Source organism: Mustela putorius, unplaced genomic scaffold (genome assembly GCF_011764305.1).
Source record: "Mustela putorius furo isolate JIRA1106 unplaced genomic scaffold, ASM1176430v1.1 tig00003896_pilon_pilon_pilon, whole genome shotgun sequence".
Lineage (NCBI taxonomy): Eukaryota > Metazoa > Chordata > Mammalia > Carnivora > Mustelidae > Mustela > Mustela putorius.
The window spans coordinates 7,058,932-7,130,383 of NW_025422045.1; the positions used below are offsets into that span (position 1 = coordinate 7,058,932).

The 71,452-nt window shown below is 41.8% G+C and overlaps 2 protein-coding genes across 11 annotated transcripts in view; one reads left to right on the forward strand and one right to left on the reverse strand.

The window, feature by feature from the left end:
• Positions 1–912: 912 nt before the first annotated feature.
• Positions 913–35,180, forward strand: APH1B (aph-1 homolog B, gamma-secretase subunit). Of its 3 annotated transcripts, XM_004758752.3 has the most exons (7): positions 913–1,153; positions 2,795–2,965; positions 9,778–9,848; positions 11,105–11,227; positions 23,888–24,015; positions 31,445–31,639; positions 33,615–35,180. In XM_004758752.3, exons 1-6 carry the CDS (start codon positions 1,041–1,043, stop codon positions 31,610–31,612), a joined length of 774 nt encoding a protein of 257 aa, XP_004758809.1. In that variant the 5' UTR covers positions 913–1,040; the 3' UTR covers positions 31,613–31,639; positions 33,615–35,180. The 3 variants fall into 3 exon arrangements, with proteins under 3 accessions (XP_004758809.1, XP_044923338.1, XP_012915014.1); XM_045067403.1 differs by having other exon boundaries at positions 31,445–35,180; XM_013059560.2 differs by lacking the exon at positions 2,795–2,965 and having other exon boundaries at positions 31,445–35,180.
• A 15,867-nt stretch (positions 35,181–51,047) lies between these two features.
• CA12 (carbonic anhydrase 12) overlaps positions 51,048–71,452 on the reverse strand; it is a 56,513-nt gene continuing 36,108 nt past the window's right edge. Inside the window, exons 5-12 of one of the 8 annotated variants that reach the window (XM_004758746.3) lie at positions 68,349–68,444; positions 67,415–67,478; positions 67,078–67,235; positions 65,645–65,771; positions 63,728–63,797; positions 55,362–55,394; positions 54,405–54,492; positions 53,467–53,642 (exon numbers count right to left, since the gene is read on the reverse strand). In XM_004758746.3, the coding sequence (XP_004758803.1) occupies positions 53,631–53,642; positions 54,405–54,492; positions 55,362–55,394; positions 63,728–63,797; positions 65,645–65,771; positions 67,078–67,235; positions 67,415–67,478; positions 68,349–68,444 (648 nt within the window). In that variant the 3' untranslated portion in view covers positions 53,467–53,630. Of the gene's footprint in view, positions 53,646–54,404; positions 54,493–55,361; positions 55,395–63,727; positions 63,798–65,644; positions 65,772–67,077; positions 67,236–67,414; positions 67,479–68,348; positions 68,445–71,452 lie in introns of all 8 variants that reach the window. The other 7 variants (XM_004758748.3, XM_004758749.3, XM_004758747.3 and 4 more) reach the window with 7 other exon arrangements.

Here is a 71,452-nt window from a genome sequence, read left to right on the forward strand (position 1 = left end):
ATACTATTATGAGTTATCGCCTGGGTTACCGCTATATGGGTATTATATATAACAGAGCAGGAAGTCCCCCTAACTGTGCCAGTAGCAAAATGTGCCTTAAAAAGGACAAGTTTATTTAGAAAAAAACTTAAAAAGTAGAAAAGACAACTCTATTTAGAACAGGAATCCCGCTTCTGTCTGCAGCTGCTTTTCTTCATTGGATCTGGAATCTTCCCGTTCTGGCTCCAAAGCGGGCTGAGGAATCTCCTCTCTTCCTAGTGACCTCCCAGCCGGCACCGATGGCCTGATCAATGTGCACCAGCCAGTAGTGCTGGTAATGGCGGGGATCGTGGCCCTCAGCTAAAGTCGCCAGTGAACAGAGCCTCTGCATCAGGGCGGCCATAGATGCCAAGTGGAGCGGAAAGCTTGGCGCTGAGGCCGCCCCCGCCCCCGCCTTCCAGCCTCAGTCGTTACACCCCCTCTCCGCCCGGCCCCAGCCCCCGGCGCCCTCCGCCCCGCTCCGCCCAGCTTCCAACCCCTTCCGCTGCGTCCCAACCCCTACCTCCGCTCCGCCCTAACCCGCCCCGCGGCTCCCGCCCCCACTCCTACCTCCTCCACCGCGCCCCGCCCCTCCCACAGTTCCCTCCTTTCTCCACTTCCCTCCGCTCCTCCTCCCACTCCCTCTCAGGCTCTGAGCTCCGCTCCGCCCCACGGCTTCCAGCTCTTCACACCCGGCTTCCAACCTCCTTTGCCTTGCACCCTTCGCCCCGCCTCCAACCCCCTCTGCCCCGCCCCAACCCCCCTCTGCGGAGCTGTGCTCCGCCCCGCCCGCTCCAGCCTCCTCTGCCCCGCCTCCAAACTCCTCCGCCTTGTCCTGCCTCCTCCGCCTTGTCCCGCCTCCTCCGCCTTGCTCCGCCCCCTCCGCCTTGCCCCGCCTCCTCCGCGTCTCCTCCGGCCCCTCCGCTGCTCCCTGCTCGCACCCCCGCGCCGCGCTCAGCTCTGTCAGCGCCCGGCGCACCTTGCGTCCCTGTTAGGCCTCCCGGCCGGCTTCCGCGGTCGCCATGACGGCGGCCGTGTTCTTTGGCTGCGCCTTCATTGCCTTCGGGCCTGCGCTGGCCCTCTACATCTTCACCATCGCCACCGAGCCGTTGCGCGTCATCTTCCTCATCATCGGGTGAGGCGGTTGCTCCGGGAAACCCGGACTTGGGGCTCTCCTCCCCTGCCGGAGGTAGCGGCGACCCCGGGCGTCCCCGTCAAGGGGCTCGACCTTGTGGGCTTTGGAGGGGAGAAGGGTTGGGACCGGGAGAGCCGAGATCCCGCTCCTCTGGTACTCTTCGTCCTCCGAGGGTCGGCGGGAAAAGAAAAAGAGCCCCAGGACCCCACAGGCCGGGCTTTGGGGAAGGAGCTCAGAAAACCCTGATGTATGGCTCCGGAGTTTTTGCCGAGTAGGTCTGTGGGTGGGTTCTGGTGAGTTGTGCAGCCATTAAAATTGTATGAAAAAATTGTGGGTAAGTTCAAATTTTTCATCTTTTATTTTACTGGAGGGGGTCCCTAGTTGCCCTCAGATTCTCACAGTCATCTGTAATCAATCCCAAATGGGTTAAGAGCACATTAGCCCCCGGAGCTTAGGTGCTTTAAAGCATACCCGTGCCGGACCCCTACCCCAGATCAGCCAAATCGTGATGTCTAGGGGGTGGGATTCGGGCTACGGATTTTTTTTTTTTTTTAAGCTCCCCAGGTGATTCAGGTGTAGAGCCAAAGGGTGGCAACCCGTGGCAACCCGTGAAAACACCGAAGCACCTGTCAGTGCATCTCTTTGCAGGAGCTTGGTAAATACTGAACTCTTGCGGCGAATGTGGTCATAATCCCGGTTTTCACCTGTCTGGCCGCTCTTCCGGGGCCCCTCCTCCTCCCCCTCCCCCTTTGAGATTCACTTAGTACTTGGAGAAACAACCGTGGTAGGCCAGTGATAACCACCTTTTCTGAGCTGCTTCACCTCTCACAACAGTATTGAAAGTGCCGCATCAGATAGGTCATTTTAAAAAACAATGGAGATTTGAGCAAAAAATTTGTAAAGCTTGTTATAATCATTAAAATCCTCTGGTGTGTCGTTGAAGCCAAGCCTGGAAAGCTGACTTAGATTTCAACAGGTTTTCAACCTCTGAATTTTATACCAATCACTCCGTTAATAGAGATGTAGACTTTGGGGGGGGGGCAGGGTGGTGGGGGAGAGAAAGATACGTATTTGCATATGAATGGGCAAAGCACTAATTAGGAAGAGTAGCAAATAACCAGGTTTTTAGCTAGATAGTCCTTGACAGATAGTTTGCAGATGTACTTTAGAAGGAGCAGAGCCACTGGAAAAAAATGATTGCTAGGAAAAATATCTCACATTCCTCTTGGACTGGATGTTTATCTCACCAGGGAAAATGAACCATTGATTAAGAAAAAGGGATCTAGGGGGCGCCTGGGTGGCTCAGTGGGTTAAAGCCTCTGCCCTTGGCTCAGGTCATGATCTCAGGGTCCTGGGATCAAGCCCCACATCGGGCTTTCTGCTCAGCAGGGAGCCTGCTTCCTCCTCTCTCTGCCTGCCTCTCTGCCTACTTGTGATCTGTCAAAAAAAACAAAAAAAACAACCAAAAAAACCCTAAATAAATAAATGTTTTTAAAAAAAAATGATCCAGGGCATCAACTTATAAAGACCTTTTTCCCCCTCTTATAAAAGAGTCAGGAAATCTGTTCCTTCTTAAGTAGGGTTTTCTCACTTTTAAATCATTATGAATCTTATTCACTTACACCTTTCTCTATTTTTCAGAGCTTTTTTCTGGTTGGTGTCTCTGCTGTTTTCCTCCCTTTTTTGGTTCATGGCAAGAACCATCACTGACAACAAAGATGGACCAATACAGAAATATCTGCTGATCTTGGGAGTGTTGGTCTCAGTCCTTATCCAAGAAATGTTTCGGTTTGTGTATTATAAACTCTTAAAGTAAGTTAAATATTTGCTTTACTTTTTTGCCTATTTATACTTGAATTATGATTTAATAGTTTGAAACCTTAATATAGTGTGGTATTGAGGGTCTGTGCCTTCCTATAGAGTTGTAAGTCAAGGATTTGTACATTTCCAGTCTGAAAATATGGAGTATTTTTTTTAAAGATTTATTTATTTTAAAGAGTGCATTTGTGTGGTGGGGAGGGGCAGAAGGAGTGGGGGAGAGAGGGAGAATCTCAAGCAGACTCCCAAGATAAGTGGAGCCCACTCATCTTGGGGCTTGTTCCCACAACTGTGACTAGAGCTGAAATCAAGGGTTGGATGCCCAACCGACTGAACCACCCAGGTGCCCTGCAAATACTGAGTATTTTAACCTGTGGACATTTCTTCCTTCACTCATTCAAAAAAACATTTCTTGAGAATTTACTCAGTGCCAGGCACTGTCCTAGGCACTGGGGATACAGGATGATTAAAAGACCATCCTCTGTCTTCATGGAGGTTATGGTGGAAAGAGCCAATACTGAATGAACAAGAAAATACACTGTATGCTAGAAGATAATAAGTGCCCTGCAGGAAAATAAGCTAGAGAAATAGTCACTGAAATAAGAAAAACTGTTCCAGCTTAAAATTAATGTGTGCTTCTCTTTGCCACCACTGAAAATAAATAATTCTTATGGAGATTATGCCTACTATTATTTTGGCTGTATTAGGGGAGGACAGGGGTTTATTTTGTGATGTTTCATGTGATTTCATGTCTATAATAGAAAAATATATTTTAAAAACCATGGTTATGAGTTCTTTTTTTAAGGCCAGGAAGTAGGTCATCTGTAGGATCCATGAGGACCTCACATGAAACCGTGGATTTGAAAACAGCTTGAACTTAGAACCATATTTTCTTTCAGGCAGTCATGAGGTTGGCTTTGATTACATAGTAAGCCTTAATAAAGTGATGAGTGTGCTCTTTTTATTTCTGCAAATGAGATAATTAAGGCATTCCACAAATTTCATGTATGCAATCAAGACAGAGTCTCAAAAACATCTCTTGTAATAGGCTTCTGATAATTTGTTCTTGCCAACATGCCAGACCTTCTGTATTTTTTTACTTGTTGCTTTGAAATATTTTATTTATTCATTTATTTATTTATTTATTTATTTAAAGTATGGGGGTGGGGAGGGGCAGAGGGAGAGAGAGAATCTTAAGCAGGCTCCATGCTCAATGTGGAGCTTCGTGTGGGGCTCCATCTCATAGCCCTGAGCTCATGACCTGAGCTGAAATCAAGAGTCAGAGGCTTAAACAACTGAGCTACCAGCTGCCCCTACTTGTTGCCTTTTTCTTTTTTTAAAGATTCATTTCTTTATTTTAGAGAAGAGGGTGGTGGAGGGAGAGGGGGAATCTCAAAAGGAATCCACACTGAGCAGAGATCTCATGAGATTCGATCTCATGACTGTGAGATCATGACCTGAGCTAAAATCAAGAGTTGGATTCTCAACCAGTTGACCCACTCAGGCGCCCCCTGACTGGTTGCTTTTAATAATAGTGAAATTTAATAATGAAGCACTTTTAATTACAAATAGCAAGCCAGGAAGACATTGCTTAGAAGTAAAAATCTTAGAAAAGGTTTAAAAATGAAATTTCCATTAGTTTCTGAAACTATCAAAGAGCAACAACCAAGTAGGAACAATTTAAGCTTCCACAAGAATATAATCCTTAATAGATGGAACATCTATTCAGCTGTGGTTGAATGTTTTGTGATATACAGCAATTACTTTAGTTCCAAAATTATTTTTAACTGTACAATATATTCAGGTAATCAAAATCTCCCTCTTTCTGATCTCTGCCCCACAGAGCCAAATGAAATCTCTGTTCCATGGTTGTCATCTTGTCTCTTTCAAGGCTACACATACCTCATTCCTTTACCTGGCCCTCAGAAAACGTAGATATGGCTTCTAAACCTTTCCATCTCTTTTTTGTCAATAGACACCTGTTTTTGTTAGTGCCTGGAGTTTACCTGTGCTTAGGACCCAACACAGTACCCTTCTGTGGTCGAAGTCATACAGAGAGCAGTGGTCTTTCCCACCCTTGCTTGGGTACTGTACTCTAAACTCAGTCTCAGGTTGCACTGTTTTTTTCCTGTCAGCAGTATCACTGGCTCATGTTGGTTTTGCATTTTCACATATGTTCATCCAACTTTTGGAGCAGACCTAATTTTGAATAGATTTTCACAGTTTAGGGACATGGGTTTAACAATTCCCTAGGATATTAGGTTCTAAAATCCGACTTACCTGGAATGACTAAATCTGCTGGTCTTTACCACCTTGTTTCTTCATGGATTATACCTGGCATGCAACCTTTTATTGCCACTGTCCTATGGTTCTAAAGGACTACAAGCTGAACATAGCTTGCTATTTTTAATGAGGACAGTGAGGGAGTGGGGACATACTGGAAAGGCTGTCTGTCAAGGCTCCCATGCCACCAAGTTCAGAGAAGCCTCTTTGGCCTTCTTTGGAAACCATGATTATTCCTCTGAAAGGGCCTTTGGAAATTAACAAACAGAAAATAGGACAAACCTGTACTAATAGGTGACTTGACTTCCCATTGCAAAATGCATCTTCACCAAGCCTTTGCATTATTGTACAATATTTTTCTAGCAAATTTTAAGAAATGGTGGCTGTCATGTAGTTATATGTTAAAACAAGTTTGAGAATTATTATGATACTTTATTCATGACCAACATATAAATATGTTTAACTTGCTCTCGTGCTGTACTACATTCAAACATAGGAACTTTGGTTTAATTAATATATTATCTATCTCCACTTCCAAAGTAGGTTTTCAACTTTAAAGTACTGCTCCAAGACAAACCGTAAGAGACTCTTAATGTCACAAAACAAACTGAGGGAGGTGGAGAGGTGAGGAGGGAGAGGGTGGTGGGGTTATGGACATTGAGAAGGGTATGTGCTATGGTGAGTGCTGTAAAGTGTGTAAACCTGGCGATTCACAGGCCTGTACCCCTGGGGCTAATAATACATTATATGTTTATTTAAAAAAAAAGTACTTCAATCACAGTTTTGCTATCTGAATTTGGTGCCAAGATTACAATATGAAAGTTTTTTATATATATGAAATTGAATCAAAATATTTATCACTGCAGTCTCATAGATTTATTTCATGGGTCAGGCCTTGGGAACAAGTACTTCATCTTGAAGAATGAATAAATGAATTGTACCTTTCAGCATAGCTAAGAGCGGTACTGTGAGAAACTGGCATGTGGCCACAAGTGATAGTCCTTCCTATAGTAGTTTCTATAAAAAATCCAAATTATGGTTGCATATGTTGCCTAAAACATACATTAAACATTTTTTGACTTGAAGCTTTTGTAATTTAATCCAGTTTTATCTTATAATGCTGATACCATAAATATTTCCTAATTTTAGAACATCTTCCATTTATAGAAAAAATGTTAAGATAATCATTACTACAATTTCTTTTTTTTTTTTTAAGATTTTATTTATTTATTAGAGCATGAGTCAGAGGTAGGGAAGAGCCAAGGGGGAGAGAGAAGCAGAAGATAATCCCTGCTGAGCAGGGAGCTTAGGGTGGGGCTCTATCCCAGGACCCTGAAAGCACAACCTAAGCAAAGGCAGACGGTTAACCAACTGAACCACCCAGGTGCCCACGCAAAGTTTATATTTCAAAAATTGAACTTTGTCTTTTTTGTTCTTGGAAATAGTAATAAATGTAAACAGAATTTTCCCCTTCAGTAAAATGGTCAAATTAAAAACACTGTCCCAATAGCCCAACTATGGAAAGGATGTCCATCAATGTATGAATGAATAAAGAAGATGTGGTGTGTGTGTGTGTGTGTGTGTGTGTGTAATGGAATATTATGCAGCCATCAAAAAGAGAAATCTTGCCATTTGCAATCATATGGATAGAACTGGAGGGTATTATGCTAAGTGAAATAAGTCAATCAGAAAAAGGCAATTATCATATGATCTCACTGATATGAGGAATTTGAGAAACAAGACAGAGGATCATCAGGGAAGGGAGGGAAAAATCAAGACAAAACCAGAGAGGGAGACAAATCTTAAGAGACTCTTTTTTTTTTTTTTTAAAGATTTTATTTATTTATTTGACAGAGAGAGATCACAAGTAGGCAGAGAGGCAGGCAGAGAGAGAGAGGAGGAAGCAGGCTCCCTGCTGAGCAGAGAGCCCGATGCGGGGTTCGATCCCAGGACCCTGAGATCACGACCCGAGCCGAAGGCAGTGGCTCAACCCACTGAGCCACCCAGCCTCCCCACTTTTTTTTTTTTTTTAAGATTTTTTTAAATTTGTTTGACAGAGATCACAAGTAGGCAAGAGGCAGGCAGAGGGAGAGAGAAGCAGGCTCCCCGCTGAGCGGAGAGCCCGATGTGGGGCTTGATCCTAGGACCCAGGATGATGACCTGAGCCGAAGGCAGAAGCTTTAACCCACTGAGCCACCCAGACACCCCTTAAGAGACTCAATCTCAGGAAACAAACAGTTGCTGGAGTGGAAGTGGGTGGGAGAGATGAGGTGGCTGGGTGATGGACATTGGGGAGGGTATGTGCTATGGTGAATGCAGTGAATTGAGTAAGACTGATGAATCACAGACGTGTACCCCTGAAACAAATAATACACTCTGTGTTTTTTTTTTAAATAAGAAGAAAAACACTGTCCCTTACATCATGTGTTCTATCCATCATGACCATGGAAACTAATGGTGTTTTCTACTTTTCCATTTCCTAATGTTAGTGTTGAGAACTGTTTCCATAGACCTTTCCTCTCATAAACTTGCAACATAGAATGAGGAAGTTTATTAGATTTTTGAATTTATATATTTAATACATTTGTGATACCTTGCTATACCAGATAGCAAAAATGTTTTATTCATTATTGAGCAATTTATATAAAACAAATCCTCTAAAATTTGATTCTGTTGTGCCATTATGTCTACTTGTTGATAGAGATTGCTATCATATATGTCTCTCAGCTTTAGCCTTTTTTTTTTCTTTTTAAGATTTTCTTTATTTATTTGACAGAGATCACAAGTTGGCAGAGAGGCAGGCAGAGAGAGAGGGGGAAGCAGGCTCCCTGCTGAGCAGATAGCCCGTTGCTGAGACAGGGCTGGATTCCAGTACTCGGGGATCACGGACCTGAGCCAAGGCAGAGGCTTGGTGCCCTTTAATTAGCCTATAACAACATTCCTGTCACAGGTTATTTTATTTAGGAAAATTGAACATTTTGGTTGGTTACTGCTCCAGAGAAAGATGATACAGCCACTTAAGTTTTGATTAATGTCCTTGCTACCAAATAATGCTTATAAATGGAGTGCCCTGAAATGGCAAATTGTTTCTTTAGAGTCTAGAAAAAGGTCCTTTTCATTATTCTTGTTACTACTATGGTTGAATTCTACATTGCCTTAATTTAAAGTAACCAATGGTATTTATATTTATGTAATGAATAGGCCTGCTATATTGAATACGAATACCTTGAAATTTAAATTAACACAATGCCCAGAGTATACGTATCTTCTGGTTAATTAAATTTTCTACTCTTAGAGTTAACCTAACTCATTTTGTTTCAGCCCTTGGTGAAAAATCAATCTAAAATGTTTGGTTTCTTTATTGCTTTAACAAATATACCTTCTTGTAAATACAATGTAAATATCCTTTGAGTCAGGATCATTGTTGCGGAGTTTCTAGCCAACAAATGTTAGTAATCGTGACAACAATAGAACTGACAGCTATACCTTGCATTCCTACGTAATACATCTGCATGGGAGTAGGGACTCAAGATAAGTTTGAGAATTGTTCCCAACAGAAGCACAGATATCACTGAAGATTATTTCTTAGTGACCAGTATTCTAATGTTTCATTTAGGTATTCATTTATTGTCTTTCTAGCATCTTCTCTGATTAATTCCCCCCTGAAGCCTGATTGGGATATGAAACAAATATGTAGAATATTTTATCATCCGAAGATCATATGATTAAGTAACCCTATGAGAGCTCAGATCATGGGCATTCTAGGATTGAAGAGTAAGGAGAGATTAGCGATTATCAGTCACTGGTAGAGATGACTTTGAGAAAGTGCTTACTAAAAGAGACTTTGGAAGATGAGTATAATTTAGGTTCTACAAAATGGAAGGTAAAAGGAAGGGTAGCAAAATAGCTATAACCCTGGTGGGATTGAAGGTTTAAGTACTTCGTAAGAGGGGACAAATTCAGAGTGATAGATAGGACATTGAATTAAATATTTACTGAGCTCAGAAAATAGTCAGAACCATTGCTTTTTTTTCTTATAAGTTCAATCCCTGATGGCTTGTTTAGTTATATTTTTCTTATTTTTTCCCCTTCTTTGTGAAAAGTCAGATAAAAGGCAAATTGGTTGGAAATTTTGGTTGATATTAGTTAATTGAAAATTTGCTGGGTTTAGTTTAAATGCATTTTGTTTTATTTTGTTTACTATTTTTAGGTTTTACTTTTATTCCAGTTACCATACAGGGTAATATTAGTTTCATTTCTGCAACGCAGTGATTCAACACTTCATACATCACCAGTTCTCATCTCAACAAGTGTACTCCTTAATCCCTATCACCTATTTAGCCCATCCCCCAGCCACTTCCCCTGGGGTAACCATCTGTTCTCTATAGTTAAGACTCTTTAAATGAATTTTAGATTTAAGGTATAACCTGAGCAGAAGCCTCAATAAGTAGATTTTGAAATACCTTGTGTATTTTCCTGATATACTGCTTTTCCTTTTAAAAAATTGTGTGGTTTTATTTTAGAAAAGCCAGCGAGGGTTTGAAGACTATAAACCCAGATGAGACAGCACCTTCTATGCGATTACTGGCCTATGGTAAGTTGGAACTGTATGGTGTCATTAAGAGAAAAGGCCAGATTTGACATAAAAGCCATTTTTATTTTTTATATCTTTGTAGTTTTGTGTTTTCTGTTTTTTTTTGTTTGTTTTTGTTTTGTTTTTTTGACAGATTACAAGCAGACAGAGAGAGAGAGGGAGGGGGAAGCAGGCTCACTGCTGAGCAGAACAGATCGATGTGGGGCTCGATCCCAGGACCCTGAGATCATGACCTGAACTGAAGGCAGAGGCTTTAACCCACTGAGCCACCCACGCACCCCTGGTTTGTTTTTTTTAGGAGAAAGATTTACCCATTTGAGAGAGAGAGAGTGCTTGCACAAGGTAGCCATGGGAAAGGAACAGAGGGAGAGGAAGAGGGAAAGAGAAAATCTCTAGCAGACTCCCCACGGAACATGGAGGGCAATGTGGGGCTTGATCCAATCCCATGACTCTGAGATCATGACCTGAGCCAAAATCAAGAGTCAGAGACTTAACAGACTGAGCCCCCTAGGCACACCATCTTTGTAGATTTTAAATAGTATTTTATTATTGCCTTGACCTTTTGGTGCACATTATTTGTTTTTCTAGCTTTCCAGGACCGTTATGTAAAGGGAAATAATTACAGGTGACCTGTATGTTCATTAAATAGTTGACCAGGTTTGAAAGTTGGGCTTTTAATATGCATATACTCTAGTTAAGCTTTTAAGTATTGTTACTATTTTCTCCGTTGGGTTGTTACCCTAACTTTGGCTCTGATAGGAGGACTTTCTATATTAATATAGTTAATATCTCTGCAGGATTTTCTTTTAGAATTATGTTTTAAGATTGGTTCTAGATCCCTAAATTGAGTCAACCTAGTTTGACCCAGAAATTACTTTCTACTATAGACAGTCATCCCTCAAGCTTGGTTCCAGTTTCAAGCCCTCATACTTAATTCTACGGACTGTAATTATAAACCAAAGCCAGAACTGCAGCACTGTGTCCTCTCTCACCTATTGTTTCTGTGCCTTTTTAGATCTTTTTCTTTTTTCATTTCTCTGCTATATTCCACTGTTCATTTCCCTTCACTTCCCTATTTACATCCTTTTCTGTTTATCATTTCGCCAAGCACAGTTTTCCCTGCGCCAGCCTTCCACTGTTTCTCCAGCAGCACATATACCGTTTGCCTGTCAAAATAGTGTTCTCTAGTCCTTGGAAACTTGATTTGAAGAGAAATCTTGGCGTGAAAAGGGTCTAACGTGTTTCTTCCTCTTTAGTTTCTGGCTTAGGCTTTGGAATCATGAGTGGAGTATTTGCCTTTGTAAATACCCTTTCTGACTCCTTGGGACCAGGCACAGTGGGCATTCATGGAGACTCTCCCCAGTTCTTCCTAAATTCAGGTATGTGCCAATTAGATGTAAATATTCAATCTTCTGGTCTAAATAATCATCCTTATTTGAGTTCTCTGCCTTAGGAATTCACAATTTAAATTTATAGGATAACTTGTAAAGGGAAAATACTATTAAATAGCAGAAGTAAAGGATGTAGGAAAATAAAAATTTTGGTTAGAGTATTTTAGAATTTTAGGGTAGAATTTAGCATATATAAAATTTATTTTTATTTTGCTATACTAATAATGTTGGATGTGTAGTTGATGTATTATAAGTGAATTTTTATAGGTTTTATGCCTTTTTGTTTTTATTGGTTTGCCTTTATCTTCAGTAAAAGCCTTAGTCTTTAATTTGTCATCTTGGCCCACTTTTGGGATAGGCAGTATAACTGAATTTTGAAATTGAGAAGGGGAAAAATGTTTCTTATTTAATGTAAAGTAATGTTATGCATCTAAAATGTACATTTAAACATATCTGTGTCATTTAACAACTGATCTTCCCTTTTTCTTAAAAACTAGAACATTAAGAGAGAACTTAGAGTCCCTTGTTTCTCATAGTTTTTCCCCCACAGGTAACTATTGCCCTGATTTTGTGTTATCAATTCCTTAGGTTAACCAGGTTTGAAAGCTAGGATTTTAACATATATACATGCTTTGTTTTGAAGGTAAAACATGAAACTTTTACCTTCATATATATATCTGAAAAAATTAATAGTTTTCCTGCTTTTGAACATTTAAGAATAAATCATGCTGTATTCTTTGAAAAAATAAGTTGAGAGGAAAAAATGATAATACATGAAATGACCTTTTATCCAAAAATGTAGGAAAAGGATCAACTCATTTCAAACTGCTTTTCATCCACCAAGCAAAAATTATCATCATGAGGCAGTGATCATGCTTTTGACAGTTGTAATGTACATAATTGACATAAAATTTCTCTTAAATTTCTGAGAGGATTCTTTTAAAAATAGTTTTAAGAAAATTCTGCTGTGTTTTTTGTTATCTCCACAATTTATATTATTAAATTAAGTGACCCCCCCACGCACATATCCTATTAATTATTATTTATTTAACATCTATACTAAAGGAATTTCTGTCCTCAAGGAGCTTACCCTCTAATAGAGAAAATAAGACTAAACACAAGTGAGTAACTATTTTAGTATAGTTTAAGATAATAAGAGAATCAGGTAAAGAAATTGTGCCCAGATTTTAAAAACTGCTGCATTAGTTTATAGTCATCCTGCTGCTATGGTGATCCCTAACCCCGTTGGACTCGTGTTCCTCATTTTAGTCTAGGCCTTGGTATCTCCTGTCTGCATTACTTCCGTCAACCCCCAGCCGGTTAGTCTTTCCTCAACATACTTTCATGTGAATCTGGCATGTACTCAGCCACCAAAATGATCTTCCTTGTACAAAAATGTATAATGACTTTCCAAGGACTATTCTTTGTAAGGACTGAGTCACAGCCCATTACATCTGGCTACAAGTTCATGGGTTGGACTTACTTAGTGGTGCTTCCAATAAAGCAAATTTTCTTCATTTTAAGCATTCCATAATTAGAACATTTCTGACAGTTTTTTGATGAATTATAATAATGAGTGTTAGGTTTTTAGAACAAATGTAATGTTAATAGCTAACATCTGTTAGAGTCCAATATAAATAAATAGAACATAATCAGGAGGGGTATTACTGCTACAGTTTTCTATAATTTCTGAAATTGGTCTATTATACTGCTACATGTACAATTTTCTTTTGGCTCCAGTAGCATTCTCCTAATGGAATTTATTTTTCTGCTAGCTTTTTTCACTAGATGGTGCTAATCCCCTTCATAAGACTAGCTTAAAGTGATTCTTTTGGAGGAAAGTAAAAGAAAGATGTGCTAGCAGTTTGGGGGTTATATTTACAATTTCTATAAATTCAAGGGAAAATGCAATATTCAGAAGAAAATAAAATGTTTTAATGTCTTTAGCTTTTAGGATAGCTGGCTGATCATGCTATGAATATATACTTATAGAGTGAAAGAACATTTGTTTTATTATATGCAAGAGTTTATATAGCATTATTCTTTGGAGCATGAACTTTGAATTATACATTTAAGAAGTTACTTTTCATTGCATTTTAAAATAATAATCCCAAATTTGTATATATTTGTGTTTATTATATATATTATAGCTAATGTTGTTACAACTTATTTAGGCATGAGCTCATTTGTAACTTGTCAGTTAAATCTGCAAGTTTATATGTTTATCATATTTCATTACAAATGCCTAATTAGTTATCAGAATAAATAAGGTCTATGGGGTTACTTATAGTATATTTATGTTAGTATCAGAGAGACACTGTATGATACTTGTGTGTACATAGATTTTCATGTTACAAGTAGGTATAGATTATCAATAATATGTATGTATAAGTTAATTATTTTTTATTTGTAGTTGTGTAGCAGGGTAATATTAACTTTTCCTGGAATCATTACCATTTCTTAGTAATGCTATATAAAGGCAAAAGTATGGAAATTGGAGTCCTAAGTTCAAGTCTTATTCTGGTTCATTAATTTAGTATTTTGGTCAAGTTCGTTTGATTGTTTAATCACTCATTCCACACATTAATATTAAGTATTTGTATTAAACAGAAGTTATACCAAGCTATGACAGTACAGTTTAGTTAATGCCTGTACTTTCCACTCACAGTGGGGAATAAAGTGTGGGTTAAAGACAAACAACTAATTATAATTAAGTGTGCTAAATGCTGTGAGGAGGAAGAGCTGTGAGCACACAGAAGTCAAGCTCTAACTCACACTCAGGTGGTAATGTGCTTCTGTTCTGTAGTGCTTCCTGCGCTTGCAATTAATTGGTTAACTGTGTAGTTACTTAAGTTTTTCCAGCCAGATGCTAAGCCTTTTAAGTGCAAGGACTGTGTGTGTTTTGTTCACCCCAGCACCTTTTAGAGTCCTTTACTGCTAGATGGACTCAAATATTGATTCATAAAATGAAAGCTAGGCACAGCTTATGGAGGAAGTGCTATTTGACTAGAAACTGAAAGGATGAATAATAGCTAGGCCAGCAAAAGAAGGAGGTTGTCAGGGAGGAATGTTCCTGGTGGAGGGAAGAGGTGTCTTTCCTACTGGCCTAGAGTTAAGAAAGACATTGTTCACTGCACTTCTGTCTAACCCTCAATTTCCTCATCTTTCAGGAAGAACAAAAATAATACCTAGCTCAGAATTGTAATGAATTAACTGAAATTAATTTAGAGAGTTTATATTTAAGTGATTTAATAAACTTTAAAATGGCCTAAAGATAAAGAATGTGGTTCTTATCAGGGTAGAGAATTTGGTTCTTGAAATTAAAAAACAGAATTTAGAGGATAATTTCTTTATGTGGAATCTGGGTTTATCACTCTGAATTGCCTCTCATGCTTTTTTTTTTTTTTTTTTTAAGATTTTTTATTTATTTGTCAGAGAGAGAGAGAGAGTACAGGTAGGGGGGGCAGCAGAGGCAGAGGGAGATACAGGCTCCTCACTGAGTAAGGAGCCTCAATCCCAGGCCCCTGGGATCCTGACCTGAGCCAAAGGCAAATACCTTACCAACTGAGCCACCCAGGCATCCCCTCCTTGTCTTATGCTTTAGAAGAAAAATGTCTTTAACTACTACTCAGTAGGGAAGGGAAGCTAGTATTTTATTTTTAAAACTTTCCCAAATCAGGGCACTGGGATGGCTCAGTCAGTTGACTGTCTGACTCTTGATTTCAGCCCAGGTCATGATCTCAGGGTCAGCAGATCAAGCCCCACGTTGTTGGGCTTCGTGCTCAGCAGGGAGTCTCCCGCTCCTTCTGCCCCTCACCTTGCTCATGTCTGTGATGTGCTTGAACACGGGTGTACATCTCTTTCTCTCAAATCTTTAAGAAAAACCAAAACTTTCCCAACTCATTTCATTTATATTTTCTTGGCAGTGCTCCTCTCTAGGTAAGGTTTTAAATTCTTTAGCCATTCACTAGGATAAATCAATACAGGTCAGACCCCATGTGGAGTATCATATTCAGTTCTGAGCATTGTGATTTAACAGGAGTACTGAAGGACTAAAATTGGTACAGAAGAACAGTGTGAGTATGGTGAAACACCTAGAAGCAGTATCTTATGGTGACTGACCAGAGTAAGAGGAATGTTGAACTTGAGGGAAAATAAAAGTAAGAGGAATATAGGAGATTCCATTTTTCCCAATTTGTCATTCCCTTTTATAGAATTATACATCCACACCCTTGTATGGCCTCATGGTGGCCAGGATGTACTTCCCTGCCCCTGAGATTGAACTCAGTTATGTGGCTTGAACTCAGTTAATTAGGGAACATAAGGAAATCAGAAGCTCAATTACTACTTGGATGGTTGTGCCTGCGTTTTTGGACTTATGAGAACATGTCCTACATCGTTAATGCCCACTTGACCTTGACCCCAGAGTGAATATATATAGAGCAGACCTGTGTGCAGCAGCAGTGAGGAGTAAAACCCAGCTGTACCAGCAGTCTACAGCAGTGCAGCCCGGTTGAGCCCAGCCATATTCAGCCAAAGCGCAGTTAACCCTCTGACCAATGAGCATGAGAATAAATTCTTGGTGTTGTAACCCAGTGAGTTACTTTTTTCATTCATTCATTTTTTTGCTGCAATATTTTAAGTATAATCTTTATAGTATGTCAAGTTGGTTACATGTTTAGACTTTTAAATGAAGGCTCTTTGTAAGTTTCTTTGATAACTACATCAACAATTCTAAAGTAGTAGGAAAAAATATAACATCTGTTAATGACACAAAGAAAATTTTTAACAATAGAGCTTAATCTGCAATTCTTACTCTTGTTGGAATGTATTAAAATCTTAATTTCTTATAATAAATTATCATAACTAACTGCCACTGCTTATGACACAGGGATATTCCATATGCTGTACTATGTCATCAGTGTTGTCATAAAATATATTTTTTCATTATGTGTTTTCATTCTATCAGTAACTGAGAATGGAAAATTATGCTTTGGGTTTGTCCTTTCTCTAAATCTTGGCTTATTAGAGACCAGCAGCCTGGGATATGTTCCCATGTGTGCAGAGCGCAGGTAGCTGCCTTCATGCAGTGTGCAAACAGGCAGCTCAGTGGATGGCTTCACAGGGTTTGGCTAAAGGAATGACGCAGGCTGTGGCTCCTTGAGATATGTTCCTGTCCACTCTCCGAAACACTGCTGTCTCTCTCATCACACGGCTGAGTGGCCAGAGCCTGTGCAGCTCAGGCAGTCTGATGGCTTCTGCTTCTCATTTCTTCTTCATGTGTGAGTCTGTCATTTTCTTCATCTACTGCTACCTTTAATTTTTTTGTTTTTTGGGTTTAGTTTTTTTTTTTTTTTTTTCTTCTTAGAGAAACTCCCAGGTATATTTTTCTTAGTAGTGAGGGGCAGGATACTGTGTATGGATGATTTGCACTAGAAAGAAGCAACATTTTTGGAATATCATCTAGCATAGTTTCTTCTTTCATTCAGTCCCATAGGAATATATATTTTATCCATTATATCTAATATTTACAGTTTGAAAGGGAGAGAAAAACTACCTTGTTTTCAACTTTATTGATTAGTCTGGCATTCCTCAACCACCCCAGCTTGATGCTATGAAGCTCCGTGGCTCTTTTGGGAGCATTTGCATCTGTTCAGTGCCTACTTCTCATCAGCAAGGATGCTCTTCACTGCTGATACCACTTGTACCAGTTGACTCCTCTACCTCCCCTCATTTCTTCCAAAGAGAACTAGAATGTTCACATCAGGGCTGCTGCATTGCACAATTCCTGGGGAAATCATTCACATTGTAATGTGTTTCATTGAGGTACTCTGAGGTTTTCCATTGCTATTCCTGGAGGATGTTTTAGCCAAGTTCCTGAGACCAGACTTTTTGTATTGTATACATAAATGTTCAGAAATCTTTATGGTTCTTTTTTAAGGAATCAATCCAACCTTAAAGTTTATTTTAAAGAATAGATTTACTTGGTTTTATCAGCTTTTTCATTATGCGAAAGTTCTTCACCACAAAGTAAGTTGAATATTTTGATTCACAAAGAATTACTTAGATATTAACTTTGAATAGTGAATATTTCAATCTTGAGATTAAAGTCCTGGTTTCAGATGGTAGGCTGTTTTTCCATATCTAGGGGAATTTTTTTCTCCTTATATTCAGTGAAATAATGATTTGAAAGACTGTTGACTTCTCTTCAGAAATTCTGGCAGACAGAAGACAGTGGAACAACATCTTTAAATGATGTACCTCTGAAATCTTCCTCCTTTCAGTTGATGCCCTTCCTGTTGCATAGGCCAAAATCTTTGAAGCGGTTCCTGATTCTCCCCTTTTTCTTATAACTCACATCCAATCCAAGTGCAGATCTTATCTCCAATTTTCATTTAATCTCCATCCAGGTTCTTTTGTGCTTGGTTTTGTTTTATATTGGCATCATGGTTTGAGGTCTTGTTTGGAGCAAACACTTAAAGGAAAGATAAATCTGATGGAGATGAAACTATTCTAGGCCAGAAACAAACATGGAAACATCCTAGTTAATTTCATAAAGCCAACACAGCATTAATACAAAGCAGTAGGAGCCTGAGAGCCCACACTCCCTCACACTGCTAGAAGATGGGTTCCCCATTAGAGATTTATACCCTAGGTATAAATCCAATGCTCCCAATGGCAGCAATAGCCAATAACTATTTTTCTTTTTAAAGATTTGATTTTTTAAGTAAACTCTACACCCAATGTGGGGCTCAAACTCACAACCCCAAGATCAAGAGTCAGATGCTCCACTGAGTGAGCCAGACAGGTACCCCATGCTATAGTGAATGTAACTGTTGGCATGGTTTGTTACACACCATTTTGGTGATAATAGCTGAGTAATACAGAGAGTTTCATTTTTTAATTTTTTATTAACATATAATATATTATTAGCCCCAGGGGTACAGATCTGTGAATCGCCAGGTTTACACACTTCACAGCACTCACCATAGCACATACCCTCCCCAATGTCCATAACCCCACCACCCTTTCCCTCCCCACCTCCCCCCAGCAACCCTCAGTTTGTTTTGTGAGATTAAGAGTCTCTTATGGTTTGTCTCCCTCCTGGTCCCATCTTGTTTCATTTATTCTTTTCCTACTCCAAACCCCCCACGTTACATCTCCCCTTCCTCATATCAGGGAGATCATATGATAGTTGTCTTTCTCTGATTGACTTATTTCACTCAGCATAATACCCTCTAGTTCTATCCACATCATTGCAAATGGCAAGATTTCATTTCTTTTGATGGCTGCATAGTATCCTACATCTTCTTCATCCATTCATCTATTGATGGACATCTAGGTTCTTTCCATAGTTTGGCTATTGTGGACATTGCTGCTATAAACATTCGGGCGCACGTGCTCCTTTGGATCACTACATTTCTATTTTTAGGGTAAATACCTAATAGTGCAATTGCTGTGTCGTAGGGTAGCTCTCAATTTTTTTTTTTTTTTTTTTTAATGTGCCACATCTGGGAAAAAAAGAGTTGACTTGTGTTTCTTCAAAAAGCCTTCCTAGGATCAACAAGCAGCAGTTGGAGCAGGGCTTGTCTTTGGCATTATTGACATTTGGGGTCAGGTAGGAGATGGAGGGGTGTTTTGTGTAGTGTAGGGTATTTGACAGCATCACTGGCCTCTATCTTTTAGATGCCAGAAGTACCCCACCGCCAGTTGTGGCAACAAAAAATGTCTAAAAATATTGACAAATGCTCTCTGGGGGCAAAATTGCCTCACTTATGAATCATTGAGTTAGAAGGCAGATTTGGGTTCAGTTTGAGAAGGAACTTTCCCACAGCAACTGTTGTAATCAAGTAAACTTCTAACTGGATTTGAAGTGGATCCTGTGGGATTTATTTTTTCATTGCTTACGGATTAGATCAGAAACCATCTAATAGGCCTCCCAGTGCTGACTCTCCACACTGATGAACTAATCTGAAGAGAGAATTTCATCATTCCTTAACATATGCTAGGGAGACTTAAAATCATATTTTTGGCCATCTGTTCAGCTCATGAACATACTTTAGAAGCACTTTCACAAATATGAGATGATAAATGCTATTTACACACCAATAATTATTCAGATTGCTTTCAGAATACCTCCTTTATGATCTGACCGGTGTTAGAAGACAGTATTACACCTTTCTTATTGCTATGTAGTATGAGATGGTTTTCAAGGTATCTTTTTTAAATCTTGGAGAATGTTATTTGATTAGTAATATATATACTTCTATATTATAATAACAAGGTCACAAAATTGTCATGCTTTTTAAAGCAAAAATTTTAAGTTAAATCCCTATTATGGGAAGGGCATTGTCAAAAATATTTAGTTCTGTAGCTAGGCCATTGGAGATCCTTTAAGAATCCAGAGTTTCTATAACCAAGAGGTATGGAGGAGCGTCCTTCACTGCACAGAACCTTGACACCCCAGACTCTTCTCAGAAAAAGAAGCCAGAAGCTCATTAGTAATCATATCCTGTCTCTAGGCAGTTGAGGCTAACCATTGGCTTTGCAAAGTCTTCCTCTACCTGTTGCTGCTACCACCTAGCAGCCGCCCTTGGCTCTCTCTGGCATAGTTAGAGATTCTATTAAGTTGTCAGAGGAAGACAGGTGATAGTTTCTGTACTGGTAGGATCTGGTGTTAGAATCAGTAGCTGTCTTAGGCCGTTATCTTTGCAAGGACAGAAAAGTATTAGGAATAAGGAAGAGAGAGACGAGCATGAAAATGACGATGTTTGTCGGTCTCTGTGTTAAAACATTTGGAGTATATTCAAGGAGAAAGAACCAAATCGTAAATGTAGGCTCTTTTTTTTTTTTTTTTTAATTTTAAAGACTTATTTATTGCTTTGAGAGAGAGAGAGCAGGAGTGAGAGGAGCAGAAGGGGAAGGAGATAGAATTCTAACTGCAGACTCCATGCTGAGTGCAGAGGCCAATATAGGGCTGTATCCCAGGACTCTGATTCCAGGAATCTGAATTCGAAATCAAGAGTCAGATACTCAACTGACTGAGCCGCACAGGTGTTCCCAACTAACTATAGCTTCTTAAAGATAACTCTGAAACATTTTGCTTAGAAATAGGTTAAAATAAAACATTCTTTACCAAGAGGATTTGACTTAAAAGATTGTTAGAAGTTCATTATCAAATTGACAGCTACAATTTCACAAACAGATGTACAATACTTGTTAGACTCGTTCAGATTTATTTCTTTTTTTTTTTCTGTTCAGATTTCTTTCTTAACTCCCTTCCACCCTCCTTCCTTCTCTTCCCTTCCTTGCTCCCTTCCCTTCCTCCCTTCCTTCCTCCCCTCCTTTCTTTCTTGTCTTTCTTTCTCCCTTTCTCTCTTTCATTCTTTCTTCTCTTTTAGAGAGAGCACATGGGGTGAGGGAGAGAGAATCTTAAGCAGGCCCCACATGCCCAGAGCCTCTCACAGAGCTCGATCCCCCAACCCTAAGATCATGACCTGAGCTGAAATCAAGTCAAATGTTTAACTGACTGAGCCACCTAGGCAACCCAGATTTGTTCAGATTTCTGATTAATGTTCCAAAACATTAGAAATTAGGGAAGCTCCTTTTATTATTCTGGAATATAAATGAATTGTGATTTTTTATAATGAATTTGGAGGGTTTTTTTTCTACTTTTACAAATATTAGAACAAAGCAAATTTTACAGAGTTAGATTTACTGAAGGACTTTTAGAATTTTATAGTTAGGAACATGAAATGAGAAAGTTTTAGTAATTAAAAGATAGTTTCCTAGAGATACTATTAGCAAATCTTCATTTCTAATTGGAATTAATTCCATTTACTGGAGAAAAGTAACAAAATTGTATGTACCTCTAGCTCCTGTGTGTGGAGGAATAGATCTTCAGGCCTCTGTTTCTGTTGGACCTCTGACCAGTTGCATAGGGAATAAAGAATGAATCCTAACATTCTAAATGGCATGTTGTAGTAGTAAAGTCTTAGGACGATATGGCAGCCAGCCAGAAATTAATGCCAGCAGAATAAATAAGCAGTCAAGTAAGAACTTACAGTGTTTCAACAAATGTCTGGGAGATCCCCTTTGGATACTGTGTTAATAAAACAGTAAACTGAAAGGATGAGGCAGAGTTCCATGAGATTGTGTTTTGTGCACGGTGATTGTGCACGGTGATTGTGCACGGTGATAGCCCCCGTGCCCCAAAGAGTGTTTATCATAGTGGATACCAAATAAGTACTTGTTGTATGCGAGGAGGAAGAAAATAAACATAAAAGTAACACAGGGTCGGAGAAAGAAATAATCTGTAAGAGTGAAGAAGAGTACATTTTCAAACAATGCACACTACCCTCACTACTACTGCTACTCTGCCTCATTTTCCCGCCTGATGGTACAGCTCACTAAAGGCCCTGCCATACTCATCTTTGAATCCAGAGACTGTGGCACATAGTAGTAGTATTTATTGAAAAGCCGATGTTTACAAAACACTGTTCTTCCCTGCAACCGCCCTTTGAGGTATTATTGTCCCTGTTTTAGAAATAAAGGAAACAGAAGGTGAAAGAAGTTACATAGTTTGCCCAAAGCCACACTGTGGAGCCTGCATTCCATCTCGAGATTGTGTAACTCCCAAGCCCTAGTACAAAATCTTCAGGCCAGACTATCCAGGTGCTCAGCAAATGTGTGCCGAGGGTTCTTAAAAAAGTGAAGAGTGGGTGTCAGAAAGAACTCACTAAGGAGATGGCATTAAGCTAGATCTTAAAGTAAGATTTGGATGTTGTGAGATGGCAGGGGGATGATGAGTATTCAGGCAGAAGGACAGTCAGTTAAAAAAATAAGTAAAAGCACAGAGACAGTATAAAATTTCTGGCTTTCTGCCATGTAGGCTGTATTTGAAGATTAGTTAAGAATAATAATTTGGGGGGCGCCTGGATGGCTCAGTGGGTTAAGCCGCTGCCTTCGGCTCAGGTCATGATCTCAGGGTTCTGGGGTCGAGTCCCGCATCCGGCTCTCTGCTCAGCAGGGAGCCTGCTTCCCTCTCTCTCTCTCTGCCTGCCTCTCCATCTACTTGTGATCTCTCTCTGTCAAATAAATAAATAAAATTAAAAAAAAAAGAATAATAATTTGGTTCTAGGTTATAGAGGGCCTTGGATGATAATCTGAGACATTTGGACTTTACTTTGGATACAGTATCAAGTCATCCAAAATGTTTTTTAGCAGGAAAGTGCCTTAGGTCATTTGAATTTTAGTCTACCCTCATCCCAAAGTTATATATTTTTAAAATCCCTCCTCTACTTAAAGTATTTACCACCACTGACTGAAATGATGGCACTCTGTCACTAGATAGAACACATCACTTTCCTCCAATCAGAGTAGTTATATCCTTTTAATATTGTTTTTGGGTGTTTTTGACTTTGTATAAATAATGGGCATCTTCCCTCAATATGGTTTTCCCCCCCTCAGCATTACATTCTTGAGATCATTTGTATTATAGATCATATACCATTGTGTGAATACAACACAAGTCATCCATTCTTGGTAATGATGAAAATTTTTTGTTATTACAAACAGTGCTGATATAAATCTAATTGTGCAAATGTGTTAGTTTTTCCAGAGCAATAGTTCTCAAATTTGACTACTTTGGAATCACTCTGAGGGCTGTTTAAACACTAGTTGTTAAGCTCATTGTTTGATTCAGAAGGTCTGGGGTGGATCCCAAGAATTTGCATTCCTAACAAGTTCTCAGGTACTAGTGATCTTTTGATCTAAGAACCAATTTCTTCAGAGTATAGATGTAGCTGTGGAATTGCTGGAATGAAATAGAGAATACATATTCTCAACTTTACTGGGTAATGCCAGATTGTTTTCCTATCTGCAGTGTGAAAGAGAATTGTCAGACTTGAATTTTTGCCAGATTGGTGGGTGTTAATTGTATCTTAATATGTGACTGAAAACAAAAATTGATATGCCCTTTTTTTCATATTAAAGCTTTCAGAATATGCGGAAATTGCCCATTTTAAATAATGTTTCCAAGGTAGAAAAGAAATGTGCACATGCGCGCACACACACACACACACACACACTCACTCTCTCTCTCTCTCTCTTCCACAGAAAAACCTGGTTGTGCTGATCAGATTCAGTTTGAGTTGCCTAAGAAGAATCTAAGATAATTATTGCAATTTTTAATATTTTTATACTTCCATTAGCATTTTATTTTTAAAGGAAAGAACACAGGAGAAATTTCAGCTTGGTGAGAAGATTTGTTTAAATTGAAGATAATCCATTTAATTCAGGAAAGTGCAGAAGGCTAATTTGGAAAGATTTGACTAGATACTATGCTAGTTTTATTCCCTTCCTTAGCGAAACTTCTTGGAAGTCAGTCCAAGCTGCCTTTGGTTTAATAGGTTCACATTCTCGATTACAGGCTGCTGCAGAGCTGACCCTGTGTTCAGAAGTTTTGCTTTCCAAGTTAGTAGTTGAGCAAATATGTGCCAGTATCCTGGTTCTGGCAGGTGGTGTTTGAACTCTCACAGTGGTGTGGTGTGGTGTACCCCAAGAGCTTGTGTATCATGAGCAGGTGGTCAGTGGGCTTTGGTATCTGTTGTCTGTATGACTGGACATTAATGGATGACTATCTTTCAGCTTTCATGACGCTGGTTATCATATTGCTGCACGTGTTCTGGGGTATCATATTTTTTGATGGCTGTGAGAAGAAAAAGTGGTCTTCCCTTCTTGTAGTTCTGCTGACACATCTGCTGGTGTCTGCCCTGGTGAGTATTGCCACTGTCCTCACATTGTTTTTTGGAACTCAAGTCCCCATATCTAAAATGGTAGGTTCTACACTAAATGAAATACAAACTCAGTGTCAAATGAAGAAACTCCAAAAAGTTGATGACTGAGTGAATGAGTGAAAGGTAGATAAATAAATCATCTCTCTTCCTACAGAAAGAAACCTGTTAATTTGTTGGTTGATTTCATTAAAGATTTCTTTCTTTGTACCTTTCTTTTATGGGTATAGTCAAACCTGAAGTAGTCTTGTATTATGCTTATGTTAGGTAACACATCTTAAACAATTTCCATGATATTATAAACCCTTTTAATATGTAAATTTTAATAGCCTTATATTATTATATAAAAATTATATTACAGTTTGTTTAATTGATTGATCATTTATTTTTCTACCTTTGCTTTTTATAATGCTATCTTGAACATCTTTGTACATGGAAGTTTTTCAATATGATATTTAGCTTCCAAGGAATGAAAATATTAAATGGTATGAGTATTTTTGAAGTCCTTGATGTCCATTGCTAAAATACTCTCCACAAAGTTTGTATCATTTTTGCTCATTCTGATCAATAACAGGAGTGCCCAGTTACCCCCTCCACAGTGAAATTATGCCAGTTTTCTAAATAAAATTTAAAAAGAAAACTTGACTTGATATGCTTTTTAAGAAATATTTAATGCTTTGGGTCTGACTTTTATTGTAATTTGTCATATATTTATATCAGAATTATCCCCAGACCTTGTCCAGACCCTTATGATTTCTCACTTCAAAGTATTGAAAAGGTTCTTTCCGGTGGTGTCCTGCCTCATGTTTCTCTCTTCTCCATCCATTTAGAATTCATATCAGGTTTTCTCATACTGGGCTCCTTGACCTCTGATCCATCTAAAGTGCCATCTTACAGGGGTGCCTGGCTGGCTCAGTCAGCAGAGCATCTGACTCTTGATCTCAGGATCATGAGTTGGAGTCTCATGCTGGGCACAGAGATTACTTAAAAGATTAGATAGATAAATAGATAGATAGAAAGAAAGGAAGAAATGCAATCTCACTGCTTCCCCTACCTAAAACTTTTCAGTGGTACAGGATGTTAAAGTTACCTTTGATATGATGGCAACTATGAGAAGCCAAGTCTTCATTGGAAAAAAGATTAGAAAGAGACCGCATTAAAATATTAATAATGTTTCTCCCCAAGTGGATTCTTTTTTCTTTCTTTCTTTTTTTTTTTTAAGATTTTATTTATTTATTTGACAGAGAGAGACCACAAGCAGGCAGAGAGGCAGGCAGAGAGAGAGAGAGAGGAGGAAGCAGGCTCCCCGCTGAGCAGAGAGCCCGATGCGGGGCTCCATCCCAGGACCCTGAGATCATGACCTGAGCTGAAGGCAGTGGCTTAACTCACTGAGCCACCCAGGCGCCCCGGATTCTTTTTTCTTTACGGTTTTTGGCGTGTTCCAAATTTTCTATGATGTATACTTTTATAATCAGAAAGGAAATTACATGAAAAAGCAGATGTCCTTTTTATAGATCCAATTGGCTATTGATTCATTTAACAAATATTTACTGAGTGCTTTCTGTGTTCCAGGCACTGGTCAAGGTAAACAAAGCAGTTTAGTGAACAAAGCAAAGATCTGTTTTTACAGTTTAGTGGGGAGAGAGAGGCTTTAAGCAGTAGGCATAATAAATTTTATAGTGATAGGTGCTGTGGCCAGTAGCATAGGCCAAAAGGAATCTAGCATGTAGGGAGGCAGGAGATAACAAATTTTTGAATTAGATGGTCAGAGTAGGCTTCATTATGAAGGTGACATTTAAGAAATAAGGGAAGAAGATGGTCATGTAGCTCTCTGGAGAAAGAACATCTTAGACTGCACAGCCAGTAGCAAAGTCCTAAAGATCAAAGAACTTGCTTGGCATATTTTTTGGAAGTGAGGGTGGCCAGAGCAGAGTGAGCCAGGGGAAAGTTAGTAGGAGATACTGTCACAGAGTTGAAGGTGAGAGAGAAGTAGAGGTTGGAAGTGAGAACCACATCTAGGTAATGTGGACTTTGACATTTACTCTCAGTGAAATGGAAGTCAGCGTAGGGTGTTTAAGGAGAGGGACATGATTTTAAAAGGATCACTTTGCTGTGTTAAGAGTAAACTGTAGCAGGGGAAAAGATTACAGTCATCAAGAGGAGGAGGGTGATAATTTGGGTGAAATAGCGATGGATATAATGAGAAATGATCCGATTGAGGACATATGTTTGAAAGTAGAGCCAACAGTATTTCCTGACAGACTGGATAAGGCAAGGCACAGCCTCCAGGGTTTTGGCCTGGGCAGTAAGAAGGATGGAGTTACCATCAGTTGAGATGAGGAAGCTTGTGAGGGGAGTTTATCTGGGCACATTATAAATGTAATAGAGATGCCTATTGGACATCCAAATGGAAATGTTTGTTAGGCAGTTGGATGAAAATGTCTGGAGTTTGGGAGGATAACCCAGGGCAGAAAAAGTGATTACAAGGAGTAGATTCAAGCAGACAAGAAAAGAGGCCCAAGGACTGAGTCCTGGGACACTCCCATCTTGAGACTGGGGAAGGAGGAGCCAGCAAAGGAGACTGAGAAAGAGCCACAAGTGAGGCTGGAGGAAAACCAGGAGCCAGGTGTCCCGGGAGCCAAATGTATTGAGGTAAAAATGATCAGCTGTAGCAGATGCCTGTGGAATAAAACCCAGACTTCTTTGTTTGACCCAAGCCTCTTTTCATCCGCACCGGTGCAAAACTTACCTTTTGCTGCTGCCCACAGATCACATCATGTACTCCATCGAAACTGATCTGTTGTGGCTACCCAACAGCATGTCTTGTGCATGCTCTTTTATCTGCAGTGACTTATCTCCCCTTAACCTAAGTCAGTTTGGAAAAGTGCTAGTTCAGTGTGAAGCCTCCCTGGCAAAGGTGCATATTCCAGACTCAGCACAGTCACTAGACCTTAATACATAGCTATGTTATAACACTTATCCTCAGAGAGTGTTCTTATCTTTAATATAGTTCTTATGTCTCTCCAACTAGAGTTCCATCATCAAGGATGGGACCTTATCTTATCAATCTTTGTTTCTTCAATCCAATAAATGTTGAATGTTGAATAGTTGATACTCTCTCTAATGATTAAAAGAACCCAGGAAAATAAGCCAAAATAAGAAGAACCTAGGAAATTTGAAAGATGATATATCAAAATGTTAACAGTGGTTTCAGAGAATGTCTAAGTAATTGTTTTATTTAAATACACCTACAGAAAAGTATACAGATCAGAAGCATCCATCTTGATGAATGTAACCTATGTAACTTGAACCCAAATGAAAACAAAAACATTATCAGCTCTCACGAACCTCCCGCCATGGTCCTGACTTGTAACGTGCAGCTTGTCTTGCTTTTGGTATTTTATATAAACAGAACCATTTAGTCTGTGCTCTTGTGTCTGACTCCTTTTATCAACATCGTGTTTGTGAGAGATTCATCTGTATGTATAGGTAGCTATTAATTCTTCATTTTTTTGTTTTTAAAGATTTATTTATTTATTTATTTGACAGGCAGAGATCACAAGGAGGCAGAGAGGCAGGCAGAGAGAGAGAGGGAAGCAGGCTCTCTGCTGAGCAGAGAACCCGATGCGGGACTTGATCCCAGGACCCTGATATCATGACCCGAGCCGAAGGCAGCGGCCCAACCCACTGAGCCACCCAGGCGCCCATTAATTGTTCATTTTCTGCAGTATAGTATTCTACTTTGTAACTGTACCTTGCTTTATCCATTCTACAGCAGAAATGATGTCTCCAGCTTCTAACTGTTGTGAATAGTAATGCTTTGAGCATTCTACTATATGTCTCTTACGAATGTATGTACACATTTCTTTTGGATATATGTGATATTTGCCTAGGAGTGGAATTGCTGGTCATGCGGTGTATATATGTCAACTGTTCATACCACCCAGTTTTTCAGAGTAATTGTATCAGTTTCCATCCTCACCATCAATTTGTGAGTGGCAGTTCCTCACCCTCATCACTGACAGTTAGTGTGTCACTCTCTCTATTGTTACACATCCTGCTGGGTGTATTGTAGTATCACATTGTGGTTTTATTTTATTTATTTATTTATTTTAAGATTTTATTTATTTGAGACAGAGAGAGAGAGCACACATGATGGATGGGCAGGGGCAGAGGGAGAAGCAGACTCCCTGCTGAGCAGGGAGCCCAATATTGGACTTGATTCCCAGTCTCTGGGATCATGATCTGAGCCAAAGGCAGTCGCTTAACCAACTGAGCCACCCATGTGCCTGCACATTGTGGTTTTACTTTGCATTTCCCTAATGATTAATGAGATTATGCATGTCTTCATATATTTATTGGCCATTTGGATAATTCTTTTATGAAGTGCCTCTTTAAATCTTTTGCCTATAATCCTATTGGATTGTCTTTTTGATTTCTAGTTCTTTCTGTATTCTCTACAAAAGGTCTTTGTCAGATGTACCTATTATAAATAGCTTCTCCTATAGTGTGGTTTAACTTTATATCCTCTTTATGTTGTCTTTTTTATGAGCAAAAGTTCTTTATTCTGATGTAGTTTAGTCAATTTTGCTTTATCATTTATAGTTTTTGTTTTCTGAATATTAACCTATCTGAATTTCAATTTTAAAATTTATTTTACTCATTTGTATATTTTAATTTTCTACAACAATCACATATTGCTTCTGTAATTGTTTAAAGAAGAAAAAGTTTTAAAGAAACTAAAGAGAAATACAAAAGAACTTAGCACCCTATAAAGTAAGTTAAAATTCAGTGGATTTCCAAAGAATCCAGAAAGTGCTCAATGCCTGCCTCAATGTGCTCAATGTCCACAGTTGCCTCTTGAGAAAAGCACTTTTTCTGCATAAGGTGCCATCTCTGCAAAATCAGCCCATTTTCCTAGTCAGAGCTGATAGGCAAGGTCGGTATCTTAACCAGGAGCATGTGCAGGTAGGGTGAGGGTAAGAACAGTGATGAGCCATGGAAGCACTCCCCTTGAAGGCTTTTATAGGCAGAGGTCTATGGTGACACGTTGACCCAGTTAGTTCCTCTCCTTTGTTAAGTGTAAGTTCTGGGCTAGTTGGGAACCCATCTCCCCACCTTACTCTGGCCCAGGAAAGGAAGTATTTCTCCTTCTCTCTAAGACCAGTCCCTCTACCTGGGCTCTACATCCAGTTATTTCCCACAAGGACCTCACTCTGATTTTGTCCTTGATCCCACATCACCAGTTTTCCTTCTCGTCATTATCATATAGATGTATCTTAAAACTCTCCACTATTGCCTTTCCCCCATCTAGCCATCATTCTCTTTTTTTTCTGTTCCCCATCACAGCTAAATTTCTCAGAGTTACCTCCACTAATTTGTCTCCACTTTTTCACCTCTCATACTTCTAGTCCAGTCCTGGTTCTGCTCAACCACCCTTCTAAAATTGCACTTGTGAAGATCAAAGGAAATCTCCATTTCTTGAAAACACATTGGGGTTTTTGTTTTCATCTCAGCAACCTTTAAAAGAGTTGACCACTCTCTGTGAAACATGTTCCTCTTTTGACTTCGATAACACATGTCCTGCTTTTCCTCTTACCTCACTCTTTGCTCTTCTCAGACCCCTTTGCTGACTCTTTTTCAGTAAGAGTCAAGAGAATAGAATGTTGTCGATACTTTTAATTTGCTTCTGCAATACTAAACAGCACAAAAAATTTATAAATGTTCTCATGGCTTTGTCCTGACTTCTCCTTTCCCCTCTCTCTGTAATAGCTCCCTGGGTAACTGCATTCAGAGTCATAGCTTTAAATACCGTCTGTGGTCTGTGCTTTTAGCACAAGTCTCTTTCTTTCCCAGCACAAGTCTCTCCTCACAGCCCCGTATTCGCATGCCTAATGCTTTCCTGACGTCTGTCCTTTGAAATCTCATAGGCATGTTACTCTTAGCTTAACCTCATTGGACTTGATTCTCACCCATCACTCTGAGTGTCATCTTTCCCCAAGTCTTTGTCATCCCATTAAGTAGCACTACCGTTTACCAAAAGCCACAAACATGGAAGCCACTTTGGCCTCTTTCTTTCCCTCACATTCCTTCCATCAGCAAGTCCTGTCCGTTCATATCACCCACTCTCTCCATCTCTACTACCACCGCCCCTGATCTAAGTCACCATCCTATACTCTCCTCAACCAGTGTAAAATCTTCTTCTTATTTATTATTAATATATAACATATTATTTGTTTCAGGGGTATAGGTCTGTGATTCATCAGTCTTACACAATACCCAACTCTCCCCACTGTCTATCACTCAGCTGCTCTATCCCTTGGACCACCTTCCACTCCATCAGCCCTCAGTTAGTTTCCTGAGATTAAGAGTCTCTTACAGTTTGTCAGTGCACAGCCTTCTTAATGAGTCTCCCTGCTTTCACAATTGCCTCCTTTAATCCATTTTGTGCAGTTTTAAACATCTAAATCAAGTCACTCAGCTCCCCTACCTTGACCCTTTCTGTGACCGCACCCCCCACATTGCACTGGGGATGAAGTCCACACCCCTTACCAACATGCTGCATAACTAGTTCCTGCCTTCCTCTCTTGACCTCATCTTATGTGCTGCCCCTCCATCTCTACACATGACTAATATCACTCTTTCCAGGTTCTCAGCTGCACCAAGCTCTTTGCCCTCCTGTGGTTCCCACCTTCACTCTACACAAGGCTGGTTCTCTCCAACTATATGTCAGTATAAATGCCACTTACTCAGGACTACCCCTGAGCAACCTGAGTAGACCACCTTGTTCTTACTTATCTAGCACCATCATGATTATAATTATTCTGTCTAGCATTCATTATAATGTGTAATTATTTGATTCATTTATTTGCTGCTGCATTCCTTACTTGTTTCTTTTACTAGCATATAAGCTCCATTAGGATCTTCAGTGTTACATAGCATAATACCTCTTGGCACTCCTTCAAAGTTTTTTAAGTGAACTTTTGGAACCCTCTTCAGCTGTGCAGGTGAAAAAGAGATGCTGTTCCCTTGAATACTAAGGATTCATCCTGAAGTTACTTGGACTTGTCTTACTTTCTTGAAAATTAAGAGCTGGGTAACACAGAAATTGTTATAAACTGGGCCCAGGTTGTATAACATATAACTTCTATTGGGTCTTCCATTTAATTCTGACTTCTAGTTACCCTCTAGCCTTGACATTTGAATATAGTGAAGCACACATCTATGGGCTAGTGTCTGTTGACAAGGTTAGTTCTGTGTGTCTTTGTGGTACTCAGTGTGTGACACACATCATATGTTTGGTGAAACACAGCCCAGCTATTGAAAGTATCCTATATTTTCCTTAATCTTCAGTTACTCTACATGCTTAATGAGCATACTGTTATTATACAAGCTGATTTTTTTTTTTCAGACCTTCATAAGTCCTCATTACGGAATAAATCTGGTATCCACATATTTAATCATGGTACTCATGGGCATCTGGGCATTCTTTGTTGCTGGAGGCAGCTGCCGAAGCCTGAAGCTCTGCCTACTCTGCCAAGACAAGGACTTCCTCCTTTTCAACCAGCGCTCCAGATAACCTCTGAGAACCAGCACCTGTCAAACAGTAAGCTGCATCTTTAGAGGAAGCACAACTGTGCCTTTTTCTAAAAATTCCTTTTCCTGGTGGAATTTAGAAAAAACAAAACCATCTAGATAAAATATGACATTCATGCCACAGCCCTCTGAAAGGGATACATTAGTGAGTGTGCATGTCCCGGCAACACATTAGACTGTCACCTGGGGAGGCGTAGTGAATACTGGTACCTGGGCTCCACCTTCCACATTTAATTGGTCTGGACATTCGGTAATTTTTAAGATTTTATTTATTTGAGGAGAGGGAGGAGCAGAGGGAGAGGGACAGGCAGACTCTGTGCTGAGCGTGGAGCCTGATGTGGGGCTCAGTCTCAGGACCCTGAGATCCTGACCTGAGCTGAAACTAAAAGTCTGACGCCAAACCGACTGAGCCACCCAGGTGCCTCTGGGCATTTGGTAATTTTTAAAAGCTTCCCAGATGACTCTGAAATGCAGCCAATTTAAGAACCATCGGTGTCCAAATAGGAACTTCCTGAGAACACCGTAAATGAGTAAAAGTCAGGTGTTCAGCTGTCTCTCAACTCAGCTTGTGCTGAGCAGGTAAATCTTTGAATGTCAAATCCTGCTTGGTATTTGTCTTTTTAAGTCATGAAGTCACAAAAGGCTAAAGGGCTTTCATCCCTATTAACTGTTTTCGTGTTCTTTACTAGCACCCAATTTTATGAGAACATGGCAGGTTGTGCTTCTACATGCAATAGTAAATCGCACTGACTTTCTATGATGATTTAGCTAGAGTAAGCTATTAACAAGCTGCATTTTTTCTGTAGTTTTTACTCTGGATTTTGCTTTTTGAGATATTACATGGTTTTTGAGCATAGATTCAGTTTGCTTAATCAAAAAACAATTATTTTCTGATTCCTGGGTAGGTATTATAAACCAGGAATTTTTGTGCAACTTCTGTAAGTCTTTCCTGGGTTTAAGGCTTTTCACAAGCTCTGTCCCAATGCCGTGTTTACCAGCCAAGTGTGGATAGGAGGGCAGGTTGAGGTGAAGCCTGTTCTATCTCTGAGCAGTTCTGCTGATTGCTGAGTGATGTGCCCTGGGACAGACTTCACTAGAGCGGTGAAAGAATCAGACGCATGAGGAAAACAAGCAAGTAGAGTGATGTTGACACTTTTATTTTGCTCCTGTGATACTAGCCAGCACTCCCTATCCCCTGCCAACAAGTGATATAGTGTAAAATTGGAAATGTCTGAAACTGCCAAATTCGTGCTTTTACAAAATCCATATAATCTTTAGATTTAGCAAATGTCTCTGGGCTTTAGTAGCAGATATAACCTTCCCTTTATAGGAATACCCAACGCGTTTGTTCAGCTTCTAGGCAACCCTTTTGATTTCCTTTATAAAGAGGAAATGCCAATGAATTGTGCCTTTACTAACTAGAAATTGTTCCCCACTGATGGCTCTTAGAGAACGGATGGTGCGAAATGAAAATTCCCTACACGTTTAGGTGATAAGCTCAATGGATCCCACATGTACAGTAGAACAGCCAAAAGAAATAGGAGCAGCAATGAGAGGGCTCACCAGTGCCATGACAGATGGGAAGAACTTCACACTTCAGTGGTGCAGAAGAATAATGAACATGTTTAAAATGGAAAGGTGGCCAGTATTTTCAGCTGGCCGCACATCATTTCAGGGGCCAGAACCTCTCACGTGGACTAGACCTTTATCTGTGAAATCCCTTCCCATGGTTAAATAACTAGAATTTCTTAATCTAGTGATTCAAGAGAAATAGGATTTCCAGCAAGGCTGTAAATAGTCCCTAGCAGTTACAGTTACTCTCCTGAAGTTTACTTCACAACACCAATACCAATGCTTCACAACACCAATACCAATGCTTCCACCAGAGTTTGTGGTTTTCTACCATTATACAAAATTTTCCTTAGACTAGAAGAGTCATAGAAAGAGTCAAGGACAGAGACTGACGAGTGAAATTTACTGTGCAGGGGAACGAGATACCTGTGGAACTTGGCTGTATCCCTTTCGGAACGTGGTGTTCTTTGGTGGACAGAACAAGAAAAATATATAGTTGGTTATCACTATTGACGTACAAATCTCTTAAATGGGTAGTCTAATAAAATATTTGATCTGAAAAGTACTGAAAATATGAGAATATTAATATTACTCATTACTGTGATCTGAGGATGTCCTCTGTACTTAATATTAAGTAAAGAAGCTGGGATACTGTAAAATCCCATTTATAAAAACTTATCAGGCAAGAGGAAGTTTTTCTTTTGGTGAGACTCTTGTCTGAGGAAATTATTTAATAATCTTTGACTCCCTATACATAAAGGAACTTTGTACTGCTGATTTCTGTTAAAATGTGAGCATTGCCATAGTCAGTTTAGGCACTATTTTTACAAATAGCCCTGCTTTGCCTGATGCCAATGGTGCCCAGAGGGAGAATATAGTTTTCTTCTGTTGCTGTGTATAAACTGAGATGCCTTTTTTTTTTTTCCCCCTCTGCATTTTTTATCTATGAGGATCCTTCTGAGCCCTGATAGTATTTGACAGCAGGTGGTGTTGATAGTTTATGCTCTCCTCCACACAGTGCTTTCTCAGTTTGGAAGGAAATGTGGGTCAAGTTAGAGTTGACCTTGGAATGTGAATGTTGCTGCAGTTCTTGACTATTTTGCCATGTGATTAATAGAGATTGATTTTGTTGCTCTCTAATAAATTTGTATTTATTTTTTTAATCATTTAAGTTAGTTGTTGTAACTGGAGAAGTTTAGTTACCTCAATCCTGGCCTGCATGGCTCATAATATAATAGTAGCAGCCTGTTTTAGAGCATCTAATGAAAACGTGGCCGAAAGGAAGAAATGATGGTAACCACAGATTGCATAGAGAATGGCTTTTGTTCTCGTTGTTAAATTTTTTTTTTTTTTTCTTAAAGCACATTTCAGTGTTTGCTGAGATTGGCAAATTCACATAAAAAATATTAGGTGTTCTTGTCCGTAAAGTTGGGTACAGGATAAGTAGTTGTGACAGGAGCTTCCTCCTATGTGTACTCCTCCCACTTTGCATCACCTCAGACTAGCCCGGAGGTAAGGGTTAGCAGTCACTGTGGGCCTGAGGGCTCCAGGGGGCCCGGGTGGTGGTGGCCTGTCTTAGGCAGCAGCCCCCCACCCAGCTCCCTGGGAAGAGCTCTTTGAAAGTGCTAGCTCTCATTAGATAACTTTTTCTTGGGTCCTACAGGGTCCTAACTCCAGGTGGAAAAAGTAGGTATCACAACAAAACAATTTTAAAATGCTTTGCTTAGAGCATTTTGTTTAAGATTGCAGTGTTTACAGTTCTTCTATAATAAAAGGCATTACTTCTATTAAATTCTAGTGTTTAGAGAAATGGCTACTATATGTATCATTTTATATAAGTATACAATATGTATCATTTTATATAAGTTATGCTGTTGTGTCTATATACTTGTAATATCAGGCCTTGCATTCAGTGCACAATGCAATAGACTGTTTTCAGACCTGTGTTTTTCAGTGAACAATAAAAGTGTTGTCTGGCACTACTCGTCTCCCATGTGTCCTCTTCTTTGGAGCAGTGTACTCTTCAGTATCTGTTGTTACACTTTTTGTCTCCTACAAAACTTGACTGCATGTTCTGTTGTTTATGACTGGTCAGCTCTGAGACTTTTTAAAGAGAAATCTTTGTTACCTCAAAATTCATAAGGCCTGTTTCATTTCTGTGTATTCAGAAACAGTGCAGAGAAGTTCTTTGAGGCTCAAACCAAGTAGAAGATTATTCTCAAAGATCCTGGAAACTCACCTTGAAAAATCTGTTCTAAGTAATTGTAAAACAGGGAATTTATAAAATATCATATAATAGTCACTAGAGATGGCAGTTGGTTGACAAGGAGAATAGTTTAGTTTTTACCCACTGATCCTGAGCAACCTATAGAATCCTTTTGTTTTTTCTCCCCTTGGTGTGGAGACAGTGCAGTGAAGGGGTTGAGCTTCTCTTTCACCATCAGACAGGTTGTATAGACAATTATTATGGCCTGAAACTCAAACCATGTGATGCCTGTTCACTCTGGTTTGAAATGAGGCTGCTCTAGATTTATCTTGACTGTGTTATTAGATGAAATATCCTCAGGGACCAAGAGCTTTTTAGTCCTCACTTGTAAGCCAGTGGAAGAGGTGTGCATTTCTTAGGTAACAGGCCAGATTTGTGTACAACTTCTTTGGCTCTTCCCCAGTGAAACTGTGGCTCTAGTTTAATTGGTTTGTTTGGTATTTAGTTGGAGCAAGGACTTCCCCCGTGTCCAGCCTCAACACATGAGAAACCTCCAGTGGAAAGAAGTATATATTTTATCCTCACCTCACTGAAAATGCTGAATAGATGAACCACTCATACACTCAACTGGCTTATGGATTCAGTCTCAGCAAAAGAATTTTTAAGGATTTGACACCTTCTAAGGTGACCATAATAGTTGATGAGCCCTGAGCAGGTCCTGGCTTTAAGACTCAGGAAGAGGGGGTACTTGTTGTGTCAGTGTAATCACTGTAAATCCTTCTCTACCTAGTGGTGAAAGCATTTATTTTTCAGTGTTTGAGCAAAATCAGAGATGGGGTTTGTAGTGTTTGTAGTGTTTAATCAGTGTTAAAAAAAGGATGGAAAAGAATGAGATAGTAGAGGTTTTTATCCTCTGGGAACATATAATCTGACTGCCTGGATTAAAAGATATAAATATTATCTAGTATGTTACCAATTATGAAATAATATAGACTAGCTGGAGTGCGTGATAATTGAAATTTTAGCAGTAGATGAAAGGCCCCTGGGTAATGGATGTAGATCCAGAGGAAAAGGTGATTGAGGACTGAACACTGGGGCTCTCCAACTGAGAGGTTGGAATGGGGAGGTGGAGTTGTCCACTGAATAAGGAAGGAATATCAAGAGAGTGTGGTGGCCTGAGAGGGGAAAGAATGTCAAATGCTGTTGAATAATGAGAACAATGAGGAGTAAGAATTGATCATTACATACGGAGAGGTAGAATTTCAGTGTAGGGGTAAACACCTAAGTGGAGTAGATTATAAGGACATAGACATAGCATATCAAGTACAGAGAACCATTATAAATATAGTAGGGTAATGGGATGATAGCCTGAGGAGGATGAGGGGGAAACAGAGAAGTGTTTTTCTCCCCAGCTCCCAAGTAATACATCATTATAACAGCATGTTTGTATAAAGATGACAATCACTCAGTGGAAAGGGGAAAATTGATGATGCAGGAGATGGGGGGATAGTTGCCAAAGCAAAGTACCTGAAGAAGGAATAGAGTGAAATTTTTAGCATTAAATGTTTATATTAGATACGTCAAAATATTTAAAATCAATAACGTAAGCTTTCTCATTAAGAAACTAGAGAAAACAGGGGCGCCTGGGTGGCTCAGTGGGTTAAAGCCTCTGCTTTCGGCTCAGGTCATGATCCCAGGGTCCTGGGATCGAGCCCCACATCGGGCTCTCTGCTCAGCAAGGAGCCTGCTTCCTCCTCTCTCGCTGTCTGCCTCTCTGCCTACTTGTGATCTCTGTCTGTCAAATAAATAAATCTTTAAAAAAAAAAAGAAATTAGGGAAAACAAACTAAAGCTAGAAATAAGTAAAAGAAAGGAAGCAACGAAGAGAAGAGCAAAAATCAAAAAGCAGAAAAACAATGGAGAATTTCAATAAAACAAAAATCTGGTTCTTTGAGAAAATTAATAAAATTTATAAATCTCTGGCCAGATTGGTAAGGGAAAAAAGTACACATAAATTATGACTAGCATTACAGATTCTACATTTATTAAATAAAAATGGAATATTATAAACAACTTAATGCCAATAAATTTAAAACTTAGATGCAATGGACATACCACTTAAAAAAAAAAAAGCTCACTCAAGAAGAAATTGAAGGGGTGCCTGGGTAGCTCAGTGAATTAAGCCTCTGCCTTCGGCTCAGGTCATGATCTCAAGGTCCTGGGATGCAGCCCACATCGGGCTCTCTGCTCGGCAGGGAGCCTGCTTCCCCCTTGCTCTCTGCCTACTTGTGATCTCTCTCTCTGTGTGTCAAATAAATAAATAAAATCTTTTAAAAAGAGAAGAAGAAGAAATTGAAAACCTAACTATCCCTTCAGATATTCAGTAAGGCATGTTTTTTCTTGTTAACATGCCTTGTAATTATTTATTAGAAGCTGAGCATCATATACTGAGTAACAGGAACTGAAATAGGTTTTTAGTATAAGTTTTATGTTAATCTAGGCAAGAGTTGGACTGTATTTAATGTTTGTTGCAGCTCTCAGTACCAGAGGCTTCAGATTCCTCTAGTGGCCTTGTTTTGTCTGCCACCAGGACTTTGGGCTTCCCTATATGCTCTTCATCAAAGAAGGTCTGTGTCTTACAGCTCTTTCAGCTATAATCCCTGATTATTATATTGGAAATCTATTGGTGTGGCAGTGAGATGTAAGAGATAAGTATGTGTCCTATAATCTTAAGATTAATTTTAGTTTCTTAGGAGCACCTGAGTAGCTTAGTCCTTTGGATGTCCGATTCTTTGATTTCAGCTCAGGTCATGGTCTTGGTGTTTTGAGATTAAGCCCCACAATGGGCTCCTCACTGAGCATGGGGCCTGCTTGGGGTTTTCTCTCTGTCTCCCCACCCTTCCCCCGACCCTGGGCACCCCTCCCCCGCCCTTGTCCCTGCATTCAGATGCTTTCTCTATCTCTTAAAAAAAAAAATTATCAGTTTTTTTAGTGAGCTTGCATCCTTAGTCTAAATGTCTCGTAGCTTTTTAGACAGGAAAGACAAAGAGGGCTAGAGTAGGAGAAATGCCCTTTCCCCTAGATACGCTAAGGCTCTTAGAAGGTCTTTTTCTCTGGACAGGAGGTCTTTGTTATGGAGAACACTGGACATAGTTTACAATGATTGCTCTTAACCTTACCCTGCCAGAACCATGGAAGATTGACTATGAGATTCTGGTAGTGTTGGAGGTAAAACCTACAAAAATATGAGCCTCCTAAGATTGTGTGCTAGTCTTGGGAATTTCTGACTGTTACGCTATTCCACAATCAGACTCCAGCAGCTTGTCAAAATTAACATTTAAGTGTCCCTACCAATTTATGGCTCTAGTGGCTTCTGCTCTAGGCAACCAAATTTCAGTTGTGACTCTAGATTCACCTATGTCTCCAGATTTCAGGGTTATGGCTTGTCCTGAGGACTTAGTTCTCTAACAGGTACAAGACATTATTGATTTTTATTTTGTTTAGTGTTCTCTTGTAAGGATGGGAGTGACAACTTCCAAGCTCTTTACATGTGGGGGCTAAACTAGAAATCCCCTATATCTATTAAATTGAATTTGTAGTTTCATGAGGGAAATTCCTAGAAGCCTTCATCAGAGAATTCTACCAAAGAGGAAGAAACAATACCAATTCTACACAAACTATTCTAGAAAATAGAAGAGATGGTACACTTCCAATTCATTCTATGAGTGTTACCAAACATTACTTGGTTAAAAAAACAAAAACAAAAAACAGGCAAAGGTATTTTATTATAAATGAAAACAAAAATAAAAACAAAACTACAGACCAGTATCTCTCATGTATATATATATTTTTAAGATTTTATTTATTTATTTGACAGAGAGAAATCACAAGTAGATGGAGAGGCAGGCAGAGAGAGAGAGAGAGGGAAGCAGGCTCCCTGCTGAGCAGAGAGCCCGATGCGGGACTCGATCCCAGGACCCTGAGATCATGACCTGAGCCGAAGGCAGCGGCTTAACCCACTGAGCCACCCAGGCATCCCTCTCATGTATATTTATGTAAAAATCTTCTTTCAGCATTTGCTTTAGTTTCAGTGCCTGAATCACAGAAGGGTCCATGTTCTAGAAATCAAAAGAGCGTTGAATAATCAGAACCCTTCTGCCAGATTGTCTAATATCAACTTGTTTTCTGGCACTACTTCTTCCATGTCTCCTTCCTCGTTGTCTGGCACTGGTTCAGAAGCGCTCATCTCCATCAAGTCATCTTCCGATCATTCCTCTGATGTGATGTGTATGAGCTCTTGAGTTTCTCCAAGATCTATATCTTGAAACTCTCACCTTTATTGCCATATCCACAACCTCCTTCATGATTTCTTTGGTTGGTTCTGTCATAAATCCTGTGAAGTCATGTGCAACATCTGGGCAGTTTTCTCTAGGAGGAATTTATTGTTTCTGGCTTGATACTTGCATGGTTTTTCCCCCGAACAATGGTGGCATCTTTGATGGTATGATCCTTTCAGACTTTCATGATGTTTTCCCTGTCAGGGCTTTTTTCCACAGTGTTATCGGTACTTTCCATAAGATACTATGTGTCATGAGCCTTAAACGTCTTATGACCTCCTGACCTCAAATTTCTAGACTAAATTAGAGATGTTGTTTGTGTTTGGGGGTAAGTAATCCACTTTGACACCTTCTGTGTTGAACTCATGGGGTTCTGGGTGACAGAAAAATTGTTCACTATCAAAAGAACTTTAGGGGGCTAAGGAAATATTGAAAAAGAAAAACAAAACTGGGGGCATCACGTTACCTGATTTCAAGCTTTACTACAAAGCTGTGATCACCAAGACAGCCAGTTTTACTGGCATAAAAACAGACACCTAGACCAGTGGAACAGAGTAGAGAGCCCAGATATGGACCCTCAACTCTATGGTCAAATAATCTTCGACAAAGCAGGAAAAAATATACAGTGGAAAAAAGACCGGCTCTTCAATAAATCGTGCTTGGAAAATTGGACAGCTATATGTAAAAGAATGAAGCTCGACCATTCTCTTACATTGTACACAAAAATAAACTTGAAATGGATAAAAAGACCTCAACATGAGACAGGAATCTATCAGAATTCTAGAGGAGAACATAGGTAGTAACCTCTTCAATATCAACCACAGCAACTTCTTTCAAGATATGTCTCCAAAGGCAAAGGAAACAAAAGCAAAAATGAACTTTTGGGACTTCATCAAGATCAAAAGCTTTTGCACAGCAAAGGAAACAGTCAACAAAACAAAGAGGCAACCCACAGAATGGGAGAAGATATTCACAAATGACAGTACAGACAAAAGGTTGATATTCAGGATCTACAAAGAACTTCTTAAACTCAACACACACAAAACAGATAATCATGTCAAAAAATGGGCAGAAGATATGAACAGACACTTCTCCAATGAAGACATATAAATGGCTATCAGACACATGAAAAAATGTTCATCATCACTAGCCATCAGGGAAATTCAAATTAAAACCACATAGAGATACCACTTACACCAGTTAGAATGGCCAAAATTAGCAAGACAGGAAACAACGTGTGTTGGGGAGGATGTGGAGAAAGGGGAATCCTCTTCCACTGTTGGTGGGAATGCAAGTTGGTGCAGCCGCTTTGGAAAACAGTGTGGAGATTCCTTAAGAAATTAAAAATAGAGCTTCCCTATGACCCTGCAATTGCACTCCTGGGTATTTACCCCAAAGATACAGATGTAGTGAAAAGAAGGGCCATCTGTACCCCAATGTTTATAGCAGCAATGGCCACAGTCGCCAAACTGTGGAAAGAACCAAGATGCCCTCAGCGGACGAATGGATAAGGAAAATGTGGTCCATATACACTATGGAGTATTATGCCTCCATCAGAAAGGATGAATACCCAATTTTTGTATCAACATGGATGGGACTGGAAGAGATTATGCTGAGTGAAATAAGTCAAGCAGAGAGAGTCAATTATCATATGGTTTCACTTATTTGTGGAGCATAACAAATAGCATGGAGGACATGGGGAGATGGAGAGGAGAAGGGAGCTGAGGGAAACTGGAAGGGGAGATGAACCATGAGAGACTATGGACTCTGAAAAACAATCTGAGGGTTTGGAAGGGGTGGGGGGGTGGGAGGTTGGGGGAGCCAGGTGGTGGGTATTAAGGAGAGCACGTATTGCATAGAGCACTGGGTGGGGTGCATAAACAATGAATTCTGTTACACTGAAAATTAATTAATTAATTAATTAACTTTAAAAAAAAAAAAGAACTTTAGGGGCTCCTGGATGGCTTGGTCAGTTAAGTGTCTTACTCTTGATTTTGGCTCAGGTCATGATCTCAGGGTCTTGAGATTGAGCCCCTTATCTGGCTCTGTGCTGGGCATGGAGCCTGCTTAAAATTCTCTCTCTCCCTCTCCCCCTCCCTTCCCCCCCACCCCAAAAAAAGTACTTTAAAAGGCAGTCATTTACTGGGACACCTGACTGGCTCAGTCAGAAGAACATGCAAATCACTATCTTGGGGTCATAAATTCAAGCTCCATGTTGGGTCTAGAGATTACCAAAAATAAGTAAGTAAACAAACAAGCTTTTAAAAAAAAAAAGAAAAGAAAAAAGGTAATCACTTACTGGCAAGATACTTTCTGACTTCAGGGGCGTTGATGGAACCAATCCAGAAAAAGATTTCTCATTGTCCAAGCCTTCTTATACAACCAAGAGACTGGCAGCTGGTATTTATCTTTTCCTTTTAAAGCTTGGGGCTTAGTAGCGTTATAGATAAGGACTGTCCTGATCCATAAACCTGATTGCATTTGGACAAAACAGTAGTTAACCTATTACTTTTTGCCTTAAATCCTGGTGCTCAGTTCTTTATTAAGGAATGTCTTTTGGGGCATACCTGAGTGGCTCAGTCAGTCAAGCAGCTCCCTTTGGCTCAGGTCATGATCTCTGGGTCCTGCAATCCAGTCCCATGTTGGGCTCCCTGCCCATGGGGAGTCTGCTTCCCCCTTTCCCTCTGCCCAGCCCCTCTTGTGCTTGCTCTCTCTCTCTCTCTCTCTCAAATAAATAAATAAAATCTTAAAAAAAGAAAGAAATGTCCTTTGGGACTTTTTCTTCTAGGATTGGGCACTTTTGTCTGCATTACAAACCCATTCAGGCAAGTATTCTTTCTCAATAGTGATTTTCTTAATGGTGAGTGGGAGCTCATCTGTTGCTTCCCTTGTTATCATGGCACTTTTTCAGCCAAATCTCTTTCTAAAATTATCAAGCCCCTCTTTGCTGGCATTAAGTTCTCCAGCTGTAGATCCTTCACCTTCCTTTTGCTCTAAGTTATCATATAATGCCTGCTTTTTCTCAAATAATTTTAGAATCTGTAGGAATGTCTTTTTTATAGCAATGCTGCGCTCACATAAAAGCCGCATTTTCAATACAAAATAAAGGTATTTTGCAAAAAAGTGCAAGGATTTTGCACCTGCTAGCATAGCCACAGTGACAGCTTTATGAATTCCCCACCACCACCACCATTGTCCTTACACTGGATTAATTTACCTTGGAATGGCAGGCAACCATAGCCGCAATCTCAAACTATGGTACATATCAAGCAATGCAGTTTTTCCTGTGTTTCGGGAGCACTTCCAGCATCACTAATGGCACTCCATAAGGGTCCCCTAGTGTTATTCAAAGTTTATAGTATTGCACTGAGCATAATGGAAAATATGTGAGAACAGGAGAGCCCACCTTTTACTGTGAGAGGCAATTTTACTGGAGAAGTGAATTGGTCATGCGGTGATGATTAACATCACACAGCATTTTAAGCTGATAAACTTGCCACACTTCAGTTCATCTAAATAGCAGCAGGAGGTGGCTGTGAAATTACTGTGGTAGTACAATATGTACTGCAGTAAATTTCATGCAGTGAAGGTTTAATACTGCCTCTTTATTTGTTTACCTTTCTCTTGACTGAATGGTGCCAAGTACAGTCTCTGCATAAATTGTGATAAATTTTAACTTTTTACAATAGATGTGTATATATTTTATGGAAGTAAATGATAAAGTAGACTAGTATTTATATCTATTTTATACATGACTCACCCAGCATTTTAATTTTTTTGATAATTCCCATCTATGCAGTTTGTCTACAAGTGTTTTCAAACTGTTGCAAGTCCTCAAAAATTTTTCAATATGCTTATTGAAAAAAGTCTGCCTATCAGTGGACCAGCCCAGTTCAAACTTGTGTTGGTCAGGGGTCAACTGTAGTTTCATAATCTTAAGGTGGATAGAGTATTCTGAGCACTTCATTATAAATCACAAAGGGAAAAAAATAGACAGATTTGACTTCATAAAATTCAAAAGATATCCTAAACAAAGAGGACCGGGAGAAATATCTTTGGCTTATATTACAAAGAGTTGCCACCTATAATATATAAGAAACTTCTATAAATAAAAAAAGATGATTAGTGAAGTGGTACATGGAGATAAACAGATAATTCACAGATAAAATGTAATAGCCAATAAATATAAGATAAAATGCTAAATTATTAATAAAAGAAATACAAAATAAGCAAATAATTTTTAAATTATCAGATTGTCAAATATGAAAAAGATTGATATTATCAAGAATTGTTGAACATATGGTAGAAGCAACATGTTGTGAGAAAGCAAATTAGTACAGCCCTTTGGGTAGAGATTTAGCATAATTCATCATATCTACAAAATTTTGAGATATGCATATTTTGAACCAGGAATTTTTTTTCCAGGAATTTATCCTATTGAAATATATTCAAGTGCAAAAGCATCTTGCAGTAGTATTGTAAGGGTAAGAAATTTTCAACAATGTCTGTCAGGACATAATAGACCTTGAGGAGCAGAATACTTTACAGCCATTAAAAAGAATGAGGATGGGGATGCCTGGGTGGCTCAGTTGGTTAAGCGTCTGCCTTCAGCTCACGTCATGATCCTGGGTCCTGGAATTGAGTCCCACACCAGGTTCCTTGCTTAGCAGAGAGCTTGCTTTTCCCTCTGCCTGCCCCTCCCCCTGCTTGTGTGTACTCTTTCTTTTTCTGACAAATAAATAAAATCTTAAAAAAAAAAAAAGAATTAGGATATTTGGAACATGTTAGAAAACAAAAGCAAGATCATTCTTTCATTCACCAAATATTTCTTAGGCCAGACACCATGCTAGATATTGAGAATGTGAGAGTGAAAGTAGGTAGGCATGTTCCTAGCCCTTGTAGAGCTTAGAATATGTATCCTATTGGCCCATTTGATGAAAAATGAGTATTAAAATATACACGCAGGTACATAAAGGCTGGAAAGATGAAACTGAATTGTTAACAATGCTTATTTTGGGAGTCGGGATTATGGGGGACTTTTGGCTCTCTCTATATATTAATTTTTTTTAAATGAGCATACGTTGTTTATATAATCAGATAAAACTATACCCTAGGCACCATGATTTCTGTTGTCCTTATTAGAAAGTGCACATCGTTCAAGGCCTTTCACAATCTGATCGCAGCCACTTTTTCCTGCCTCCTACAATTCCCTGTCTTCCCTCTCCAGACATTCTCAAGCACATCCCTAAGATCTCTATTATGACACACAGTGGACTTTCATACTTCCACATACTTGCTTTGGTTAGTTCCAACCATAAAGAAAGCATCCTATTCCTCCTCCAAGGTCCTGCTCAAATGTTACCCTTTGTGAAATCGTTCCTGATCAGACTCAAAGCAAGTCACTTTGTCCACTATTACCCTTCAGCATATTTTTTTATAAATCAAGGAATAATTTGCATACAATAAAATGGACAGATTTAAAGTATACCATGGGATGAGGTTTTTTTTAATATTTTTTATTTTTTATAAACATATATTTTTATCCCCAGGGGTACAGGTCTGTGAATCACGAGGTTTACACACTTCACAGCACTCACCAAAGCACATACCCTCCCTAATGTCCATAGCCCCACCCCCCTTCTCCCAACCACCCCCCCAGCAACCTTCAGTTTGTTTTGTGAGATTAAGAGTCACTTATGGTTTGTCTCCCTCCCAATCCCATCTTGTTTCATTGATTCTTCTACTACCCACTTAAGCCCCCATGGGATGAGTTTTGACAAATGGATACACATATGTAACCACCAACCCTATCAAGATACAGAACACCACCTTTCTCCAGCTGGGTCCCTTGTGCTCCGTTCTAGTCAATCGACCCCACCTTCCGCAGAGACAACTGCTTCTGTCACCGTAGATTAATTTCCTTGTTTTGAACTTTATATAAATGGAATAACACTAAATGTACTCTTTTGTGTCTGACTTCTTTCATCCAACATACTTTTCTGAGATTCATCCATATTTTTGTATATCAGTAATTTGCTACTTCTTAATGAAAAGCATTCCATCTTTTGGATGTACAGTTTGTTTAGCCGTTCTTCTGTTGATAGACATGTAGTATTCTTTGCCGGCTGCTCTTCTGTATACTGTGGTTAGTGGTTTCTGCTTCCTTCCCCAAGTGAGATTGTGATACCAATTATCATTGAATATAGGAACTCTCTGCATCAGGCTTGACTCCCCATCACTTAATCTGTGCTCAGCAGACAGTAGTTATTCATTAAATTTTTGCCTTTGACTAAGGAGTTATGAGAAAGGAGGTCAACTGGAAGTTACCTTGAATGAGAGAAGAGAGATAAAGGAAAATGTTGTTCTGACACCAGTTGTGTGAGCTTTTCCACACCACGCAATTCAGTTCTCTGTGGATACTGACTATATGTTCTACATATAGTAGATTTAACTCATTTCTGGCATTCACTGCCCCAAGTTAGTACAGACTCCGCAAGTTAAGAGCTCAATCCCACAAGACTGCCCCCACTTCAGATACCAATTGCAAGTTCCAGGTCGTCACCTCTACTTCTGACCAACCAGCTATAAATTGTGGGTTCCCATGACTGATGATATGCTAGAACAGCTCACAAAACCCAGGGAAACATTTACTTATATTTACTGGTTTATTATACAGGATATTGTAAAGAATACAGATGAACAGCCAGGTAAAGAGGTACATAGTTCAAGGTATGAGAAAGGGGCACAGAGATTCCATGCCCTCTCTGGGTGCATCAACCTCTCAGTCCCTCCATTTATTGGAAGCTCTCCAAACCCCATTGTTTAGGGTTTCCGTGGGGGCCCTGTTATATAGGCATGATTGATTAAGTTATTGGCTATTGAACTCAGTTCCCAGTCTTCTCCTGGAGGTCAGGAGGTAGGGCTGAAAGTTCCAGCCCTCTAATCACATGGCTGTTCCCTGTGGCATCCAGCCCCCTATCCTCCAAGTATCACATTTAGCATAAACTTAGGTATGGCTTAAAGGAGCTTATTATAAACAACATTTGGGAGCTCTGTGCCAGGAGCTGGATGCAAATACCAAACACATATTTCTTACTACGTCAGAGTATCACAGTAGATTAATTCTGATTTCACCCAGTGACTAGAGGAAGTAATAAGCTCCTGACCATGCTTATTCTCCATAGGAAGATTGTACTTTATTAAGGAAAACTTTTCAAGTGGTTATTTGTTGGGTGTTTGGGAGGGAAAGAAACTAAGATGCACGAGGTCTGTTGTTGGATGTCTAGGTAGCTTGGGAAACTAGTTTCAGCAGATGAACTAACTGGTCATGTTACCTGCCTCACCAGAAGAGTCTTTGCCTCTTGAAGAGAAGCCAGTAGACTCTCATTACTGACACAGAGCTCCTATAGAGGTCTAAGTCTGTCCTTGAACGCATAGCCCTGTGTTTGTTGTCTTCATTGCAGGTAATTAAAAGTTAATATTTGAAACTAGTGAACTCAAGCAGAAATAATGACTTTGACTTAGAGTATCAAGAGGTCATAGCTGGCCATGTGAATAGACATCACACTCCTTCCTGGGCTTCCAGGGTGGGTCCCAGGGAAGGTGCCAGTTCTGGCAGACTTCTTCTAGATGGACCAGGAGGATAAGCTCTCAAAGGAAATGCCAGGACAGGGCAAGGTGTCATTTGGTTGTGTATAGGAGGTTTTCTTTTTCTTCTTCTTCTTCTTCTTTTTTTTTTTTTTTACAGTTTTATTGAGGGATAATTGTTATAAGATAAATGACATGTATTTAAGGTGTAAAATTTGAACTGCGTTGACCTATGTGGGGAAACCATCACCACAAACAGGTTAATGAACATATACCTGACCTGCGAATTTGTGGTACCTTCTACCACCTCCTCATCCCTAGGCAACCACCAGTATGCTTTCTATCACTGCCGCTTATTTTGCACTTTTTAAAATTTTATATAAATGGATTTATAGAGTATGTGCATGTATATATTTATTCCTTCTCTCCAGTTCAGCCTTAGGAATACAGAGAAGTTCAATGAATGTATCCTTGGGACATATTTGGTTTGCTGAAGTAAGAGGTGAGGATAACATCCCAGGAGCAGAGCTGACTCCTTTGTCTACTTGCAGTTGACAATCTTCAGTCAGACTTCTCCTGAACAGAGGCCAGGGTTTAACATTACCAGGCAGATTGGAGACAGGAGGTTGTTGTTGACTTTCTAGAAATCAGTGGCACAATGCCTTGAGTGTCTCTTTAGCCTTTGGGGCTTCATGAGGTGGTGGCATGATTGAGATAAGCACGGTAAATTCTATTACGATGTTTCCATGTCACTGGAGCTGCAAAGGGCAGACCCCATCCTGTCACTGAGGATCAGTGAGCTACAGGAGCCGTGTGACCTTCACTTAGCCCTGGGCAAGAGCCCTTGTTTGGTTTCCCACTTAAAAAGGCAATTTTTCCTCTTTCCCTGGGTTGTGGGATAATGGAGTGAAGGTGCAGTCTAGAACATACAAGTGGGAGGCTTACTGAATCTCTGATTGACCTGCAGTCATAACATTATGCTGACCTGGTCATAATAATTTGTTTTTATGATGAATAAATCTGTATCACAAAGCACTTAGGTCCTTATCCCTGCCCAATCATTCTGAAATGACAGGGCACAGGTAGAGCATAGGGCCCCTCCTTTCCAGCACTGTCTGGGCTTCACACCTTCTCCCCTACCCTGTGATAGTTGAGTCTGAGCCAGAGGACCAGAGTAGTTCATGCACGTCTGCCAGGCTGTATGTGGTGTGGAATGGACGCCAGGTGCCCGCTGCAGCTCAGCTGGCAGCCACAGAGATCTCCTTTCCTCTTGTCTCAAAACTTTTCCCCTCACCCTGATGGGAGGCAACTTGCAACTCCTTCCAAACCGAGGGACTAAGCCCAGTTGACAGTTCAAGAGACACTCAGGTTTCAGGCATTTGCTCCCTTCCAGCCACCTAGCTCCAGAAGAGTGGAGACAAAGCAGGAATGTTTGGACTCTGAGGATATCAGGGAAGAGGTGTTAGGGAGACAGTCAGAACCTGGCCACTGGGCCAGGATCCTGCAGCAAGGTCCCCCAATAAGTTAACCAGGCACCCTCATGCCTTTAGCTCATGCTCCTGCAAAGGCACCAGAATGCTCTCGATCGAGTCACTACTGAGCACCGGGACCCCAGGACATGGCCAAGAGACATAGCCAGGGCACGGAGGGCTGGGGAACCCCCATAGAGCTACAAGAAAAGGCATAAAGAGAAGGGGAGCTCTGCCTAAGGTCTTCTGGTCTGTTCACCTTGGCCTGATTTTCTGTCTGCATTCTTTTCTTCCAGCCTCCATATCCACCTACCTGGATTCCCCCATCCTCTCTCTCTCACCCCCATCTCTCAGTCCCCAAAGATTTCTTCTCAGGTGGATTTTGCATGAAGGTTCTCTAGGTTTAACCCTACTGAAGGGTATGTCGAAGGAGAAGGTCAGCAGTCCATATCTGCACAGTGGCTGTGTTGGCCTCTGGCTACATGTGGCTACTGAGCACTTGTGTCTAATGAAAGTGAGAAAAAATTTGATTTATTTTACTTTAATCAATTTAAATTTAAAAGCTGATAATTGTTGGGACGCCTGGGTGGCTCAGTAGGTTAAGCGGCTGCCTTGCCTTCGGCTCGGGTCATGATCCCAGGATCCCAGTCCTGCATCCCACGTTGGGCTCCTTGCTCAGCAGGGAGCCTGCTTCTCCCTCTGCCTCTGCCTGCCTTCTGCCTGCCTTCTGTCTGCCTGTGGTCACTCTCTCGGACAAGTGAATAAATAAAATCTTAAAAAAAAAAAAAAGCAGCTGATAATTGCTTCAGGCTTTGGAAAACTTTTAAGTGTGTTTGGAGCCACTCGGGCATGTGAATCTGCATTTTCCACTGTAATTTTGTGAAATCTAAATACAGATCAAATATTTTTAAAGAAAATTTAGCATCTGAATCATGCAGTGCTATTAATGTAAAATACACACTAGGTTTCAGAGACTTACTACAGAAAAAGGAATGAAACGATCTCATCTCAAAATATTGATTACATGTTGAAATGATAGAATTTTGGATCTACTGGGCTTTATAAAATATTACTAAAATTGATGTCACTATTATTCTTTCCTTTTTGGGGTGTGTGGCTACCATACCTTTAAATTTTCACGTGTCTCGCGTTGTATCATTATATATCCTATTGAACTGTATGCTCTAGATTGTCCATATAGCTTGATTCACATGAGGAGGGTAATGGCCAACCTGAAGAAAGACTTGAGTCTCCCCCGCCAGTCCATGGCTCTTGCCACCACATGTCCCTGGTCATCAACCCCAAAGAATCTCGAGTTCAAGGAATGGGGAGCAAGGCTATGGAGAGAGGAGAGGGAGAAGACTTCTGTTGCTCAGTCCAGACTCACCCGCCGCCACCCCAGCCCCAGGGGTATGGGAGCAGGTGTAAAGGAATGAGAGTCACAGAGGCACTCTGGGGGTGCCTCACTCCACCTGTCTTCACCTCTGAAGGATGCTAAAGGGGGTGAGCTGAAAAATACCTGCGTCCTCACTGAAGAGACTGTCAGAACCTGGAGGGTTTATAATGTTTCTGTTCTGAAGCTGGGCCCACTGCTTTATCATCTGTTGGAGCAAAATTACCTTTGGACAGTGCATCTGTTTCCATCCTTGGGCAACTGAACTGAAAATTGGAAGCTTTCCTAAGTAAACAAACAATGATGGTACCTATTTGTAACCACCACAGGATTGCCTTTTTACCAAACCAGAAGGTGAAATCTGGATTTGGATTTACAAAATTCTACGGAAGATGGTAGCATGTTTTGGAGAAAAAAAAAAAATCCAAAATAGGTTACAGGCAACCAGGAGAGGCTTCAACCTACTAAATGCAATACCTAGTGAAGTAGAGAGACCATTCTTTATATTCATGCCCCCTTGTTAGGAATGCCCCCCTCTTTCTATCCTGTTCAAATCTGACTTCTTCTTTGAGGCCCAGCTTAGAAACCCCCTTCTCTCTGAGCCTTTCCCTGATTATTCTAGACTTCCCAGCTCTGCTTACTAAGCAATTATGTGACCCCAGAGCTGAATACCCCATAGGCCTCCATCCTCAATAAAATGATTAAGTCCATGAGTGTGTTTTCCTTTGGAGCCAGGTTCTAAGACATTATAGACAAATGACATTACTTGCTCTAATCAGTTACCTGTCACCATAGACCAGGAACTACAAAGTGCTTTGCCAACAACAATGCTTTAACCTCACCTCCCAAAAAAAGTCTGTTGTGAAAAACATTTTATTTATAATTTCTCATATTTACAGTTTATGTCTTCATTACAATCATTCTTACAATAAATATAGAAGTGCTAAAGAGACCATCATCACAGTGGCCTATGGTCCATCCAAGGCACAGGGACAGAGGAATGCTGCAGACCCCAGTGCTTCCCAGTGGTGCTCAGGAGGCCTTCAGAGAGTTTAGTGAAGGGGAGAAGAACTTAAGGTCTGAACTTGAAATGGGATGAATAGTCAATGCAGCAAAATCCTAGGATATCTATTAAGGAAATAGGTGTAAGTTTTTACTATTTTTATCAAATGATCCTAAAGAAACAGAACAAAAAGACTCAAGCTGTCCCATTAGTAAGAAACAAAGAAACCAGGGCCTTCCCTGTCCTTTTCCCACACGGTCCTTGTCTTTGTGATCTCTACCTGTAGTGCACCCAGCACAGCACCTGGGCCCTCCAGGGGATTTGAGTGAGACAGGAAATTCACACACCACAGTGCTGGTTTCCTTCAGTGGCGACTGATGTCAGTGGAATGAGTGAGAAGCTGAGCAAAGGCTTCCCACGTCCTAAGCTTGGTCCCTAGGAGCCCCATAATGATTAGCAAGGAAGCTGACAGTGTTGATTCTTGGAGTCTTCTGTCTGCCTCCCTGGCTTTGCTTTATCTTGGCCACAGGGCAGGAGAAAATGCCACTGCTTTCATGGCCTAGTTAGTCTCCCTTCTTATGAATAGCCATCGAGTCAGGTACAATAATCTCTTTGTTCTCTTGCAAGAATTGCCCATAAAAGGTAGATAGTCCCAGGGCTCTGGAGTAATTTATGTTGGTTTCTGATGGGCAACTTTGGGCCAAGTCCAGGGAAGCATCATCTAATTCACGTCACTCTGTCATGAGGCTTCTCCCTGCTGTCATTTGGTCAGCATCAGGCATGCTAAAGGCAAGGTGAGGATGCCACCCAGACTCCCAGTCTGTCAAAGACCTCGTGCACACACACGTCTGAGTGTTCATTAGGCCTTCTGTAACTCAGTTTAGCAAACTCACTGCAAAGCCTTGGGGGGCTTGCCACCGCTATAAAAAGTCATGATGGTAGAGAAGGGAGAAGACTGTTCTCAGAGTGAGAGGGATGAGTAGAAGGAAAAAGATGTTATAAAGAAACTTGTGCTTTGATAGGACATTCCATGCTGTCAAAATGAGACCAGGAATCAGAAAGTTCTCCATGAACTGCAAAGTGCTGGCCATGAGAGAGGTTGGAAGTTGGTAGTGGAGGCTCCTCCTCAGTCATGGAACTAACTGGTCTTCATGGGGCCCTTGCATCGATGAAAGAGTTAAGCCTTCACAGAAACTGTGACTCAGGTAGAAGACCATGAAGTATCTTTGTAACATTCCGTTATTATTGGTCCCTAAATACCATGATGTCCCCACCATGCACAGATAAATTCCTGCTTTCATATCTTGAAACAGATTTCAAGCAAGCTGTGACTCAACATCCTCCAAGTCAGGGAAGTAGGGATGTCTCGATTCCACATTGGCAGTAGGGACACCACAGAAGTGGCCGAAATGAAATCTGGGCCACAGACAAAGCTCTTCAGCCATTATGCTTCTGCCTATTTCCTCTAGATTCAAAAGCGGTTTGGGTCATCTCAGAACTCATGTCTACTCTAGGATAGAGAAAGCAACAATGCTTTTCAAGGAATAGCCTGATCATTTATCAAGTCTGTAAAGTACAAAGCATAATTGCACTGCTAACAGGAGGTTGGGCTTGGGCTTAATATTCTGTTGTCCTCATGCTTGCGACTTGACAGACAACTTCTGACTCCAGTTTTGACTCCAAAGTGAGTTCCTCCAGACCTTATGTGTCTTCTCAGTCTCTCTATCTCGAGTCCATTCAGTGCTTTTGATCCAAAGGACAGGACTTTGGATATGCCTCTACTGTGTTTCAAAGAATATCTTTTGTTTTCTTTTTGTCTCTGATACCTTGAACCTTCCTGTATCATTCTTCCTCCCAGTTGTAAGGTGAGACCATAAGTTTTGTCACAGCAGAAGGAATCAGAGGAAGACAACAACCCCCCCCTTCCCTGAGGAAAGAAACTGAGTCTCAGAAGCAAAATCTAAGCAAAGAGTATACTTCTGGTCTGAAAACTTGGACAAGAAGCAGAATCTCCACATTAAAAGGAAACCACACTAAAGGGAATCCCTGGATGAAAATGTTTTCTGACCAATCACAGGCCCAGTGGGTGACTTGGTTTATACCCCCCAGAATCTAAACAACTTAATGGTCTCACACAGATGAAGCAGACAGCTCAGAGCTCCTGCCTCTTTAGCGAGTTTTTTCCATCCACAGATCGTCCTGGCAGTGGCTGTGGCATCAGGATGGCAGGGCACCCACCTACAGGCCCCCCATGGGTCTGGGGCATTTGTGGGTTGGGCTTCAGAGAACCCTTAGGTATTTCAAATGTTTAGGGAGCCACAGTATGTAGTGTCCAAAGCAAAGTCCTTCCTTGGATGTGCCTGAAAGTTCTGGGGCCTCAGGCATGGGCTTCAGTCTCCTTCTTGATGGCTGGTTTGTAAATGACTCCTTTGTTGTCACTTTTTTTGCTACTGGAACAAGAAGAACACACGAGTCTCAGTTAAAGAGAAGAGATAAGCAGAGAGCAGCCTGACTTAGGTATGGGGTCAGATTCCTCTCATGAGGACCCTTCCCCTGTTCTGTCGGTCTTGGGAGGAATGACCCCAAAATAAAGCATTAACCGAAAAGGAATCTGGTCATTTTCCAACTGTTCTCTTATAACACCTGATGATAATAGACCTGCATTTTGAAGAAGGTCTCATTACCACCCCAACTTTAAACCTTTGATTCTATAACAGGATTCCTGGAAACTATTTTTTATACACTCCAGAAAAATAAAATGGTTTTAGAAAAACAAAACATCAATAAAAACATGAGCAATGGGCATTAATAGCTAATGGGAGTTATACATCAAGTTTCCCTTCATTTTCCTTTTTGGATTCAGAGGCAAAAAAACAAAAACAAAAACAAAAAACAGATATAAAGATGTTAGAAAGAGGACAGCCTTGCTGCTTGTGTTCAGTCAAATGGGACCTCCCCACCCCCAAATCAAGAGACTTGTCTTCAGGTGTTAGCCACGGCCACAGGCACATCTCTACCTCTAAGCCTAATGGCCCAGGATCTCATGCAAAGGAGGCTGGAGGCGATGGTGTTTGGGAGAAAGCACTCCTAGGATCAGCCTTGGTACAGGTGATGGGGGCTATTCATTCTGCAGACTGCCTTCCCAGACAGATCAGTCCTTGTGGACAAATAAGCTACCCAGCTCCCATTTTGAACCCAAACCAGCTCACCTCTTCTTTCTTCTGAAAAGCCAAATGGACACTGCCAGGACAACACAGATGCCCAGAACGCCAGCCAGGACCACTGAAAGGATGATGCCTGGGGAAGAGGCAGTGAACAGGCATTACATTACCGCCCCCCCCCCCCCCGCCGTGTTCATCTCATCCCATGGCACTTGGATGTGAAGTCAAGTGACAGCTGTGGAACCTGCCACAGAAGGATGTAATTTCCCCATCTCTGTTCTCAGGTTCTGGTCTTTGGCTTCGTAGAACTGGCTGAAGTACTTAGGGCCATTTTCAGACTGTAGTGATACCTCAGTAAGGGTTTGCAAACTTGCACCAGGATCATCTGAAGATGATTTTTTGAGCTTGAGCATCAAAGACTGATACAGTCTAGAACAGAGCCCAGGAATCTGCATTTTTATGAAACAGCTGTAGCTGATGCTGATGTACATGGTTCATAAACTACGTACTTGGACCATACTTGGAGAAATCCTAGGTTACAGAATGAGAACTTACTCTGTCTTGGCCTGCTGGAGTTAAGGCCCACTGGGAAGTCTCTATTGACTTTGCTCCCAAGCTCCATTGCACAGTCCTAAGTAGTCCAAAACAACCAGGAGCCCACTGCCAAGATCGCCTAAGTAGTCACCCAACCTCCACACTGGGCATAGTCCTGTTCTTAGGCAATGGCTTCCCAGTATGGCCAATAGAGGTGTTGTTTCGGGTCATTGAATGTACACATGCTGTAGAGTGATTAAGTCTTTCATTATGGAAGCATTTGATTGGTATTTCATCTTTGAATCATTGAGTGATTTGAAGGTAGGACCCACAGCAAGGAAAAGGGCCAGTAGCCAGAGTGAGAGCAGAGAGAAGCAGGGAGGATGGGCTTGGAAATATCACAGGCCCAAATCACACCAAGAATCATAGCAATCACCCAGCCGCAGCATGCAAGGCCGGCAGGCCACATACCCAGACTCAGTCCTGCATACGTAAGGTCTTGCACTTCAAAGGGAGAGGAAAAGGGTGAAAATTAACAAAGTCAAACCATGGTGAATTTGCCCAGTGTGTTGAGCGAAGCCCCCCCTTTCGTTTGGTTGGAAGTACAGGGCTTATGTAGACTTTCTAGGAGTATTTCACTCTCAACTCAGGTACAGAAGGAATTGCACACCTTGGAATTCACACTGTGATCTCCATCTCCAGTTCTTCTTTATCACAGCAGTCTCTTTGCTAGGGCAAGACTTCAGTTTTTAGTACAGCATGACTAAAGTAGAAGCTGAGGAAGGGTAAGGATCAGAGTCCACTTGGGCAGGCTATTAAGTGCCTCTCGGATCCCTACCCCTCTTCATCGGTAAGGAACCGGCCAGGTTCTGGCTGGCTGGGCCTGGCAGGGCTTAGTTGGAGCCTGTCACTAGACTTTTGCCCCCTCCCTATCCAGTCTTGTGGTCATATTTGGTTCTGGTTTTGCTTTGGAACCATGGGGAAAGCTGGAGAAACCCTTCCCCAATATCTGCCTCCCTTCTCTGCTTTGTGGAACCAGACGATTGTGTTTTTCTCAGAGAGTTATTATTGGGATGAGTAAGGAGTCCTCAGTGGGGCTGAGCTAGTGCCCAGATATCTGAGGTAAAATCCCATAGTCAGCCTCCTAGGGACCTCATTGGGGGAAGGTCACGGGTAAGCCTATCTTCTTGAGTAAGACAGAGGAGCCCAGTCATGAGGCTCCCCCTGGGTAACCCCAGCATACTTCTTCCAGATTCTTAGAACTACTCCCTATTCTTCCAGGCAGGTCCTCCAACTAAAGAAAGTCTCTCTTACACATTCCCTCTTGTCTGGTGGTTTTCTGACGTCAGTAGAAACTTCTAGCACGTATGTGCCTGTGTAGTGTGGGTACAGTTCTGCTGGAAGCCAGGGTTGTGCAGATAGTGGCCACCCAGCCTGACCCTCCAGTGAGCCTGTGCCCACAGAGCCCACTGTGATGACTCAGACCCTGGGAGAGCCCTGACCAGTTGTGAGACACCAGCAGAGGGCTAGGGACTCACACCTGGGGGTACTTGATCCCTTGGGGAACCAGACCCAAGATTTGGGAATGAGATTTATGCTTACCCTCCTTTCCTGCTGCATGACCAGAGTCTAGTTGGGTCCTCTGGAGCCATCAGTCCTGTGTCCTTTCCCTACTGTCCACTTCCACAATCTCATATGGAGTGTGCAGACTCCCTCACTCAAGGCTGGCATGAGGAGTCTCTGGTCTGGCTTCCCCAGGGGGCCCCAGGCTATTGTAAGGATAAGCGGAGCAGCTGTGGAGAGGAGCTATCCACAGAGTACAGGGTGGCCTGTTCTCTTGGCTCTTGCTGGCCACCATCAGCAGCCCATGGCCTCCCAAGTGGTAGAGAGAGTGGCTCCCGTGGCCTGATTCCCTGCCCCAGGCCTCTTCTTGTAACCTGAACACAAGGACCAGTGTGTGGCTTAGGGAGACACTCAGGATAGGAGTCTCCCCTGGGGAGAGTGTCGGGTGTTTGCATAGCATATGCTGGGTTCTCTGCATAGCCTGTGGCCTCTGCACACTGTAATTTGGTATTTTGGGTTTTTTTAAGGTACCTAGAGACAACCAAGGCTTCTAAGATTTTAAAAACAACCACCAAAACCCCGCAACTCGTTGTGGTTTCTTTTCCAAGCCTTTTGATGAAATACTCTTTTGTTCTTTGTTCCTAAAGCTCCAGATGCTGGTGGTACCAAACTAGTTCTCGCCACATAAGACCACTAGTAAGCCTAACCACTTGGCTAAGCCATTCAACCTGGACAGTTTCTAAAGTTGTAGTTTCACAGTCACCTCAAACATCTAGAGAGCCACACAGACCCCCCATACAGCTAAGAAGCCGCACTTCAGGCTAGAGGCGCTACCCGCAGGGAGCTTGGGGCCAGAGCCAAGTCTACAGAAGCAAGGCCGCAGGAATGGGACTTTTCCCAAGAGCCCATGGCCCAGGTTGGTGGCTCATCTGGAGGGAAATCTGGCTGCCCTTGGCTGTATTAGGCGCTATAAACAGCAGCCTAATTTAATCCAGGGCTCTAAACAGAGTTCCTGGCTCATGGATGACTACTTGTGAGGGTCTAAGTTGCCTCTCTATGGAAATAATGAAATGAGCAGGCAGCCACAAAGACAAGGAAAGCCCCAGAGCCTGGGACAGATGCTTGTCAGCTAAGACTTTGATGCTGCAAAAACAAAGCAGCTTGACTGAGCAAACGAAGAACAGGGAAGAGGAGTGGCAATGAGGGTATCACCTCATCAGAATTCTCCCCCTAAAGAAGCCCAGGGCAGGAGGATGTCGGGATGCTGCCCCGTGTCAACTGAGACAGCACCAACCATCAAGGAAGCAGGACTGTCCTGCAGACAGCGATGCAGTGCACAAGGCTTGGGTCCCATTCTACTAACTAACAGGAGAGGGAAAGTCAGGGAGACCTCGGGGAGCACAGGGATAGATGGTGGGGCAACTGAAGAAGTAGGGCCCCGAGAGAGAAGCCTAAGCCTGCATCACAGCCAAGCCTTGGGGATGTTGTAGAAAGAGCATAGGCCACAAGGAGGATGGAGGGAGGGACACACAGCCAGGGACATTCATCTGCAGATTAAACAAGCAGTGGTTTGTTTCTAATCAGCATAAGACAAGTAGTTTCCACTGAAGAAACTGAGACAGGAGAGACCGAGACAGGCTGATTGACTGCAATGGCCCACAAGAGCTACTGCATGAGAACACAGTGAAGGGGCTTCTGAGCTGGGTGGTAAGGGCTGCATGGCCCACAGATGTGGGAGAGCTCCCTGCAGTCCATCAGGCGCTCCAGTACGAGCCAGGGCGAACAAAGACAGGGCAGTCTGACAAAGAAGGAAGCTGCGCAGATACAGAAGACCTTGATTATCACAGGCCTCTTCCAGGAAGGCACACCCCCGGAGAAGACAGAAAAGCTGCTTGCCACAGGAGCCTTGCTACCTGTTCTGGCTGGCTCAGAAGCTACTGCTTCCACTGCTGTCTGGCTGGACTCAGGGATGCCAGTTAGCTGCTTCTGCGGTCTTCTGAAGCCTCATGTGCACCCACAGAACAGCCGAGCGGAAGGAACAAGCACCGCACTTATACAGCTTGCCCCTCCTAGAACAATCCTGGCATTTTTTAGGTCTATTTGCAGTTCTGTTTATTCAAACAGAAAATAATCCTTTTCCTTTCTAAATATGATTTTCAAGTATGGATTGTTTTGTTGTGATGTCTTATATAGTCACATATATGTATATTTATATCTTATGTATATGTGTATGCCTTTAGCTGTCTCCAGTCTTATAAAAGAGACAAGTGGAGTTTTGGTTTAGCAGTGATTTGATAATTTAAATACATAAAACCCCCTTTTGGATGATAAAAACTCTCATTATTCTGTTTAATACAAGTTGGGGACTTAAGTAACTGAGATGCTAGTCCCATCTTTGGATGAGGCTTTGGTAGGAAAAGCAGGGAAGCTGCCCCCCGTGACCAGACAGTACAGAACTGTCTTTGGAGAACATACCTCACTGGGGAGCTTTTCTTATTGACACTAGGGAACCCAAAAAGAAATAATTTCTACAAATAAATATGCCAAAGAGATACCGCCCCATTACATGAGGGAGCTGGTTCGGGCTTTGCCTTCCAGAATGCAGGATTGCAGGCCCAGGACAGAAAGCCACATTGCTCTGAGGAGCCTAAATCCTGGAGCAGCAGGCGTGGATTACTGAGCTTAGGTACTAATGCTTAGTACTCTCAGGTCCCTTTTGTGGCCAGGCTCAGGCTATCTGTGCCGAAGGAATGGTAGTTGCCAGGACTGGCACCTTTTATTCCTTTCAGGCCAGAGCAACAGAAAAAAGGCTTCACAACTTCCCTCGGCAACTCTCTCCCAGGACTTTAAAACTTGATAGCTAAGCTCTGATCTTTAATGTTTCTTAGGCAAATGGATTGATTTTTTTTTTAAGATTTTTTTTTTTTATTTATTTATTTGACAGAGAGAGATCACAAGTAGGCAGAGAGGCAGGCAGAGAGAGAGGAGGAAGCAGGCTCCCCGCTGAGCAGAGAGCCCAATGCGGGACTCGATCCCAGGATCCTGAGATCATGACCTGAGCCGAAGGCAGCGGCTTAACCCACTGAGCCACCCAGGCGCCCCTAAATGGATTGATTTGAATGCTGCTGGCAAACTGAAAACATTAGCAAAATGAGACCTACAACTAAAATGAGGCAGCTGGCCAGGCTTACATTCAAATCATTCTCCAGAGAAGACCCTGGGGAGGAGAGAGGCAGGCAGCCGGGGTGGGGAGTGGTAGGGTTTACATTCTTTCAAACTCATCATGAGCACCAGGCACAATGTCTGCCACAAGAATAAGATGCCAACCATCCCTGTCCTTAGGGGGCTAGTAGTGTGTGTGGATAATTTAGACATACTTATTCTAGTTTTCTGCATGGCACTAAGTCATGACCCTGTGATAGGCTGAGAACAGTCACAGAGATGAACGAGTTATTCCATTTGCACTGAAGGAAACTCTAAGGCACCTTCAGGGAAACAGGGAAGATTTCTGGAATGTTATTAATAGAGTTGGGTCTTGAAAGGATTTTTCAGGTGGAAGAGGTGAGGGGCATCCCAGGCACAGGGAATCAAGTGTGCACAGGTGAAAGCAGTGCTATGCTAAGGGAGGCCCTACAAGGCATGGACGGGGGCTGGGCGGGAAGTGCTGGGAAGACAGCCGGGGCCACCTCGCCAAGAGGGTCCGGCTTGCTGACTTCCTGCCTGGTCTGCTCTGTGCCAGAGGCTTGATTAGGCGCCAGAGAACATCCATGCTGGGGTTTTCTGTTCCCCAGAGGGCCTGACTTGGGGCGTGTTCTGGAAGCACATGACCTATTACACTGCACTAGATGAAAGGACTAGGGACTTGTTGGCACATTTGATGGTTGCTCCCGACTATTCACCCCCCATATCCAGGGGAAGTTGAAGGTGGAAACTCCTCCGGTCTTTCATTTGGATACCTTGGTAGAGTTGACGATACCTTCCATCTAATAGATTTTATTTAGAAATAGGAACTTTCAGAAACATAATGTTAGTAACCACAAAGCATACATTCTAGTCTCAGAATGTAAATAATTAGCCATCTTAGCTTTCTAAGATTTCTTTCCTCTTTTGTAAAGGTTTTATAAAACTACCCAGGTCCTGCAGCATCAAGCAGCTTCTCATTGTGTTACTCCGCATAAGTACCATGGGTGAAAGCCAACCCCCACCCCGCCGTCTGCTGCCCAGTGCTCCTAAGTGTGCCTCTTCTGGCTCTGGGCTCTGCAGCGGTGACATGCTGTTGCTCAGAGCAAGCCCACTACAGACATGATTATAGAAACTCTCTGGCTTCCCCTTGTCTCTCAAGTTTCCCTTGCCCTGGCATATTAAAAATAGGGCTAGGTAACATGAACATTTTGATTTGCTAGGCTCTTCCTTTATGACCCATCACCATTAGGACTCAGGACGGGTATGTTTAGCTAGGAAGAGGTCAACTTAAGGAACCAAGAATCGGGCCCCTGGTCTGTAAATCTTCCTCTGCCATCTCCCAGAGGGATCGGACTTCTGTGAGGTCCGGTCTACTCACAGATGTGTTCCCCTCTCTGGGATCCCTCCTTGAGGACAATGAGTCTTGTGTCCTCTCGTTAGCTCAAGCCTTCTATTTGTGCCCCTTGGAAGAGGCACTCTCTAAGAGCTAAGAAAAAAAAAAAAAAAAAAGTGCCTCATGTGAGTTTCACCTCTCCACAAAGAGTGGGCATTTTAACCAAAAGAAACAAGAAACAACACATATGAGGGGGAAAAATGGTAAAAAAGCAAAGGAGAAAAATGATAAGGAAATTATAAAGCAAGTCGCTTCCTCAGAGGCCTCTGGATCCCTGATAAAGTGGTTTGTATGGTTCTCCTTAGGGTGGATAGTTCTCTGCCATCCACTTCTCTTAGCCTTGGGTGTACCCAATTGTATAAAAAGAAGGTATATTCAAATTCTAAAGGAAGATGGGGAACAGGGTTTTTCTGGAGTTTGGTTGTTCTCCTTAATAACCCAACAACCTTTTGGTTTCAGGGGTAACCATCACCAGACTGAAAAGGTCATGCTGTAGGGGTACCTGGGTAGCTCAGTTGGTTGAGTGTCCAAATATGATTTTAGCTCTGGTCATGATCTCTGGGTCATGGGACTGAGCCCCGTGTGGGGCTCCGTACGTAGCACAGAGTCTGCTTGTCCCTGTCCCTTTGCTCCTCCCTGGCTTGTGCTCTCTCCTCTCTCTCAAACAAGTAAATAAATAATCTTTTAAAAGGCAATTTAAAAAAAGAAAATGTCATGCTGTAATAAAGACCAGGGCATTTGATAGAAAACTCCAGAATCCTGTGATATGAATGGGGGAAAAAGAATCAGTCGGAGCCTAGCAAAGGCTCTGTGGAATCCCTGAGCAGTGGTTCTCAATTATGCCTCTCCTGCCCTGGAGACATTGGCAATGTCTGGAGGCATTTTTGGCAGTCAGAATTGGGGGTATATTATGGGCATCTGGAGGGGAGAGGCTAGGGATTCTGCTGATGCCACAGTAATGTATATTATGTACACAATGTACATCGTACAATGTACAGCCCCCCACTGAGAATAATCCAGTCCAAAAGGTCAGTAGCCCCAAGGTTGAGAATCCCTGCACTAGGGCCAAATCATAGTACAGACTAAAGTCTGTCCTTAAGGACAGACTACTTCTTTCTTTTTCTTTTTTTCAGCATTTTAGTTATTATATTTAGAAATGTTTTATTTAAATTCAGTTTAGTTAACATATAGTATAGTATTACTTTCAGGGATAGAATCTAGTGACTCATCAGTTGCATAGAACACCCAGTGCTCATTCCATTATGTGCCCTCCTTAGGGCTCATCCTCCAACTACCCCGTCACCCACCCACCTCCTCTCCATCAACCCTCCGTTTGTTTCCTATAGTTAAGGGTCTCTTACAGTTTGCATCCTTCTCTATTTTTATCTTATTTTATTTTTCCTTCCCTTCCCCTATGTTCAACTAGTTTGTTTCTTAAACTCCACATATGAGTGAAATCATATCGTGTTTGTCTTTCTCTGAATTATTTCTCTTAGCAAAATACTCTTTACTTCCATCCATGTTGTTGCAAATGGCAATGAAATGGCAAGATTTCATTCCTTTTGATGGCCGAAGGACAGGCTACTACCTCTTAAGGACAGAATTAAGGACAAGTTCTTTATGCCTTTTCTAAGCACAGTTGAGGAAAAAGCATGGTCAAGCTAAATGATTCATTCCTAATTGTTACAATTTGGCTAACCCTCAGAGCCTAATCTCAAAGTCCTTGCACTTTTTCTCCCAGAGGATTTCCTTGACATTACTTTTCTCCTAGCAAAACAGTCCAACTCTGGGGGTGCCTGGGTGGCTCAGTGGTTTAAGCCTCTGTCTTCAGCTCAGGTCATGATCCCAGGGTCCTGGGTTTGAGCCCCACATCGGGCTCTCTGCTCAGCAGGGAGACTGCTTCCTCCTCTCTCTCTGCCTGCCTCTCTGCCTACTTGTGATCTCTCTCTCTGTCAAATAAATAAATAAAATCTTAAAAAAAAAAAAATCCAACTCTGTAGTTCCTACTAACTTCCAGAGAAAACCCTGAATAAATCAGACCCTAATTACAAGCATACCTCAGTGGAAGAGTGTATAAATACTTGAGTCTGAATTGCTCAAGGTCCACACTGACAAACAGGCTCATCCCATAAACCTGAAATGGCATGTTACAGTCTGAGGCCCCTCCAAGTTGGTGTGAGAGGCCCCTCATGAATGCAGGTGCCCCCTGAGGGGTGATATTTGGGTCTTCACTCCTTTGGGGCTGCCCACCCCGCAATTGTTCCTTGGGAAACAGCCCTGTTAGCTGCCTGTGTCTTTGAGAAATGAGCAGGAGGGGACATTTCTGGCCAAGTTTCTATAATCAGCCTCCAAATGAACAGGTTTGCCTTTGACTGCCGTGGTGCCTCACTCCAAGGGGAGAGCTGGGCCCAGCCTGGGCTCCATGAAACAACATTTCTGGGTGAACCGTTCGAGAAAGGCAGTGGCAAAGCTGCATTTGAGCTTTGATCCTGATGTCCTTAGCTTGGAGTCAGTCCCCACGCTTCTGCTGAGAGGCCCCTCAAGCTCCGCAGCTAGACTAGGAGAGTCTACTGAAATAGCTCTGCTACAGGCCTGACCACACTGCCCCCTCCATGAGCGCCAGCTTAGACCTGAGACGGTCTAAGAAGATGGCTAATTATTCCCAGTGCCACAATCCATTATTATAAGAGGAGGTTACTTTGGGATGTCATTCTCAAGTTCCTGCATGGTTTCTTCTGATCCTCTGTAACTGTCCTCAAACACTGTCCCTGCAATGTAAAGTGAGGATGAGCAGTTGTTAGTGTCCACTTAGAATCATATAACATGTTAGTACTGAAAGAATGTTAACTCACCTAGCCCAGCCTATCATTTTATGGCTGAAGAAACCAAGCCCCCAAGAAGGGACATGATTGGCTTATATCATATAGCCAGGAGGAAATAAACAGAGGCCTTGAACGTAGGTCTTTTGACAACAGGAGGGGGAATACCCAGTGTATCCCCAGTGGCTTGTACAGACCAGCCCAGAGAGGAGATCTGATTACAATCTTTGAATCACAAACAAAATTCTACCTTATATATGTCGGCCAGTCCTTTATCTCCAGGTAGAGTTTTTATGTTTTTATTTTATCTAAGAGTTGAAGTGTTTTCCATTTAACCCTTGACTACTACATATTCCATTTTGAAGAACGGGAAAAGAGAAATTTATATCTAAAAGAGATCGTGAAGGGATAATTCTGTACATTTGAAGCATTTCCTAGAAAAGAAGTTGACAGTTATCATCATATAGATTCTTGATTTTTAGGAATGGTCATTGTTCACGGATTCAGTTTTCAGACCAGGAAACTGAGGAAAAGAGAGAAATTACCTTAACCAGTGGCATCTGGAGAGGAGAGCACAAAAGATAAATTCTTGGGCAGTTCTCGATTCTGTAACTGACAGAAGAATCTAATTCCAACCATAGGTATGGGTCCGTTCAGAAGGGCACATTTCTAAAGCTTTTTGGCAAGGGCTTCGAAATACAATCTTCCTATGTTTAACTAAGCTTAGTCAATGGTAATTATAATCTCACACAATAAGAAAGGAACAACAACAAAAGAGGTACACCAGAGGAGACCTGGTGAGAGCTGACAGGTGAGTCAATGGGGTCATGCTTAGATGTGGCCACCTGGCCCAGTTCAGTGACAAGTGATGTACAAGGATAAAGTGGAACTTCCACAGACCTACCCCGCTTCTGACCACTTGCGGTTCCCTTCTCGAGAGTGGCTCAAGAATCTACAGTGAGAAAGTGAACTCAGAGCTTCAAAGAAGAGTGTGGGTCCCAACAGTGTTCTCTTACCTGTTTCCCTGGACCCCCCCGGCTTCCAAAAGTATCAATACAGATACTGAACAGATAAAGATGTTCAATGTCCTTCGGGGGAGTTAGGGTTACAGATGTAAAAGAAGAACTGAGCTTTCATAGTATTAGGACTAAACCAAACTTCACGCTTCATTCAGTATAGCTCCTGTGTGCCTGTGCTTAAGGAGATGAGACCAAAGGGCAGTGAACGCACACGCTTTCTTGCCTGACGGGTCCTGCTATATTAGGCTGTGAGCTGCTGTGGCTGCAAACGTGGATTATGCCCCTCTGTGAATCCTTACAAAGGACCTTCCCGGACATTGGTGATGCTGGCGGTGCTATGAGTCACCCAGCCAGGCTAGAGATGGGCCTTAATGCCAAGAAAGCCTAGGGTAAGAAGTCAGGAGTTTGGTCTCATGAAAACAGTCCTATCATGTGTCTTAAAAGAAGGGTAGTTCTCCAGGGAAGTTCTCTGGAGGCAGAGCATCCTCTCGTCCCCATCTGTGGGAGACTCCAGATTTAATGAGGGCTCTGGTCCAGACACCTAGAATCTCTGGCTAGTGTTTCCCACAAAGGCTCAGGGAAGTCAAGAACAGAAGGGCAGCCTCAGTAAACCCACACACAGTAGGTTCTTACACACTCTTGTTCCCTTGGTAGCCAGAGTGCTCTTAACCCAATTCCTAAGGGCATCGGTGACAAAGCCGGAGGGTAGCCGCCCAACATCATATAAGATGGGTGTCTCGGCACCACAATCCCCACACACACACTGCATCTTCTCACCTTGTCGGAAAGAGATGTACACCTGCCTCTCCTCAAACTCCTGGACCCGCCGGAAGTTGTTGACCATTTCTCTGGGGGATGGGTCATCCACGTATGTGTAGTACAGAGCAGTCTCCAAAGCCAGCAGCTGCAAGGGGAGCAGCAGAAACATACCCCGTGGGCAGAGTGATGCTCTCTTGCCTGACCTCAATGGTGAAGAGAGCTCTGGGGCTTGGCAGGAGGCACATTAGAAAGCCATGGGAAAGCCAGAGAACCGTGCCCCTCGCCAGCAGGTATCTGGTTGACTGGGCACTGGGTGAGCTGGTCTTTCCTCTCCTCCCAATGCTTGGAGGAAGGTTAGCGCTATTAGCTGCTGGGTGGCGGAGGGACTCCTCAACCTCCCACAGAAATAGTGTTCCTCTCATGGGCCCGATTTGGAACCCAGCTCTAAATTGGAGGGACCTAACGCTTATTCTGATGGTCTCATCTAAAGGAACAAAAAGAAGGAGGCAAGAGTTTCACAGGCCCTCTGATGACTGGTTCCACAGAATTTTCATACACCCACATAGATTATATAATCAGTTTCCAAGGCAGTTTCTAGGTTAGGGTATTACCGTTTCCCTGAACATTTCATCTCTTGATTCATCACATCTTTATTCCTGTCCGCCTACCTGTTGCCATTTATCTACATTACTCAGATCAGTAGCTCATAGTAAAAAAGAAGGAGCAACAGAGAGTGCCTTCCTGGACTCAGGGAGAGGGCCAGGGGAGCGGGGGGCACCAGGAGCCCATGTGTGGCACTGTCTGGGCCGTGTCTCCGGGACAGCCAGTTTTCTTCTTGATGAATTTCTGGGGAGCAGAGGGATGGACAGTGACCAGAAACTCCGGTCTGCCTTTGGGGCTTAGCTTTGTGGCCAATCAGTGGGCGATCCCACAAGCTCCCTCATCTGTTTACCCCTCACTTTCATCACCTGTAAAATGAGAGGGTCAGAGATGATTGCTGAGGACTCTGTGCCCCCAGTTTTGCACTAGACTTTGAGCTTCCTGAGGGCAGAGACTGTCGCTTACTTACTCCTGCAACCCCAGCCTTCTGGTTTGTTAAACCATCTAACTGGCTCCATCTTTATTCCACCCTATAAAGGAACTGTGCTCTCTCCCGCCACAGAGGAAACACCATCCAGCCACTGAGGGAAATGTTAGGAAATGCAGCTTAATAACTCTTTTGTAAGGAACTGTGTACCCAGGTTCATTTTCCTAGCTTGACTCAATAACTCCACTCTGCAACGCAGCCTGTCCTTTCTGCTATGCTGCCAGGTGCCTGTGATATTTGCAGAGGTTTGGCATAGCTGTCAATGAAGCTCTAAGTGAGGAAACCAAGTTATTGATGATGATCTGGGTGACGGCAGGGACCAAAGTACCACGTGGTCTGTAACTCAGAAGGGCACGACAGTTACCTGCTCCTGGGAAATTTGCACAGCGTTCCGGAAAACTGTCCAGAGCACTGTGGGGTGGCAAGGGGGTGTGGTCAGGGACCCTTTGTAGCGGTAGTACTCATCGGGCCTCTCGGGGAGCAGCTCTTCAATGCTGAAACCTGGAATGAGCACCTCTTGGCCTGGAGAGACATGGTGGAGAAATGGTGTCAGCCTTTCTCCCCACGGCCAAGGTGCTGCTGCGCCCATGACCAAACCTAGAATATGAACCTGCTCACTGCATTCATTTTTTTTCAAGTCACATGGGAGTGACTCCCTCCTTCTCCAACAGAGGGCAAATATGCATCCAAAGACTCCTTACCTTTGTATCTTACATCTTGAAGGTGCTTGAAGATCTTGTCATAAGACGGATTGAAGGAGCCTATCTGCAACAGAGATAGGGCAGGCTGAACTAGTACAATTCTGTTGGCTGAGCCTGGTTCGACTGCTGCTCAGGGAAGGGCTTAGCTAGGGGCATATAGTTCCCATTGCCAAGATCCTCTCTGGAGGATGCACTTTACCAGGACAATTATGAAGGATCCCTAGGCTGTTAGGGATTTGAGGTGATGGTCCTGCCCTCTTGCTTCTCAGGATCCAAGGTGCTGAGCACTCAAGGCACTGGGGCTTGTGTGTCCCAAGGCAAGGAATGTGGCTCGCGCTCCTGATCATCAGGCTGTGAGCCGGAAAGCCACAACTAGCATGTTCTCTAACCAGAACTTAAGGGAGCTTGAGTTCACACAAGCCAAGTCAGGCAAGCAAGCATGTTGAGAAATGAGGTACATGTTGTCTTATTAGGGTGAAACATGCAAGCAAATCAGGAAACATTCCCATTTTCTGAACTAAGGAAGTAGTTCACTCTAGGGTCCATGTAAAGAATGGAACTTGGATATCAGGAGTTGTGTAAGGGATTCAGATACCTGATGAGGCAGCATTGCATGATCCCCAATCCCAACCCCTACACTCAGGTCCTATCCAATGGGCTATTTTGAGCTTTATGCAACAGGGCTAGGAACGAGGGCTCATTTTTTCCAGTGTTGCAAAGGACATGCCCATTTCTGCTGCCCAGCTACAGGAAGTGCCGCCTCTAGGCCAAAAGAGAATGTACCCCATGGGGGAATACCTCCATCTCTAGAGGCAAGACACGGCCAACGAGAGTGGGCCATACACATCCAACAGACAGGAATTCATGGACCAAATGCTGAGTCTGATATCCTCCTGGCTTCAAATTTCACATAAAATCCCTTTAAACACCTTACCTCTATGAGAACAGCTAGGACGGCGAGGCCCTCTGACTTGTTACTGGCGCTGCTGGCGTTGGGGTACAGGTCTGAGTTATAGTGGACGATATGCAGCTGCAGTGGAAGAAAAGCCGCTCACAGGGGATGGACGACTCCTGAGAACCCTTGACTTCGCAGGAGACTCCAATCCAGTGGGGAGGACAGAACCCCTCTACCCCTGCCCCAGGTAGATCAGGCCTCTCAGACCTTTCCTTCATGGCCTCCCCAGTTTTCCTTTTTCTCTTAGTCCTCGAGACCAAAAACTCTACCAAGGCACACTGTCCATCTTATTCACTCATTGTGTTCGTGTCTGATATGTGCTTGGAAAGTACCAGGTATACAACAGATATTGAATGAATGGGTTTTTCTACTAGCCACAAAAAAGCTTGGGTTCTTTGGAGGACTTCTCTTTTCAGTCTTCCTTCCTTCCTTCCTTTCCTCCCTTCCTCTCTTCTTCCCTCCCTTCCTTTTCTCTCTCTCTCTCTCTCTCTTTTTTTTTTTTTAGTGTGGGAGAGAGATGGGGAGGAGAGGCAAAGAGAGAGGGAAAGAGAGAATCTTAAGCAGGCTCTACATCCAGCACAGAGCCAGATATAGGGCTCAATCTCAAGACCCTGAGTTCATGACCTTAGGCTGAAATCAAGAGACGTTTAACCAACCGAGCCACTCAGGCGCCCCCTCTGATTTTTTTTTTTTTTTTCAACTTATTCTGGAGCCTATGGGAAAAGAGTCTCATGTAGCCTGTTCCAGCCTCAGCCTGGCCTCTCTGCATTTGATCTGGAAGTAGTAGTGGCTGAGGCAGGAAACCTCCAGTGGTAACTTATTATAACTGTATCCAGAGTAGGACTCCTGTTTATCCCACAGGTGGAAAAAAAAAAATCACAGCATGGGTTTTACACAGATTTAATCAGCCGTATTTTAAGATAGCAGAAAACAAGAATGTTACTCCCTGAATATGAAATTTTAAAAAATGAAATTCTAAGCTCATTTTTTTCAAAGCAGGAATTACTTGTCATTATTAAAGTGAGGAAAAGAGAACTTCCTAAGAAATCTTAAATTTCTTGGGAAAATGAAATTCTAAGCTCATTTTTTTCAAAGCAGGAATTACTTGTCATTATTAAAGTGAGGAAAAGAGAACTTCCCAAGAAATCTTAAATTTAAAAGTCTAAGTATTAAGACATTGTTATAACATATTCTGATGATGTTTAACCTAATTTTTAATCCAAAAGGTAGTGTCACCTATCCTCCAAAAAATTGTATTAGTAGGTAGGTCTATATATATATGATACACATTTTTGTTGATTCTTTGCCTCTTGGGACTATAACACATTGAGATTTTCTCTCTTTTCCTTTTCTTCATCTTTTTCTGTCTTCTGTGTTTGTAAATAGAATTCAAGCATATTTTACTGAATACAGCTCAATGTTCTTCAAATTTAAATGACCCTTTCTAATTTTTAAAAACTATACAAAATTGTTTTTTCTTTTAAGTAGTCTTCTATTAAGATTTCTTAGGAACTCTTACTTTACCATCTTTCCCCGTGAAGGATACAGACTGTCATGTTGCCCATACCATGTAAGCTTGGCCCAGCTTTGAGAAATGGAGACCTTTTTATGGCTAAACCTCTGAAGGTCCTATACCCTTATCTCTATAGCTGCCCTTTGTGCTCATGGTCTGTTTCACCACTTTTCTTACTGTGTTCAGATTAAATGAAGAGGAGGTGAAGACTAGCACAGACAGAACAGAATTCCCTGCCAAGATTAAGAGAGTCTTCTTTATAGGACTCAATCCAGAAGAACTGCTACACTTTCAGGGACACTCCACAGAGAATCTGCCACTTTGGGGTCACCTTGATGTATTTTCCCTATTATAGACATGTATGGTCCACCTTCACCAAGCCCATGGTGATGGATGTGGCTTATGAGCAGAAAATACACTAACTAGAAATATTTTTAAATGCCCAAACTCTCCCAGCCTACACCCTAACTCCTTCTTTATTCCCTATAGGTAAGTAGAAGCCTCCACATTGCAATTAGCCTGAAAGAAATTGCAGTCCTGGAGGGTCAGAGATGGGTCTGGTTGAAGTACGTGCACCTCCAAGAGTGCCATCCTATTGGGCCGGAATTATAGCCCCTCCACACTTGTAACTCGACCTATAATTAGCCTGAGACATTAAGCAATTTAGCAGTAAAGAAGAGAGAATGGTCATGTCATTATTTACCTGGCTGATCAGTAGCTTTTACCAACTTATATTTATTGTCCTGTAAATGTTCAAAACCATAGGCCCAAGTTCTATCCCTTGGGAGCTCTGAAATGGAGCAAATCAAGCACCCTGCGTCCCCCCCTGCACACCTGTGGGGCAGGCACAACGCTCCACTCCTCCTGTTTTCGTGTGGCCTTTTGGGTCAGTGCCGCAGGATGACATGACATAACACAGTGCTGTGCTCACCTCCCAAACTATCCTGGTCGAGTCTGTCACTGCACTGATGTCCAGCCATCCCTCGGCTTGTGGCCAAGTAGAAGAGTAACCCTGGGTCCCAAGGTTCCAAGCATCACCCATGCCCAGGGGAAAGGAAAGCTGGGAAGGGAAAGGCCTATGCAAACATCATGGCATGTGAAGAAAGACTGAGAAGTCTGCAGGAGCAATTAGCCCAGTATGATCCAGCAGTGGGATACATACAAAATAGTATATAGAATGGGCTTCCTGATGCATATTCTCAGATCCTAACTCAAGTCTAGGGTAAGAGGCTGCCCCAGTTGATGATACCTTGTGATCTCTAAGGGGTATTACACTGATCAGACCCTTATAACCGGGGTTATCCACTGTTTTTCCATTGACTGGTGTACCTCACACTTCTAACAGGTTTGGCCCTTGGCCATAGGTGGCTCCGTGGTACTGGAGCACACAGATACCATAGTCAAGATGCTATTATGTGTCTGGGATGACCTACATCAGCCAGACAAGCTGGTGGGATCTTGATCTGTGCAAGCAGAAAGGCAATGTCTAGAAAAGGGGTATGTGCATCCCTCTGCCCTCCTGGGAGCACTGCCTTCTGAGCAGTATCGTTCAGTAAGCGGCAGAGAGACA

What these genes read in the sequence shown, in the direction of transcription:
- APH1B (XM_045067403.1), top strand. Translation starts at nt 1,041, where the DNA reads ATGACGGCGGCCGTGTTCTTTGGCTGCGCCTTCATTGCCTTCGGGCCT. An exon ending in TATGCGATTACTGGCCTATG is followed by an intron (nt 9,849 to 11,104) that starts GTAAGTTGGAAC and finishes CTTCCTCTTTAG; the next exon opens with TTTCTGGCTTAGGCTTTGGA. An exon ending in CCAGTTCTTCCTAAATTCAG is followed by an intron (nt 11,228 to 23,887) that starts GTATGTGCCAAT and finishes ACTATCTTTCAG; the next exon opens with CTTTCATGACGCTGGTTATC.